The sequence below is a fragment of the Solanum verrucosum genome, unplaced genomic scaffold (assembly GCF_900185275.1).
Source record: "Solanum verrucosum unplaced genomic scaffold, falcon-dt-bn FXZP01000262.1, whole genome shotgun sequence".
NCBI lineage: Eukaryota > Viridiplantae > Streptophyta > Magnoliopsida > Solanales > Solanaceae > Solanum > Solanum verrucosum.
Genome location: NW_026020366.1, coordinates 1,792,301 through 1,855,861, shown reverse-complemented (window position 1 = coordinate 1,855,861; position 63,561 = coordinate 1,792,301). Strand labels below are relative to the sequence as shown.

General features: G+C 34.7%; 2 protein-coding genes across 2 annotated transcripts; one reads left to right on the top strand and one right to left on the bottom strand.

The window, feature by feature from the left end:
* The first annotated feature begins 11,881 nt into the window (after positions 1-11,881).
* LOC125837927 (uncharacterized) lies at positions 11,882-12,508 on the top strand. Its single transcript, XM_049517006.1, is given in 2 exon segments — positions 11,882-12,137; positions 12,139-12,508. Coding segments are annotated over 2 exon segments (555 nt in total). The 5' UTR covers positions 11,882-11,904; the 3' UTR covers positions 12,461-12,508.
* A 1,023-nt stretch (positions 12,509-13,531) lies between these two features.
* LOC125837929 (zinc finger A20 and AN1 domain-containing stress-associated protein 8-like) lies at positions 13,532-16,695 on the bottom strand. Its single transcript, XM_049517008.1, has 2 exons — positions 16,505-16,695; positions 13,532-14,393 (listed from the first exon to the last, which is right to left on the bottom strand). The coding sequence occupies exon 2, from the start codon at positions 14,379-14,381 to the stop codon at positions 13,869-13,871; it is 513 nt and encodes a 170-aa protein (XP_049372965.1). The 5' UTR covers positions 14,382-14,393; positions 16,505-16,695; the 3' UTR covers positions 13,532-13,868.
* Between the last annotated feature and the right edge of the window lie 46,866 nt (positions 16,696-63,561).

Sequence of the window (63,561 nt, the reverse complement as noted above, 5' to 3'; positions counted from 1 at the left end):
CAATAGAGAGTAATCCACAAGCTATTTCTTAGTTTGTGAGAGAACATTGTGAAAGTAATATTATTGCGAGTTATGAGAAATAAAAGAATGTTGAATAGTAATATTTTGATACTATCACGTTTTTCATCAATATTTTTGTATTACTTATACGGGTATCATATTTATCCCATTTTAATAATTGGTGTCGTTGTTCCTCTCTTTCCATTGATATTTAGTTTGAACATTATCCTGGGTGTGATTATCATTTTGTCCAACATTTACATCTTTCTCCTCATTCTCTCTTTAAATTTGTGTTTTTTCTTTAAATAATCATTTCAGATCTGTCTTCTATTTTTTAATCTCTTTTCTTCGCAATTTCAAACTATGTTCAACCATCTTCAATAACCTCATCTTCATATATATGCCGACATCAATCTGGAAAACAGAGGGGGAGGAATAGTGTGTGTAGAGAAGAAAAAAAGTGGGAAGGAGAAAGGTGAAAGTTGTTCTATAAAGAGAAAGACTAAGAGATGGATTGTTGCATTGGAATAACAGGACTGCCATTAATGGTAGAAACAAATAAGGGTCATGGTGGTTAAAGGAGGAAATATGAAAATGGTGAGAAGAAAGAGAAAGAGGTTGCTGCAAGTTTTATATATTTTTTTAAATTATTGAAAGGCTAATTGGTCTGGTGGACCCTTGTACTTGTACTCGTTTGTATTGTGAACCCTTCTACTTATCCCTTTGTCATCTGAACCCCCGAATTCATTTAAACTCAACATGTTGAACCCTTTCAACTCATCCTGACTCTCAATCGCGCTGATGTCACATTCCATGTAAGATAAATTTTGCCACATCATTTTTTAATTTTTATAATAATTTCTTTTTGGACAATTATTAAATAAAAGGTAAATTAATAAATTTTAAATTGATTATTTAAGAAAAAATTGGGACTCCACGCCTCCACTCCAGTTGCAACCGTGTAACATCCAAAATCCACCGGCGAATGTCGCCGCACCACCGCTCCTCTTGCCGGCGAGACCTGTACTTTCTCTTTCATCGTCTCCATCTCCATCGCAAACCCTCACTATTTTCTTTCCTCCTTCTCCAACCACCACAAAATCAGCAACCTTAAGCCGCCACACCACCGGTGACCCCCCTGCGAATCATAAACGACAACCTCTCCTCTCCGCTCCGTCTTTCAACAAACACCCTCGTCGCCTCCCGTTCTAGCGAAAATGTATCAGTGTTGCCTTTCTCTCTCTCACTCCACTGCAAAATCAATGGACTCCAACAAGCATTGCCATAAAATCAACCAATGCCCTCTCTCCCTCCACTGATAACAGCTTGAAACTTGACGTCAAGGAGGTCCCACTGCCAAATATCCGTTAAAGATCAAGATGATCATAGGTGTGGAGAAGAAAGAAAAAGTAGTTGGGGGCAGGGATGGGGATGACAGCGAAAAAGTGGGTGGAGTTGAGGGAAGAAGAGGGATCTTTTTAAATTTATTATTATTATTATTATTATTATTATTATTATTTTAATATTTTAAGTTTAAATATTATGTTAACTTGCCTTCAGATGCGTGTAGTCACACTCTCTCGCCAACTCAACCATCTTAATGCCACATAAGCTTGGTCAATAGTCAGAGGGATTTGATATATTGTGTTTTATTGAATTTAAGGGCTCAATTGGTAAATGATTAAGTAGAAGAGTCCATAATACAAACTCGAACAAGTATAGGGGTCCATTAGACCATTTCGCCATTATTGAAATATACTTTTTTTTGGTAATTAACTTAATAGTTTTAAAAATAATTTTTTACTCACAATATTTTTTTAGTACTTATTTTGGTATATATGTCATGTGTCTTTATTTAATTCTTTATTTTAACGCATTATCAACGAGTATGTTACACTCTCAAAAGTTTTGCTGATTGTTTAAGAAGTGTCAAAATGATAGAATAAAACCTTACTATGGCTGTCTAAAATGAGCAAATCTTAGTAGAGGTGTTTAAGTGAAAAAATTGTTACCAACTTTAGGTGGTCATCGATAGATTTCATCTTTTATATTATGAAAAGAAGGAAAAAGAAAAAAAACACAAATGAGACTACCTTATTATAAGTCCCATCAAGATAGCCACCTGTCACGGACTTAGAGTTTTTACTAAAGCTCTGTGCGGCACTTGACAACTTACTCACTATTCTTTCAAGATCTCGTAAGCTCAAGTAAGCCTTTAAGACAAGATCGCTAAGAGAATGAAAGGAAAGACTTAGAAAGATTTGGAAAGTTTAGAAGAAGACTTTGTATTAAGCTTGGAAGATTGCTTTACACTTGCTTGGTTGCTTGCTTCAAGCTTGGATGGTGCCTTGCAAATGAGGGGCACCTCTATTTATACTACCTCCTAGGGACTAAAATGTAATTAATATTTACTTTACAAGTTCCTAAACTATTTACACTTTGGTCCCTCCCTAGAATCTTCTACTAATTCTAGGAAATTCTAAAGCTTTCCAAGAAAATATCTAGTCCCTCTTCTAGAATTCTCTACACATTCTAGAGAATTCTAAGGCTTTCTTGGAAACTATCTAGGACCTTCCATTGCCTTCTAAGTTATTCTAGAAAATTCTAGGCCTTCTTGAATAATCTAAAGGGTTCTAGAGTCTTCCAAAAACCTCTCCACAACTCTAGACCCTTTCGCCCCTATTCGGACACAAAATTTCACTGTGATGTGGCGGGACGTGACACTCTCCCCCACCTATTGATGCGACGACTACGTCGCATTGCTACTACATCGTCATCCGAGCCTTGTGCGTGCGCGACCAATAGTCCATTGACTCGATTAAGGCCCTTGCGCAACACCTTCAACGTCTTCCATATCGCTTCTAGCTCGGACTTATGACCTACCTTCTTCCTAGGAGGCATATGCCTTGGCAGCATGTTCGGCATCATAACATTGTTCTCTTTTGGAGCCTCCTTCGTGCGTGGTGGTAGGGACCTTTTTGCACCATTGTCTTTCTTCGAACTTACAATGGTGGCTTTAAACATCGGCTCCTTCTTCTTAGGGCTTCTTACAAGTCGCATGGCAGTTAGACGTACTTGTCCTTCCGTCTTTGGTACGTTGACCAGGGGAACCATGCATGATCTTCCTTGCTTCATGACTAGAAGTCGTTGGAGGTAAGGATCGATCACTGCGTGGCATTGCTAGAAGAACTCCTGCCCAAGAATTATGTCAAAGAGATCTAAAGGAGCGACAATGAAGTTAGCCTTACCTTGCCACTCACCTAGCGTGATGCTTACTCCATGTGCAACTCCACACACTGGGTCGAGGGTGCATTGACCGTCCTGAGTTGGGCGTTACTTGGACTGTAACCTAGGCCCAATCTTGTCGTTGCCGTCTTGGTCATAATATTGACCTCTACACCCGTGTCGACCATAGCACGCGCGGGTCTTTCATTGATCGTGAGGTCGACATATTGCGCGCCGTATCCTCTTGGCTTCTCTGGCTGCTTAGCTATCGCCCCGCATAGTCCAACCATGCCCAATTGCGTTGTCTCTACGCCTTGTCTTTGCTCCTGTGCATCCTTCTCTTTCCGCTCGCGTAGGATGGCTCCAAGGCTCTTCAGTTCAGGGCACTTTGCATAGCCATGCGGCCCATTACATATGTAGCAACCACTTTTGTTGGCAACATCTGTCTTTCTCTCCGTGTTGCTATGACATTCAGTCTTCTTGCCATTGGACTTGTAGGTATCATGATTCTTAGGATGTGGCCGCTGCTCTTTGCCTTTGCCACGATCTCCCCCACCATGGTCATGACTACCTCTCCTCTCCTCTCCTCTGGCTCTGTCAGGCTTCTCATACCTGAAGTATGTCAAAGTTTCGACCTGCGTAATGGCTTCATCTATGGTCCTGACCTGCCGACGTTCCAACTCCGTCCTGGCCCAATTTTGCAGCCCATCCATGAAGTGGAACAACATATCATCATTCGTGAGGTTAGGAATTTGAAGCGTGAAGGTAGTGAACTCCTGCACATATGCGCATATGCTGCCAGTTTGCTTCAGCTCCCTAAACTTGCGCTTCTCCTCATAGATGACGTTGTTAGGGAAGAACGCTTTCTTGAACTCATCGCGGAATTGTTCCCACGTGTTGATGGTGCACGTCCCCTTCCCTATCTCGGCCTCCTTGAATCTCTACCATAGCATGGCCATCTCCGAAAGATACAACACAGCGGTGTTGATCTTACTCTCGTCGCTCTTCAGCCTGTTGCACTTGAAGTAATTCTCCAAATGCCTTAAGAAGTTCTCCACCTCTTGCGCATCACGGACGCCTTTGAACATAGGTGGCTTGGGAGCCTCGACCTTGGCCTCCATATCTCGATCAAGCGACGATGATCCTCCAGCTGTCATACCTTCCTTGAGTGCTTTCATTTCGGCCTTCATGGTCTCAATCGTGCTCAACGCCTCCATGAGCTGACACTACAAGGAAGTGATAGCCTCTTTCATCTCGAACTCGACCCGCTGACGTCCCTCCAACTCCTTGCGAAGGCTTGCAGTCTCCTCAAGGGTGAAGTCCTCGAGAGTCTTAAACTTTCTATCGGCCACGTTCAAACGCCGGCCTAATATCTCCACGGCCTGCCTCGCCGTTTCAACCCTTGCGATCCACTTCTCTTTGGCGGTGACGTCGATGGCCTTCTCTCCAAGTTCATCGTCACTTGCTTCGGTGGTCGAAGGTGGATGAGATGTTAGCGCCTCGCTTGGTGTGGGGTCGAGCAACATTTCCTCACAACCCTTTTGGTGCTTCTTTCCCTTGCGGTTCTTCTTTCCACCATCCGGACGGACGTTGGTGGTACTAACGACATTTACGTCTCCTTCGGTTGTCATTCCCTTAGTATCAAACCTCGCTCTGATACCACTTTGTCACGGACTTAGAGTTTTTACTAAAGCTCTGTGGGGCACTTGACAACTTACTCACTATTCTTTCAAGATCTTGTAAGCTCAAGTAAGCCTTTAAGACAAGATCGCTAAGAGAATGAAAGGAAAGACTTAGAAAGGTTTGGAAAGTTTAGAAGAAGGCTTGGTATTAAGCTTGGAAGATTGTTTTACACTTGCTTGATTGCTTGCTTCAAGCTTGAATGGTGCCTTGCAAATGAGGGGCACCTCTATTTATACTAAGGCTGGCAAACGGACCGGTACCGAAACGGAATCCAGATTTTTATCCGATTGATCCGGTTCGGTAAGAACCGATTTCGGTTCGATTCAATGGTCAATTTAATTTTTTTTTTAAATGTGAACGTTAAGAGCCGTTGGGCCCGTTTAGCTATTGGGCTGGGGCCCAAAACGGCTCCAAACAGCCCCCCCACCTCTCTCTACCCCTTAACACTATAAATATACTCATATTTTTTTCATTTAAATCACAAATTCACAAACTATTTCATTAATATCTTATAAAATCTCTTAATTTTCAATCTCTCATAAATTCATAATTATTATTTTGTGATATTGACTTGGAGTTCGAATTTCGGAGATTTATTTGAAGTAAATCGGAAGCTTCAATTGGCATCTCTCAATTTCGGCTTTGGTTATACGTCTACTTTTACATAGACGTTCGGTACATTCGTTCCAACTTTAATTTTTTATTTGTTTATTAATTAAGTTATTTTATTTTTTTGTTATATTATCTTTGCTTGTTTTTCATAATATTAATTATTTTAAACTTGAACATGAATTTTGAAAAATATAGTGGTAAAAGACCAATGTCGAAAAGAAAAAATAATAGGGGAGGAGGAAGTAGTTCTAATTCTAAAAATTTTCCACCTCCTAGATTTAGAATTAATACTAATGATTATACTCATGTTGATGAAACTTCTTTTACACGAGACTCACGACCTATTGAATTTAATTCCGGAAATGAAGTAGATCATGAAACTTTAAATAGATGTTTTACTAATTTTGAGGAAGAATTAGATGAGGAAGTAGAAATAAATGAGGAAGATGATGAGACCCCTACCCCTACTAGTTCGGCTACCGAATTACCGGAACAAGATGAAGTCCCCTCTTTACCTACTTTTTCAAAGACCGTTATACGTGTTAAAAGATCTTTAGTATGGAAATTTTTGGTACAAAATGAGGAAAAAACTATTGTTACTTGCACGAAATGTAAATTGATCATGAAACATGTCACTACGGGTACACAAGGGGGAACGGGACGACTAAGAACACATTTGAGAAAGTGTAATAAAGAATTTGTTCGCCTAGATGATATAGAAAGGGCTAATAGAAATGGAATACCTCAACCTGAAAATTCTATGGGAGCTGGAGGTTCTAATATGGTTCAAAGTGTATTAAATATGACTAACCCGGCTAGCCGAAGCACACACCGCACATATAGTAAAGAAAAAGATCGTAGAGAATTAGCTAAAATGGTTGTTGTTTGTGGTTTGCCTTTTTCATTTCCTTCACATCCTGGTTTTATTCAGTATATTCGGGAATTGTATAACTCAGATTATGAAGGTATTCCAAGAAGTACAATTAAAAGTTATCTTTTTAAATATTAAAAAGAATATTGTCATTTTCTTCGTTGTTTATTTGTTTATTATGATGGTAGATTATCTATTACTTCTGATATGGGACGTAGTCATAATGGTAATGATTATTTTACAATTATTGTCCATTGTATTGACCATGAATGGAACATGCAAAAACGAATATTAGGATATAAATATGTTGAAGAACTAAAACCGGTGCTTATATAGCAACAAAAATAGGCCTTGTTTTACAATTTTATGGAATATGTGATAAAATAATGAGTGTCACTTTAGATAATGCTTCTAATAATTTGAAAGCAATTGATTATTTAAAATGTAGACTTTGTCCAATTGATAATGATTCTTTTCATATTAAGTGTGCCGCACATGTGTATAATTTGATAGTAAAAGATGGTATTTCTCAATTTGGAATTTCTTGTGAAAAAATTAGACTTGCTTGTAATTGGATTTTTTAAGCTAAAATAAAAACTAGAATTACAGAATTTAAAATCGTTGTAAAGAATATGGACTTGAATATAGAAAAGTTCCAAAAGAAGTATGCACTAAATGGAATTCTTTATTTGAAATGCTTCAAGTTGCTTATATTTATCAAGAGCCGGTACAATTAGTTTTTAATGCTCATAATGCGGACCCGAATTTGAGAATTGGCTATGAAGATTGGGAAAATACAAAAGAACTTATTGAATTTTTAAGTGTTTTTTATAAAGCAACAAATGCTGCTTCTGGTCAATATTATCCAACTATTTCTTCTGTTTTAGTAAATATTTATGTTATTTCATCTGAATTTGCAAAATATAAAGGAAAAGATCGATTTGAAAATTCCCTTGCTTTTATGATTGAAAAATTAAAAAAATATTTTTTCTCTATTCCTCAAATCTATTTGACTGCTACTACTTTCAACCCAAATTACAAATTAAAAGGTGTTGAAAGAATGGTTGAAAAGATTTATGCAAATTTAGAAATTAAAGATGATGAAACTCCTAGTGTTGAAAATTGTAAAAGTAGCATATATATAAAAGCTAGAGAGTTATATAATACATATAAATCTATGGAAAAAAATATTCCAATAGTTGAACCTCCATCTTGTAAACCTAGAAGCGATGATACAGATGATTGGATGGATGATTATCTTGAGATTGAATCATCTACTAATAATGATTTTGATTTATATTTCAATCAGGCACGGGAAAAGATTAGGCATGAAGAAGGACAACTTCAAGCTCCAATATTAGTATGGTGGAAGAATCGTGAAAATCAATTTCCGACCCTTGCTAGGATTGTTCGAGATGTGCTAGCGATTCAAGCATCATCGGTCGCTTCGGAGCAAGCCTTTAGTGCGGCGAGATTTATGATTGGAGATCATCGATATTCATTAGCAAAGGATAGTTTGGAAATATCGGTGTTGTTTCGAGATTGGATCAATGCCGAAAGAAGAAATACCGGACTACCACAATTAAATAGCCAAATAGAAGACGAAATAGATGAAATATTTGGTGATAATAGTGATGATGGTATGGAAGCAATGGAAGAAGAACGACAAATACAAGTTTCAAAAAATGTTTCTTTTGAAATGATACAAAAGTTACGAAAAGATTTTAAAAAGAGTTTCAATTGTTAGTACAATAATTAATATTCAATACCTAGATTATGTACTCTTTGTCTCTTTCTAATATTTGTATTGTACAATTTATTTATTTGAATAAATATACGGCTATTCGCCTTGATTTTCTTTTAAAATAGTCTCTTATATTTAATCCAAGTCATTTTAGAAATTTAATTTTCAACTATTTTAATATTAGTTTAAAGTTTAAACTTTAATATAAAATTGAATTTTAAGATTTAAACTTTAAATTCAATATAAACTTTAAACTTTAAACTTTAAAGTCAATTTTAAGCTTTAAAATTTAAATTCAATATAAAGTTATAAACTTTAAAATTTAAAGTCAATTTTAAACTTTAAAGTTTAAAGTTTAAACTTAAATTCAATTGAAACTTTAAAGTAACTTTAAAGTTTAAAGTTTTAAATTGAAGTTTTTTAATAATATAATTTTATTAATTAATAATATAATATTATATAATAATTAAAGTTAATAAAAAAATAAAATAAAATTACCGGTACAAAATGATCCGGTAAGAACCGGTTCCGGTCCGGTCCAAACCGGTTCCGGACCGGACGGAACCTTTGGAAATTTCCGGTAAAACCGGTTCCGGTAAGACCCGGTTCCGGTAACGAAATCCGGTAACGAGGACCGGTTCTGGTAAAACCGGTCCTGTTGATCCGGTCCTGTCCGTTTGCCAGCCTTAATTTATACTACCTCCTAGGGACTAAAATGTAATTAATATTTACTTTACAAGTCTCTGAAGTATTTACACTTTGGTCCCTCCCTAGAATCTTCTACTAATTCTAGGAAATTCTAAAGCTTTCCAAGAAAATATCTAGTTCCTCTTCTAGAATTCTCTACACATTCTAGAGAATTCTAAGGCTTTCTTGGAAATTATCTAGGACCTTCCATTGCCTTCTAAGTTATTCTAGGCCTTCTTGAATAATCTAAAGGGTTCTAGAGTCTTCCGAAAACCTCTCCACAACTCTAGACCCTTCCGCCCCTATTCGGACACAAAATTTCATTGTGATGTGGCGGGACGTGACACACCACTCTTTAAACTAAACCGTTGATTGCATCGATTAATTATTTAACATATTTGAATCCCTTAAAATGGCACTAGGAATAAATTTATCGGATTAGTTGGGTCAAGTATACATATTGAATCGTTTAGAAGAATTGTATTGAAAAAAAAATCATTTAAAAAAGGTTAAGTTTGGGGAGGATAGAGTGTATGTTGACCTTATCTGTATCATACAAGTGAGGTAGAAAAACTATTTTCTGATAGATCATCGACTCAAGACAAAACACACTAGAAAAAAATATAATGAAACAAAACAACAAATAATATTAGAATAATACTGCAATCAAGTATATCAATAAATTCAACTACACAAAATGATATATATATATATATATATATATATATATATATCAATTAAAAAAAAACAAAAAACAACAAGAAACTGTAAGCATAACACTATGACCACTATAATTATAAAAAGGAATAACTTATCAATTTGGTTCAATATTTTATTTAATTGAATCAACTTAGATATTTTTTTAAAAAGTAATTGATTTGATTCGATTTTCAATTTGGATTTTCAGCAAACACACCGCCATTCGTCGTGGAAAGCATAACAGATATATCATTCTAACTTTTGGGAGCAAATGACATAAATGGTCCCTAAACTATCCTAGTAGGTTTAAAATAGTCTCTTAACTATACAGTTGACAGATATGGTCCTTTAACTATTCACTTTTTTGTCAAATTTGGTTTCCATCCACTTTTTATGAATACCGTCAACAAACGTCGTTCAGTACACTCTCTCTCAATTTGGAGCTGTGTTTTGTGCAGTTTGGTGCTGATTTTTTGTGGTTGGTGCTGCTGTTTGTGCAGCAGTTTGGTGACGTTTTGGGGGCTGTTTTTTTTTTTAGGTGTTCTGGTGCTGCAATTCGATCAAAGTTTGATAGCTGCTATTTTTTGTTGTAGTTTAAGTTATTTTCTGCACAACAATTGTTGAAAACAGAGCACTATAGTTCAATTTAGTTGCTGATTTTTGAATTTTTCTGCAATTTTATGCAATTTCATTGATGTAATGACCGATTATTAACATGAAAATAGAATCGTATTTTTGCTCACAATATTTTCTCAATTGTGTTCGCTACTTTGCATTTTGCTTTAACTCGCATGAAATAACGACCAACGACTTAATTGCAATAAGACAATAAAGAAAAGAATTGAGAAAAAAAGTGAGGAAATAGTGAGATAATGGATAAAAGAAATGACGGAAAAGAAAGTCAATACAGATTGACTTAACAGATTAACGGTGTTAACTAACAGTTTTTTTAAAAAGTGTATGGAAACCAAACTTGACAAAAGGGTGGATAGTTAAAGGACCATATCCGTCAACTGTATAGTTAAAGGATCATTTTAGACCTACTAGGATAGTTTAGGGACCATTTATGTCATTTGCTCTAACTTTTGGCATTGCTTTCTTTTGTTTTCCATAGAGAGAGAATTGAAGGCGGCTTTCAAACTTGTTCTTCAAGAAAATTGATCTGTTCATCTCTCATATTCATACATATAGATAATCTGTAAGCCCTTTTCTTGATTTAAATTGTCAATTTTTTTTGTTTGTATCAATTCTCTGTTTCGACGTGAAATAATTTGGTCCCAAGTTGTCTTTTTCGTAAGTTGATTTAGTACTGGATCTGCAAATTCATGAGAGACCCTTTTGAGGTTTATGTTTGATTTCTTGTTTTTTTTTGTATGAATTTGTGGTTAATCTATATTTGGGGTGTGAAGATGAAATTGGTGAAAATTTTGACTTGAATTGGTGTTTTGCTTTAGAATTTTGAAGAGCTTCTCTGTTTGAATTTCATGTATGGGTTGATTGTTACCTAAAAGTATTATTTGTTTTTAAAAAAATATATGGATGATTCTTGCAAAAATTGAATCTTGTGTTTCTATGTGTGTGTTCTATTATTCAGCTGCTGTTACAAAATTTCTGAAACTTCTTTCTGGATTCGGTTGTATGTTTCGATGTGTAATTTTGCAATTAGATTAGTCAATAGGGTACCTTCTGATGATGTGATCTTTTTATGACTTGGAGGATACCGTTTACCTTCTTATCGCCCGCATTGATCCTGATTTTGGTTTTTTGTGTTAATGATGAATGTGATGAAGCTTTTAGAAGAAGACCCTTTAGTGATTTTGGAACCATTTGAGCATTTCTAGATTCTCTGTTATTGGTGTCAACTTAAAGAATAAGATGATCTCCTATGTCAGCCAAGTGAGAGGGCAAGTTTTGTCTCTCTGAGTACTTCTCTAATACTCTAACAAGAGAGATAGATTTTATCTTCTATGTCGTACGAATGATAATGGATGATTTGGTCATTTAGAGAACTTACTCTCATGGCTGATTGTCTTGCACAAAGGTTACTAAATCCCCCACTTTTCAGGTGTGCCCTCAGCATCGAGGAACATGTGCCAGGGTGTATGTACGACTCGTTTTAGATCATGAGCTGGCCCAAAACCTATAAATTATCCCGTAATAGGTCTTTCACAATCAGATCTACCTATACCGTTACAGTACTTGATTATGATATTTTCTGGTCATCCATATTTCTGTATATAGACATGTGCTTTAGAGTGAAAATTTCTTTTAAAGCAAAGTATATTGATTAGTTTGCAGCCAACTCCATTCCACAACAAGATTTTGAAATTACTTGACTTCAGACTGCTCACTTGTTCAGGTTTCAAAGACCAAGAGATACCAGATGGTCAGAGCATATTCACAAGAGCATATTTATAGGCACCCATGGGAACGAGTTACTTCTGCATCCTGGCGCAAGTTCGCTGATCCTATGAACAAACGTGCCCTATCTCACATCCTTGAGGTTGATACATTAGATCACAAGCTTGACGCCAACTTAGGGAAGCTTTACACAACTCGTGCCATCACTATACATGCACCTGGGCCTTGGTTTGTTCGCAAAATCATTGGTCAAGATATGTCACTGTATTGAATCAACGGTTGTTGATGCACAAAATCGGTCAATGCAACTTTCTACTCGTAACATCAGTCTCCAAAATTTTATTGAGGTAGAGGAGAAAATTAGATATGATCCTCATCCTGATAATCCAAATTCATGGACAGTCTGCAAGCAGGAAACTAGTATTAAGATTAAGCCTTTATCAGCACTGGCTTCTATGGCAGAGAAAATAGAGCAGAGATGTGTAGAGAAGTTCCAATCGAACAGCGCAAAGGGTAGAGAGGTTATGGAGCGGATGTGCAAGTACCTTGAAGCTGAAGCCAGTGGCATTTCAGCGTGACGACCAAGTTCTGACTAGCTTTACAGCTCCTTTATAGCATTTCAAGTTTTGACCTCCCTTTAAAATGAGAGGCAAGTTTTTGTGCAACATTTGTTAGCCAATTAGTGAGCAAGTTCTTGTGGGAAACACAGGATGTTGAGGATAAATCCTCTTACACCTTTCTGTAAACAGCATTAGATGTTAAATTCTCAGACTCAATATGTCTGAATTTTCAATTTCAGTTTTGTAGATTTGAAATTGATTCCGGAGCAGCTAAACCTGAAATATTCTGTAACTTTATTCTCTTATCTAAAATCGGTCAAGTAAGTATCTACACACTTGCCTCCACAACTAACCTCAATCCCCAAGCTATCTCAATTCATACAGGTTCATCTCCGATCAAGATAACTTCAAAGTTTTGATGGGATTCGGTGCATGAGTGCTTGTTCAATCAACTATACGATCTGGGGAAATGACCAAAAAGATCTAAGAGACCTAATGATAACAAAAGGAAGTTCTAATAGATTCATAATCGAAACTGTATTGCTGCTCAGGGCAGATCAATTGCACAAAAACATCAACCTTACTCAGCAAAATAGTAACGAGACAGTTGGCCTTAGGCATCGGAGTCTCACCACTTACAGTTGATCCATAAACAACATTTTGAAGAAAATGGACAAGGGAACTGATGATTACTTGCCCCGACAACCTTAATTTTCAAAGATAAAGCCAGAGCCATGGAGTGAAGTACAATGAAAAGAGCTCATGGCCTCCAATGTTTTTCATCTTTCTGTACAATTATCAGTCAACTGAACTATAATTCACCAAAATCCAAGAAAGAAACAACACACGGCAACAATTGCAAGCTACACTATTCATGTTTCTCTAGTTAAGTGCCAACCGAAAAGCAACCCTAGTCAAACTCGTGTGAACTATCAAAACATGATTAGTCCAAAACACATGCCGCCACATAAACAGTAGAATACCTCAACACCATCATACGGTAAATCCAGTTGCAGAAACAGATGTTTTCAAAAAGTAAACAGCTTACCTACAAGAACAAAGGCAAGACACCTACAAAGCAAGGCGATGTAAGGATAATAAACTACATTGGAGCAAAGTGAAGCCATATAAGAGATCCATGCAGAATAATTTACAATGCCAGATTACAATTGCATGGATGTGAACCACAGAATGACACATACCAAACCTAATTAATATTAACCAAACCAGCACATACAAAGACTTGAAACTGGAGTCAACAAACAAATTCTACCTATGACAATGAACAGGAGTTCTTCAGCCTGTAGATGATTCTTAAATAGCCTTGACTCCCAGATTTAACGAGATATCATGTGAAAGGTAGCCAATCAGAGGAAGCCCTCCTTCGATGAAAAGGACACATCAACTTTGACAACAATAACTCCTTTTAGATCTTGTCAAGTTTTTCTGCCTTCACAACAGGATTGGCCTTTGCTATAGCATTGCGTGCAGCAGAGCGGTAGTCAAATTGACAGTCATGTTTATCCGAGTAGCGGTGTGATCCACAATAAAAGTTACCACAGCGGCATTTGAATCCAGTCAAACCAACCTTTTTCTTGCAAGTGCTGCATCGGCTAGGACCCTCCTTGGCCATCAATTCAGCAGCCTCACCAGAACTTGAAGATGGAGGTGATGAAAAAACCACAGATTTTGATTCTAGCAGGGCAGGTTGGACATCCACAGAGCCAACAATGACAGGCCCCTTCTGACTTGTGGACCCATTTACAAAGTTTTCAATTGACGACGCTGCAAGCTTTGCTTGTTCTTGTTTCAGAATCACGTCCTTGTAACACTTGGAGCACATATTCATGTTCGCAGCACTTCCAAAGAAACCACAATTGTTAATGCACAAAATAGGGCCTTCTGGATGGGGTTGACATCCTGTCTCATCATGCTCCATATTGTTACTTTTCTGCAAAAAATTGATTTAGAGGAAAACATTAACAACCAACTACACCTTAATCTCGATTAGTTGAGGTTGGATATATGATCCTTTGCATTAATGTGGGTTATCTGGAATGAGAGGAAAAGAAGAGCTTTTGAAGGTGTAGAGTTGAGTTTTTACTAGTGAAGGAGTAGCCTTCGTTCCCTTATTTTATGTAGGTGCACATAGAAAGTCCCATATTATATAAGACGATTGGGTGGAGTTTGTAGAGAATCAGCTGATTGTGTAGATTCTTTAGCTTTTGCCTTTTGGTATACCACTTGCATACAGTCGTTTTAGGGCCTTGTTTATGATATGAAATACGTTTACTTTATCCCAAAAAAAAAAGATCCTTCGTGTCCATTTGCTCATCCATTCATTCCAACACTAAATAATTCAAATTGACAAATTTAAGGTTTTATAAAACTAAAGTTTCTTTATCTTGCACATACACACTAACATGTATGAATTTCTACCTAAAAGAACTCCTAATAAACACCAGGTCCAACTTAAGTATAACAACAACCATAAGTCATTTAAACCAACTGGTTTGTATTGGTCTTAGAGATCCTTTGCTTCCATTGAACACTCTTCTTAGGTAACTTGTATTGATTGCGAAATATGTACATCTTTTTAGGCAACTTCTCCCAAGTGATTCTAAGTTTACCTCGACACTGTTTATCAACTTCAATCATCACATTATCACACAAAGTGGTGCATATTAAGGTCTACATATGGCATGGAAAAACCATATCGGATGACCTTATGTCACATTATCCTCTACGCGTAATATTCACACACTCTGTTGACGTGATCATCTCTAAATTTTTTTAATTATCTTTGTTGACCAAACATTTACAAACATATAGATAATGATCTCACAATTGTTCGGTAGGACTTGCTTTTCACTTCACCTTGCTATCCAAAACACTCTCAAAACACTCCTTTATTTCAGCCGTTTCATTCTATTCTATATGATACATCTACATCCATCACTAGATGACTAAACCAAGATTTGAATTGCCTGCATTTAGGCACCACCAACCCATCAATCTTCAACAATAAGTTAAACTTCCTGCACCTTCCTTTCCAGAGAAAAGAACAATTACATGAAAAAATATTCTCCAACTCTGCCACCTTCAAGAAAAACATAAATCTTCCCAAAGTCTGGTAACTACACTATGTCTGAAAAAGATAATTCAAACTAATCCTCACAAAGAACCTCTTCGTTGCACCACACAAGAACACAAGATAAAGAGAACATAGGCAGGTGCAATGGGTGCAGCCAGCAAAAGAAGAATCTTGCAAAATATCATAAAAAACAACTACCAAAGTTTTAATATCAGCAATAGTGCTTGATCAGTACAGCAAAGTTGCAAAAGTCAAAGAAACACTGGTTAGTAAACTTGAAACTGGATCAAATTCACAACTATGCTCATGCAAATCGAGCAACCTTATTCCACATATACGCAAAACATTCTTTGAACAGTCCTTCTACAAGAGTCAGGCTCATCTCACATGTTCAATTCGACAAAAATATGTTTCTGAACCCAAAAGAGAAACACTAGTAGAAAGCAGAAAACAACTTGGCTTTCCTTTCGAAGTCAACATGCCTAATTCTAACTTCCTGAAACACAACCTCAAACAATTTTCCAACCCCACAGCACATAAACGCAACCTAAACCCAAGAAATCAAAAGGGTACTCATAAAACTTCAATAGCAATTCCATCCCAGAGTACATACAAAAAATTCATTTAACTTAAAACAAACATAAAGATACCTAATGATTAGCACAAAAAAGCTCCAATTTTTTCAAACACCCTTCATGATAACTTCCTTTAATAGAATCACAAAACACAAATAATTATGAAGATAAAACTAAAAGATTTAAATCCCCAAAAAATAAGACCAGACCAGTAAAGCTGATCTCAAAACAACAAATAAATCAACCAACATCAAAATTAACATAAAAAATTACAATAATATGAGAAAATAAAACCCAACACCTGTAAACAGTTCATAGATCCATAAAAAAAAATGATTGGCTTAGAAATTATACATCAGAAAGCAGAAAAAAAAGGAGATCTTTGGAACTGACCTCTGAACAGATTAAGAGATCGTCGACAGAGAGGTTATGAGTTGCGATGAATGAAATTTGAAAAAATGTAAACTTTATTTATGTGCCGTTTTTGGATGTTCGTTTTGCCTTTTTTGGGTGAAAAGGGAAGTCTTTTTCTTGGCTTCTCTGCCAACGAACGTTCTTTACTGATTTAGTGCGTCGTGTTCGATTCCTATTTGTCTTGCTTCTTTCATTTTACTCATATTCTTTTTCTTATTTCCAATTTCCTCCCTTATTCTAGAGTATGTGTGTTGTGTGTATTTCTCATTTTTAATAAAAAATGATTTTTAAAAGAAGCATAAATAATTGTGTTATTCTTTATCTTTTTTACTTTATATACGGGAAAAAGATCAAAATTATCCTTTCAACTATTTGAAATAATTTATATATACCCTTTATTTATTTTTGGGATCAAAACTATCCTTGTCGTTTATGTTTTGGACCACTAATACCCTTAAAACGCTATATTTACCATCAAAACTGACATGACAGTCCACCAAGACAGTCCAACATGACAAAAATCATTTTTTCTCAATAATATTGTTCTTCCTTGTTCATACCTATATAAAAAAATATAGTTCTTTCATCGTTCTTGTTTGAGTTATTGTCTGCACTTTTTCAATTTCAAAGTGCACTAAAGTTCGTTTGAGATAGTAGTTGTGCATTGAATGAGTGAGTTCATTGTTTGGGTTTTGATGTCGAGGCTGAAAATTTAATTCTCAAGGTTGGAAGATGCTGAAAAACTCTTGAAGTCATTTTTTCTGTGTTGAAACTCGAAAATAGCTACTCATTTGAAAGCTTGTTGGTGATAAACTTTTAGCTTTTATTGGGTTTTTTTTAACTGTAAAAATTTGAAGAGATTTAATTGTATGTTACTGAAAATTGTTTGGATAATGCAATTGAAGCTGGAAATTGACATTTAATTGTTGATTTCTTAGTTTGAAGATTTGAGTTGAACCCCAAAAAATATAAACAAGAATATGAAAGAGTTCTTAAAAGCTTGAAAATCTAAAAATCGATTTTGTGAATCTATGACCCCAAAACCCAAACAATGAACTAGATCCTTCAACATACAAATACAACCTCAAACAAACTTCAGCACACTTCAAAATTGGAGTTCTAAAGTCCGAACAACAACTCAAACAAGAACAATGGATCGAATTATATTTCATTTTTTTCTTGTGATAGAAATGAATAAGGAAGAACAACATTATTGAGAGGAAGAGATTTTTGACATGTTAGACTGCCTAGGCAGAGGCGTATCTAGAGGGGGTGCCGTGGGTTCACGTGAACCCATGCTCCCCTCTCTAGATCATATATAGTAGTATTATATTTTTTAAAAAATATTTAAATATAGATGTGTGAACCCATGTTTAAAGTATCATATAATAATACAATGATGATTGGGTGCACTTGGCTTTTTGAGTAACACCTCTCCAAGTGGTTATCAGTTACATTTTTGACGTTTCAACTAATTTTGCTTTTGTTTTTTTCCTTTAATCTTTCAAAATTTTCAAGTGTGTTGCATTGAAAAATTCTAATTTTTTAATATAATTAAATCAAATGTGCATATTAAAATTTAAAACTAGTAGTACTATATATTTAGGACCTATAATTTTTAAAATTTTATGGTTCATATTAAGAACCTAAAAGTCAAATCGATCAAATTTATATTTAAGATACATTTTTTCGTAATTGTGCACCCATCTTGCCGAAATCCTGGATACGCCTCTGCCTAGGTGGACTGTCATGTCAGCTCCAATGACAAAGATAACGTTTCAAGGGCATTTGTGGTTCAAAACATAGACGAAAAGGGTAGTTTCGATCCCAAAAATAAATAAAGGGTATATATGAGCTATTTCAAATAGTTCGAGGGTAATTTTGATCATTTTCCGTTTTATATATAAGGGAGAGTTGAGCTCCTTGTATACTCTGGATTAGGGGTATTTTTAGGATTTTTTTGTTAGTAAGCTAATGATTTTAAGATTATATTCTTTTTTGGGAAAAGGGACTGATATGCCCCTCAACTTTGTCATTTGGAGCTGATATGCCTCTTGTTATGAAAGTAACTCATATATATCCTTACCGTTATACGAACAACTCACTTATGCCCCTACCGTTACAAAATGAGCTCACATATATGAAGTGAAAAAAATAGTTTTAAATTTATATTTTGACTTTTAATTTTCTAAAAAATTATTTAGGGGTATATATGATTCTTCTAGCAAAGTTCAAGGTATATTTTAATCTTTTTCATACATAAATTATTTTTTGACTTCTTTGATTATAATTATTTGAGTTTCTTATTCTTATTTTATTTTTTTCTTTCATCCTTAGTGTAAAGAAAAAAATTTAAAACTATTTTTTTGTGGCTATATTATAATTTAAAACTATTTTTTTAATCTATATTGTTATTTAATTTTTGTATTTGAAGAAACAAATTTGGTCATCTGTAATAAGTTTTACAAGAATATTAGTGAAACATAAATAAATTTGACCATCAAAATAATAAATCTAAATTAGTCATTGAAATAAAAAAAAGTAAAAAAAAAAATGTTTGAGGAGGATTAAATATACTCATATGGGATTATATATATATATATATATATATATATATATATATATTAAAAATAATAAAAAGTTCAACGAAAATTACTTTTTTTCATTTCTGTTAGAGGAAAAGGGTATATGTGAGTCATTTGTATATAAGTAGGGGTATATACGAGCCACTTTCATAACGAGGGGTATATCAGCTCTAAATGACAAAGTTGAGGGGTATATCAAACCCTTTTCCCTTTTTTTTAATAGTAAATTTTTTTTTTCCTTAACCAGTTATTTTAGGGGAATTGTTGGTATTTCAGATTTTTAGTGGTTGTTGCCTTCTGTACAGGAGGAATAAAATGTTAAACTGTCTCAATTAACTTATTGAATAGTGCTCAATACTGTTGCATAGTTCACATTGGTGTATGGTTACTTAATGTTTTAGTAGTTCAATCTTGATAGAAATAGTTAATTATATTGTTGTGGCTTTTTTGCTTTTACCAAAGAGTCATTTTTTGTTGCTGCTTAAATAGATAAACACAAAGTCAGATAAATTTTTGTTTGTCCCTAAAAGTTCAACATGAAAAAAGTTTGCTTCTTCCGTTATTCTTTGAAGCTATAATTGATATATATTGATATACAACGGAAAACTACTTATTATGCAATCCAAGAGATGGGTCCATAGTTGCACATCAGAAGATAAGAGATGTAAAAAAAAATAGATAATGGGTCCGCCCCTCTATCCTTGTAGACTTATATATCAGACTTTACTCTAGAGCAGAGTTCAAACTCATGACATGTGTCTAACCTACACATCACGCGCTACACTCTTACCCCTATACCAACGCCCTGGGGGCTTAGGATATAAGACATGTATGGCTATTATTATTATTGTTGTTGAAGAAATTTTGGACCAAATGTATGCAATGACAATAAAGACACAAAGAACACCTCTTTAGCTAGCTACTTCTTGGTACTTATAGCTGCACCTGCTGGTGCTCTTTCATGATCATAAATTTTTTCTAAACTTAGTGATAATAAATAGCAAAACAGGCTCTTCATCAAATATGATAGGAAGATGATAAGAGTTTTGGTGTCGCTCGATATGGTGATTACTAAACAAATTAGAGTAAAGCTACCATTTTGAAAAGTTCCATTTCATAAATTGTATGAACAAGAGGAAAAAGATGCAACTAACAAGGTCACAAAACGAAATCGAGAAAGAAATAAACACCATTATCTAAAAACATAATGTAATATATATTGGTTCTTGATTTGAAGGTACCTTCAAACTTGAATATTCATGAAAAAGATTAAAGTGCGCACATAGGTATGTGTTGCACAAACATACCGCAAGACTTGTAGTGTGGAAATTGAAGTAGATCGCTCATGTTAAAGGGTTGGAATCGGAGATGTTGAGATTAGAATTTTTGACCAAAGTAAGCTATTATAAAATCAATTTACTAAAAGGGAAAACGGCATTTTTAGTCCCTGCGTTAAGGCTATATTCTTATTTTAGTCCTTGTGTTATCTAACTTAGCACTATTAACCTTCAATTATATCAAGTGAGTGATTTTAATCCTTCAACTAACAGATCCAAAAAAGATTAATAGAGAGTTCACTACTACAAGGGGCAATTCGGGTATTTCATTTTAATTCTCTCTCTTTGAAGAACAAGCTCAAGTCTTCCATGTCTCTATCTTGAAGAACAAGCTCATCGATCTGAGCTACATTTTCTAACAAAACTAACTTAATAGGCATTAACCCTCCCTCTCTCACACCGACGAACGATAGCTCATTTGAGCTGCATTTGAACAAAACCACCTGATAGGCATGAGATTTCTCTCTTTATCCGACGAACGCGAAGTCATCTAAGCTACATTTGAACAAAATCCACCTGGATCTACTGAAATAACAACAATGTATCTGTGATTCTTGGTATGTTGTTGCGTTGATTTATTCAACTCTCGTTGTCTCTTCTTGACTTTCATAATTTTGAGCTGGGTTTTTCTATTCATAAATGGGGATTTTTTTGTTAAAGCTTGTTGTTCAATTGTACTGCTGCAACTTTTGGCCATTTTTAAGTTACTCAAACAATTCAAAGAAAGTAAATTTATCATCCCTTTTTAATCGGCTAAATGAATTGATCTCCCAATCGCTACTTTCCATGTCCAAATGGCAAGATATATGTGTAGTTTTCAAAGCTACTTTTCCGTTTTAATCGTTTGATTGGGACTTGCAGTTAAAATAGGCCTTAGAAAGTTATTATTAATGAATTTCATTCTTACATTTATGTAATTGACAACCAAGGCATTGACAGAGAGTGGATTTGAACCACTTTACAAGCAGATTTTTACAACAAATCCAAATGAGCAAGAAGACATTTGCTTGTTACCTTTCTACAATAACAAATCCAAATGAGCAAGAAGACATTTACTTGTTACCTTTCTACAATAACAAATCCAAATGAGCAAGAAGGCATTTGCTTGTTAAAAGAGCACTCACATGATGGAGTGGATTGCAACCCACTTTTAGAACGCAATTCCATTGCACATCCACACCAAATAGATCGAGACTTCTTCGTTGTGCAGAACTAGGATTGAACTAGGTTATGCAGCGAATGATTTTTTTTAAAAGTTTTCTATTTCTCAAGCAATAACTTTTAAATACCCGAATTTTCCCTTTCAGCAGTGAACTCTCTGTTAATTTTTTTTGGATCTGTTAGTTGAAGGATTAAAATTACTCACTTGATATAATTGAAGGTTAATAGTGCTAAGTTAGATAACACAAGGACGGAAATAAGAATATAGCTTTAACACATGGACTAAAGGTGCTGTTTTCCCTTACTAAAATAATACGTTTTTTTAAAATTTTACAAAACTAGTATAAACGTAGTTCACAGTAACGTTTTAGTTTATATTTTATCCAAAAAAATTGAATAACAAAAAGACAAAAATCTGATAGAGTAAACAGACATAAAACGTTATTGTCAGTAACGTTTTATAATTCGTTACTCTGAGGCACGTTTTACAACTAAAACGTGACTCACAGTAACGTTTTTCTGGAATGACTAAAGATTAAAAAACCAATCTTGTACATGCCTCATCAACTTTATTAAACTTTCCACTATGAAAATGAATATATATATTTTACACATATATTCACATATATAAATTTCTCTTTTCTTCTCTTTTCATACATAGATAATACTTTTGCAAGGAAAATAAGTTGTGAGGAGGCTTTACTACATTATCAATTAATTCCTTTGTCTCTTCTATTATGATGTAGCCATTATATTTTTTTTAATAGTTGGTTTGCTTACTTATTACATCAATTTTAATTCAATAACTTCTTTATTGATAGTCTAATATTTAATAAATGATAAGAAACCGATTGGTCTAATATTTGGAAGGGATGCTATCTTAAGGCTTGAATTAAGAAGATCTCTCATATGATTTATTTACAAATTTTGAAATTGAAATGATACAAGACAAGCTCCAATTTGTGTAAAGTCATCCTCACTTTTTTTTTCCTTTTGTATGAAAAAAGTATTGTCTATATGAAAAGAGAAAATCCTATATATTTCAAATGAAGGTATGTACAAAATATATATATATCCATTTTAATAGTAGAAATTTGAATAATGAATGAGAGATGTACAAGATTGGATTTCAATTTTCACCATTGAGAAACGTTACTGTGAGTCACGTTTTAGCTGTAAAACGTGCTTCAGAGTAACGAATTATAAAACGTTACTAACAATAATGTTTTATGTCTGTTTACTCTGTCAGATTTTTGTCTTTTTGTTATTCAATTTTTTTTGAATAAAAGATAACCTAAAACTTTACTGTGAACTACATTTATACTAGTTTTGTAAAATTTTAAAAAAACATATTATTTTGGTAAATTGATTTTTATAATAGCTTACTTTGGTAAAAAATTCTTGAGATTGGAATCATATTGTGCCGTTTTGTACAAGTAAAATATCATATAGCGTGTAATTGTAACTAAGCAGACGAAGATCCGATGATGAAATTCAAATTAGAGGTTGTCACGACATAAAAACGGACGTGATGACACTTGTCTATTCCCACCAAGACAAGTCAGCCTCAACCTAACGAGAACGAAAGAAATGCAGAACTATAAGCAAGAACAAGATAAAGTGGAAAAACTTATTCTTACTATACAATACCCTAAAACCTAGTTGTCACATGTACAAGTCACTAAATACATAAAGTGCGGAATTAAGAATAAGTACAAATCTCAGTCTTTGTTTCTCAAATAGAACAAAACTTAAAGAAAAGGAAAAGAAGGCCCGCTGGAATGACAAACATCTACCTCTCAAGTCCTTCATGAGCCTCAGAAAAAGAGAAGAAGAGCGATAACGCTATACCGGGCTTGATGCCTACACAAGTGTATAAGCAATGAGTGAGTACCTACAACACGGTACCCAACAAGCAACCTAATAAACAAGGCATCTAACTAGAAATTGAATACCCCTTACACTCCAACCGAACCTTCTCAAAGTACAACCTACACAAAAATTAGTCCAACCTATCAATTCTATAATTATAATACACGGCTCACAAGGCCCAATATCCATAGTTCAATAGTCACAATCAACAATCGAAAGAATTAACTAAGTAAATCTCAAAGTTAAGTAGTCCAGACACACGTAACAAGTACATCAATCATAAGTCACAAGTAAGTAACAAATAAGCATCAAATGCATTAAGTCATGATAATCAATCTCTTGCCGAAATCATTTCCCATCGGTACAATAACTAGTCGGAACCATTTCCCATCGGCTTTATAGCAAATCACTAGTCGGAACCATTTTCCATAGGCTTTATATCAAATCACTAACTAAAATCATTTTCCATCGGCTTTATATCAAATCACTAACTAAAATCATTTTTCATCGGCTTATATCAAATCACTTGTTAGAACCATTTCCCATCGGCTTTATAAACACTTGTCGGAAATGACCTCGGCATCACAACACTCGTTGGCAAAGACCTCGGCATCATAAATCATCTCATGTCTCATCATGGTGTTCAACAATCAATGCACACAAGCAATATCACACCACACCGAAGAGGCAACAAATTATACAATTCAAGTCCACATTCATGCTTTCAAGTCAACAAGGGTCACAACATGACAATTCACATCATCATGTTCATCACATAGCCTTTTTCATTTCAACTCCTTTTATTCATTTAGGCGTAGTAAATGGACAATTAAACCCTTCACCTCATTCTCATTACTCCCAACACACAAGTAACGAAGGAAGTATATGAATTCTACCAGAATACAAGGTTTAGGAGATCACTTGTCTTAAATCAATCAATAATCACTTCAAGAGTTGAGTCTTGCCCTTCCGAATCACTTCCAAAGCCACACAATCTTTACATAAGCAAGTATTCACAATCACTTTTCGGAAACAATAATACCCACACTTATTCTCTCTTTAAAAGAAGGTCAATCAACACAAAACTCAAATCCAAAATTACTTCAAAAGTCACACAATCTACACACAAGCAAATATTCACAATCACTTTTTGAACAATTCTTTTGAAAAGAGGGTAAATCAAAACAAAATCCATTTCCAAAATTAAGGTTTTAATCTAAAATTTAATACTAGAAAATATTACTCAAGGCTTTAGGAACTCATTGGGAAAAATTATTTCGAAAAAGGACTCACAAACAGTTCAAAATCTTCATTTTAGTCAAGAACTTGAATTCTTGGAAAACCTCATTATTCACCAATCAAAATCTCATATTTTGATGTTAAAACCCATAATCAAAGTAAAAATGAAGGTTTAGGGTTACAAAAGCTTACCCAATTGATTTAGTACAAGAAATCCTTGCAAAAATTGCCACCAAGGATTTTCCAAGCGTAAAAATTGAAAATGGGGCTTAAACCTTGAAAATGATAGGTCAAAACTGTAACACCCCACAACTAGAAATAGCTAGAATTAGAAAGAGTCATTTTTGGAAAGAATGAAAAATCTGGAAATATGACAAAATTAAGTTAAGTATGAGTTTTTGGTCAACTTCAAACGACAATAACTCCTAGCTCAGAATGATTTATGTGTTCTACAAGATATCATAGGAAATATCTTTGAATTATCTTTCCAACGCCGCCAAGTTTGCACGATTTTGAGTTTGTATGAGGGAGATATGCCCATTTGAAGTGGTGTTGTCTAGATAAGGAAAGTCAAAACCGGATTTTAGAAGGGTATTATGGTCTTTTCACCACCCAATTAATTAATTTCGTTTTTGGCAATTAAGTTGGGGTATAAAATGATTGGGTTCAGTTTACGCTATTGAAAAATAAGTTAGGGTTTTGAGAGAAGAGAAAAGAAGAGGAGAAAAGAGAAAATTGTCAAGTTCTTGAAGAATTGCTTGTGGATTTCGTCAAGGGGTGATCCCTACGAGGTATGTGAGATCACATAGCGTTGGGTTAGTTCACCCACGCACCAATCATGGTTTGGTTCAGCGTAATTATGTTCTTTAAAGAAGAGTTTATGAGTTCTTGATGAATATTGTTTAAAGTTTCGTTTGAATCTTGATTGTTGAAGTTTGGAGAAGTTCTTGAGTTAGATTCATGAAATTAGATGTTGTTTTGAGTAGATTCTTCCATATTTTGGGTATGTAGTCGAATCTAAGTGTTTGGGGAAAGACTCAATTGAGTTTAGAGTTTAGAGGGTTTAGAGTTGAAAAACGACCACGAGAATTCATCAAAAATCTGGAAAAATAGGTGTGGCGCCGCGCCACTCAGAGCGCCCCACAAAGTTCTCTGACATTTGGCCTCTGGGGAGCCGCGCTAGCCAGAGCGCCCCTAGCCAGACTCTGAAGTTTTGGGTCTGGCTCCCCGCGCCACTCAGAGCGCCAGGGACGCCAGGTCTTCTACTTTTTCCCACTTCTTTTCGTACTAATTCCCTTAAAACGTACCTATGTTTCCTAGCTGATTCCTACACTCTAAGGTACATCTAAACAACATGAAATCATCAATAACATGAGATCATGAACCTTCATTCCATAATTCAATTCAAGGAATGTTAAGAGTCAAGTCAAGATAATTTCTTACAGTTTTCCAAAAGTCTTTTCAAACGTTTTAACTTTGTTTTAAGACTTGAGTTTTGAGTTGAGTAAGAGTAAGAGTTGAAGTTCATTTCTTCAAAAACGTATGTGGGGACTATGTATTCACAAAGAGTTTAAAGTGTTTCACATTTAAATAAGAAAGGAAACTGAGATTTCCAAAGAGTCTTTGAGCTAGTTTTCAGAAAAAAGTTAATGCTTTCACAATTAAGCAAGAGAGGAAACTTTGATTTCCAAGAGTAGCCTTTGAGCTAAGTTTTGAGCAATTATCTCAAACCAAAGAAAGAAGACATGTTTTTAAACGTAAGAGCTAGTATTATATTTTGGGAGTAGTATTGAGCACCGATATGGGGGAGAGTTCAGACAACTCCCAGCCCCCATAAACCATGTAGCCACCATGGGTAGAAAAGGGTCATACTTTTTAGATGATTCCTTAGTGCTTTTTAGCATAGACTAGTGGATCCACTTATTATTCAGGTTATATGCCCTCGACAAGATATATGACAGCCCTGGCAGCGTGAGGCAAAATGATGTATCATCACAATAGCTCTTAAGTGATGGTTGTCGGTTAGAGAAACTCCCATAACAGTATTTTATATTTTTATATACATTTAGAGTTACATTGTATCTTTGCATATACACAGAGTATTATTGTATTTCCAAATACACAGAGTTTATATCCATGTTTTAAAAGTTTTTCTTTATATTGCATTTACATTATTGCTTTATATTGAAATGAGTTCAGTTCAATTGAGTTGAGTTAAGACCAAGTTTGTTCATTCAGTTCATTTTCAAGATTAGGTCTTGTGTAGATTTCTTCTCGCATACTCGTACATTCAATGTACTGATGCCATTTAGCCTGCATCTTTTAATGATGCAGATATAGGTAACCAAGATCAATATCCAGCACATCGTTGATTCTAGTTGAACTCCAGTTGTTGGTGAGCCTTCTTGCTCCCGGAGGATCCCTTTTATTGCTTTCAGTATTTAGTTCATTAGGATGTCGCGGGTCTTGTCCCGACATCCATCCTAGTTATTAGAGGCTTCTTAGATAGAAAATTAGTTAGTTCATTTGTCATTATTTTGTTATTGGCTTATGTTCAGATTTGAATTGCTACTTTGGCTAAGTTAAATGTTTATTTCTTAAACATTATGAGTTTAGTTTGAGACAGTTGAGTTATCTTGCATTTGAATTCTTCTCTTAATGCTTAAAGTCTTCCGCTGAGGAAGTAAGCCAAGCCAATGATTTTCGAGTGCCAGTCCCACCCAGAGTGTAGGCTCAGGGCATGACAAACTTGGTATTAGGACACAAAGTTCAAGAGTCCTATGAAGCCGTGTCTGTAGAGTCATAGTTATCAGTGTGAAGCGCGCCACATCTATAATTATGAGGCTGCAACACTTAAGAATGTTCTCACTTCTTTCATACTCATTTCATGCGTTAGAGTTTTATATAAAAAGTTTCTTCTAATTTGTGTTTGTGCGTGTCTTTCAGTTGATCATGCCTCCACGAAGAACTGTCAGAGGTCGTCCGGCTAGGAGAATGTTGAACCACAGGAACAAGGGGTACCTAATGCACCAGAAGTGCAATCCCAAAGAGAGGTCACCAGTGCTGAGTTCCGTGAGGCCATCCGGATGTTGAGCCAAGTTGTGAACAACCAAGCTAGGCAACATAGAGAGAATCGTTAGGAAGTGGCTGATACTTCAAGCATCCATGAGTTCTTAAGGATGAACCCACCAAGCTTCACAGGTTCAAGTGTCACTGAGGATCCAGAGAATTTTATTGAAGAACTTCAGAAGGTTTTTGAGATCATGCATGTTGCTGATACTGAGAGGGTGGAACTAGCTTCATACTAAATGAAGGGTGTCACTAGGATATGGTTCGACCATTAGAAGAAGAACCGAGTTGAGGGAGCACCACCTGCGACATGGGCTTGTTTTGAGGAGGCATTTTTGGGGCGTTTCTTCCCCCATAACTGAGAGAAGAAAAGGTACGAGAGTTCCTCACTCTTAAGCAGGATTCTTTGAGCGTTCATGAGTATAGTCTGAGGTTCACACAACTTTTCCGCTATGCTCCGGAGATGGTTCTTGACGTGAAAAGTAGGATGAGTTTGTTTGTTGCTGGGATGTCTCGCCTATCAAGTAAGGAAGGCAATGCAACTATGCTTATAGGGGATATGAACATAGCAAGGCTAATGATCCATGTGCAACAAGTTGAGGATGACAAGCTGAGGGATAGAGAAGAGTTTAAGAATAAAAAGGTTAAGACATTCAGGAATAAGTTCGGGCAGCAGAAGAGTAATGTAAACCGGTATTCCTTCCAACAGAAACAAAAGAGACCTGTTCCATCATCTGCTAATGCACCTGCACCAAAGAACAAATGTGAGTACAATAGTCAGAATTTCAAAGCAAAACCTTCATATTCTCAGGGTAGTATGGCACAAGGAGGTAGTAAGCCTCTTGCATGCGCTAAGTGTGGTAGGTACCACTTAGGGATGTGTCGCGATGGTTTCAGTGGTTGTTTCAAGTGTGGCCAGAATGGTCATTTTATGCGAGAGTGTCCAAAGAACAAGCATGGTAAAGGTAATAGGGGCAACAGAGCCCAGTCTTCTTCAGTTGCTCCACCAGACAAAGTTGTATCTAGAGGAGCTACTTCAGGGGCAGGTGGAGGAGGAAACCATCCGTATGCTATTACTAGTCGCTAAGATCAAGATGATTCGCCAGATGTTGTCACTGGTATAATCCAAGTCTTTAACTTCAATATTTATGCTTTGCTAGATCCAGGAGCGAGTTTGTCTTTTGTAACTCCATATGTTGCTATGAATTTCAATGTTCTTCCTGAGCAACTTAGTGAGCCCTTCAGTGTTTCTACACTTGTTGGTTAGTTTATTATAGCAGAGATAGTCTATAGTGATTGTATAATTTCCATCAATCACAAGAGTACCATGGCTGATTTAGTTGAGTGAGACATGGTATATTTTGATGTCATTCTAGGTATAGACTGGCTTCATGCCTGTTATGCCTCAGTAGATTATAGAAGTCGAGCAGTCAAGTTCCAGTTTCCTATGAGCCAGTTATAGAGTGGAAGAGTAGTTCAACAGTGCCTAATGGTCATTTTATTTCGTACCTTAAGGCGAGAAAGTTAGTTTCCAAGGGGTGTGTCTATCACGTAGTCTGAGTTAATGACTCTAGTGTTAAGATACCTCATATTCAATCAGTTTTAGTAGTAAAAGAGTTTCCAGAAGTCTTTCTAGATGATCTTTCCGGAGTCCCTCAAGAGAGAAATAGACTTCGATATAGACCTTCTTCTAGATACTTGTCCTATATCTATTCCTCCATATAAGATGGCACCAACAGAGTTAAAAGAGTTAAAGGAGCAGTTGAAAGATCTCCTAGCAAAAGGTTTTATTCGACCAAGTGTCTCATCTTGGGGTGTTCCGGTCTTGTTTGTGAGGAAAAATGATGGTTCCCTTTGGATGTGTATAGATTATCATCAGTTAAACAAGGTTACCATCAAGAATAAGTATCATCTTCTAAGGATTGATGATCTCTTCAATCAACTTCTGGTTCTCTAAGATAGACCTCAGATATGGCTACCATCAATTAAGAGTATGGGAATGTGATATTCCAAAGATAGCTTCCAGGACCCGTTATGGTCATTATGAGTTTTTGGTCATGTCGTTCGGTTTAACTAATGCACCTGCAGTGTTCATGGACCTTATGAATAGAGTATTCAAGCCTTATTTAGATATGTTTGTTATCATGTTTATTGATGACATTCTAATCTATTCGAGGAATGAGGAAGATCATGCTAGCCAACTCAGAATAGTTCTCCAAACTCTAAAGGATAAAGAGTTGTATGCTAAGTTCTTTAAATATGAGTTTTGGCTTGAGTCTATGGCATTCTTAGGCCACATTATTTTCGGTGATGGAATTAGAGTTGACACTCAGAAAATAGAGGCAGTTCAGAATTGGCCTAGACCCACATCTCCAACTGATATTAGGAGTTTCTTAGAGTTGGCTTGATAGGAGTTTCTTCGAGGGGTTCTCATCTAGTTCATCCCATTTGACCAAGTTGACTCAGAAAATAATAAAGTTTCAATGGTCTAAAGCCTGTGAGAAAAAAATTCAGGAATTGAAAAAGAGGTTGACTACTACCCAGTATTGACATTATCAGAAGGTATGCAAGACTTTGTTGTATACTGTGATACGTCCATAGGTGGTTTGAGTTGTGTGTTAATGCAAAATGGCAAAGTTATAGCTTATGCCTCCAAACAGTCTAAAGTTCATGAGAAGAATTATCCAACCCATGATCTAGAGTTGGTTGTCGTAGTATTTTCTTTGAAAATATGGCATCATTATATTTATGGTGTTCATGTGGATGTGTTCACTGATCACAAGAGCCTTCAGTATGTGTTTAGTCAGAAAAAGATTAATCTCAGACAGAGAAGGTAGTTAGAGTTACTCAAGGATTATGATATGAGTATCATTTATCACCCAGGTAAGGCCAATGTTGTTATTGATGCCTTGAGTAGGTTGTCTATGGGTAGTACTTCCCATGTAGAGGAAGATAAGAAAGAGTTAGCAAAAGATGTGCATAGTCTTGCACAATTAGGAGTTCGACTAATTGATTCCACAAAATGAGGAATAGTGATGATGAATAGGGCTGAATCATCATTAGTGTCAGAAGTGAAAGAAAAGCAAGACCAAGATCCCATATTGCTTGAATTGAAGGCAAATGTTCATACGAAAAACGTAATGTTTTTTGAATAAGGGGGAGATGGTGTATTGAGGTACAAGGTAGATTAGTAGATTATGTGTACCAAGGGTGGATGAACTCCAAGAGAGAATCATGGAGGAAGCTCATAGCTCCAGATATTCAATTCATCTGGGTTCCACAAAGATGTATCGTGACTTGAGAGAAGTGTGTTGGTGGAATAGTATGAAGAAAGGCATTACAGAGTTTGTTGCCAAAGTGTCCAAATTGCCAACAAGTTAAAGTAGAGCACCAAAGGCCTGGTTGTATGGCGCAAAATATAGAACTTCCGAAATGGAAGTGGGAGATAATCAATATGGATTTCATCACAGGTTGACCACGGTCTCGCAGACAACATGACTCATTTTGGGTGATTGTAGATCAAATGACTAAATTAGCCCATTTTTTGCCGGTAAAGACTACCTATACAATAGAGGACTATGCCATGTTGTATCTTCAAGAGGTAGTTATACTTTGTGGGGTGACAGTTTCGATAATTTCAGATAGAGGTACGTAATTTACTGCATAATTCTGGAAATCTTTTCAGAAAGGCTTGAGTTCAAAGGTGAACTTAAGCACTGCTTTTCATCCTCAGATATATGGGCAAGCAGAGTGCACTATTCAGACCTTAGAGGATATGTTGAGGGCCTGTGTGATTGATTTCAAAGGTAATTGGGATGATCATCTACCTCTCATTGAGTTTGCTTACAACAATAGTTACCATTCTACATCCAGATGACTCCTTATAAAGCTCTTTTTTAGAGAAGATGCAGATCTCCTACTAGATGGTTTGAAGTTGGTGAAGCTGGGTTGATTGGACCATACTTAGTTCATCAAGGTATGAAGAAAGTGAAATTTATTCAAGAGAGGTTGAAGACAACGCAGAGTCGTCAGAAATCCTATACAGATGTTAGGGGAAGGGACTTAGAGTTTGAAGTAGATGATTGGGTCTACTTGAAAGTTTCACTCATGAAGGGTGTTATGAGGTTTGGTAAGAAGGGGAAACTTAGTCCCCGGTATATTGGTCCTTACAAAATATTCAAGAGGATTGGCAATGTAGCTTATGAGTTAGAACTACCCGAAGAATTAGCAGCAGTTCATCCAGTTTTCCACATCTCCATGTTGAAAAAGTGTATGGGCGATCCTTCATTGATCATACCAACTGAAGATATTTGTATCAAGGATAGCTTATCTTATGAGGAGATTCATCTTCAGATTCTAGATCACCAAATTTGTAAGTTGAGAACAAAAGAGGAAGCATCAGTCAAAGTTCTTTGGAGGAATCAGTTTGTTGAAGAAGCTATTTGGGAAGCTAAGGAAGATATGAAAAAGAGATATCCACATCTCTTCGAATCTAGAGAAGTTCCAAATTAAGGTACTTGTAACACCTCGAAAAACTAGTAGGTGAAACTAGAGCCTTACGAGTGTGTTGTTGAGTTTGATGTGGGATTTTATGTTGTAAAATGAGTTCTCGAGCTTAGGTTGAGGGGTTTAGGGGTTAAACGTCAAGGTAAGACTCCCCAAGGGCCAACCAAAGGTCCTTGATGAGGACCCTAAAGTCTAACCCCAAGGCTGCCTCAAGAACCAAAAAGCTGTCAAAAACATAGGGCTTACGGATGGGACCTAATGGGCGTAGGTCCATCCACGCTCCGTAAGGCTTGGTCGTAGGTCAAGACCCCCAAATGAAGGATTTAAGCCACCACCCATGGACCTGTAGGACGGGGCTTGACTCCACTCACAGTTCGTGGGTCAGGTGGGCGTGAGTGGCACCTGTAGATTGCCCAATCTCAGTCAAAGGAGAGTTCAATTAGAAAATTCATTTTTTATTTGTTTTAAGTAGGGGTCATTTAATATAGTCTTTATACACATATATAAACTATTTTAAGTCATTAAACACCATATTAACTCATTATATCTCAAGACCCCAAATCAATTCCCAAAAACACTCTCCTCTTAAATAATTCTCTCTCTAGAAAACCTCCATTGAAGAACAAGAAGAAGGTCAAGTCTAGGGGTCAAGGAACAACCTCTTCTCTTCAATTTTGTGAGGAAATCTACATTAAGGTATGGTAGTTATCATCCTTGGGTAGCTATCACCCATGAAGTCTCTTCAAAACTTGATTTCAAAGCTTTCAATTTCCCCCAAAAGCTAGGGTTTCAATCTAAGTCATGTGTTCTCTTTCAAAACGTTTTCAATTATTGATTTATGGTTTATTATAATTGAATTGATGATTAATTGTTGATTTATGATGAAATCCCTCCATGAAACCATGAATCCCCCATATTTACTAAGTTGTGAATTCATGATGTGAGTTGATTGATTGAGGAAACATGTGAATAGATTATGTTTGTATTGATTGAGTTTATATGATGCCATGTGACTATAATTGATTGAGAATTAAGCATGTGGTTGGATTACCTTGAGAATTAGTTATACATGATGATCATGTGATGTATTGCTTGAGAGCTTGTTGCTTGAAGATGACTTATAGGGCTTTAAGAGTAAAAGCTAATATGAATGAGCTAAGTGTCACGGACTTAGAGTCTTACTAAAACTCCGTGCGGCACTTGACAACTTACTCACGAATCTTTCACGATCTTGTAAGCTCAAGTAAGCCCTTTAAGACTAGATCGCTAAGAGAATGCTTAAGGAAAGACTTAGAGAATTTTGAAAGAAGGCTTTTTGTATTGCTTGGAGAATGCTTACAACTTGCTTGGTTGGATGGTGCCTTGCAAATGAGGGGTACCTCCTATTTATACTAACTCCTAGGGACTAAAGTACAATTTTAAATTAATTTCTAAGTCCCTAAACTTATTTACACTTTGGTCCTAGCTCTAGAACTTTCCACACACTCTAGGACCTTCCATTGCCTTCTAAGTCATTCTAGAGAATTCTAGGGAATTCTCTAGCCTTCTTGAATAATCTAGAGGGTTCTAGAGTTTTCCGGAAACCTCTCCACAACTCTAGACCCTTCCGCCCCTATCCGGACGTCAAATTTAATTGTGATGTGGCGGGACGTGACACTCTCCCCAACCTATTAATGCGACGACCGCGTCGCATTGCCGCTACATCGTCATCCGAGCCTTGTGCGTGCGCGACCAATAGTCCATTGACTCGATTAAGGCCCTTGCGCAATGCCTTCAACATCTTCCATAGCCCTCTTAACTCGGACTTATGGCTCATCTCCTTCTTAGGATGTGCGCGCCTCGGCAGCCTCTTTGGCATCACGACATTGTTCTCTTTTGGCACCTTCTTCATGTACGGTGGCAAGGACCTTCTTGCACTATTGTCCTTCTTCGAACTTGCAATGGTGGCTCTAGACGTCGACTCCTTCTTCTTAGGGTTTTTCTCGAGCTGCATGGCCGTTAGGCGGACTTGTCCTTCCGTCTTCGACACCTTGACCATGGGCACCATACATGATCTTCCTTGCTCCATGACTAGAAGTCGTTGGAGGTAGGGGTCAATCACCGTGTGGCACTGCTGGAAGAACTCCTGCCCAAGAATTATGTCAAAGAGATCTAACGTAGCAACAGTGAAGTTGGTCTTACCTTGCCACTCGCCTAGCGTGATGCTTACTCCTTGCGCGACTCCACTCACAGAAGTCGGGGGTGCATTGACCGTCCTGAGTTGGGCGTTGCTTGAACTGTAACTCAACCCCAACCTCGTTGCTGCCTTTTTGGTCATGAGATTGACCTCTGCACCCGTGTCGACCAAGGCACAAGCGGGTTCTCTATTGATCTTAAGGTCGACATACTGCGCGCCGTATCCTCTTGGCTTCTCTGGCTGCTTCGTGATGGCTACGCATAGTCCTATCAAGCCCAACTGTGTCGTCCCTTCGCCTTGTCCTTGCTCCTGGGCGTCTTTCTCCTTCCGCTCTCGCAGGATGGCACCAAGGCTCTTCAGTTCAGGGCACCTTGCATAACCATGCGGCCCGCCACATATGTAGCAACTACCTTTGTTGGCCACCTCTGTCTTCCTCTCCGTATTGCCATGACGTCCAGACTTCTTGCCATCAGACTTGTAGGTATCATGATTCTTGGGATGTGGCCGCTGCTCCTCGCCTTTGCCACGGTCTCCCCCACCATGGTCATGACTACCTCTCATCTCCTCTCCTCTGGCTCTGTCGGGCTTCTCCTGCCTGAAGTCTGTCAAAGCTTCAGCCTGCGTGATGGCTTCATCTATAGTCCTGACTTGCGATGTTCCAACTCCGTCCTGGCCCAATTTTGCAGCCCATCCATGAAGTGGAACAACATATCATCATCCGTGAGGGTAGGAATTTGAAGCGTGAGGGTAGTGAACTCCTGCACATATGCGCGGATGCTACCCGTTTGCTTCAGCTCCCTAAACTTGCGCTTCGCCTCATAGATGACGTTGTTAGGGAAGAAGGCTTTCTTGAAATCCTCCCGAAATTGCTCCCAGGTGTTGATGGTGCACGTCCCCTTCCCTATCTCGGCCTCTTTGCGCCTCCACCATAGCATGGCCATCTCCGAAAGATACAACACAACGGTGTTGATCTTACTCTCGTCGCTCTTCAGCCCGTTGCACTTGAAGTAATTCTCCAAATGCCAAAGGAAATTCTCCACCTCTTGCGCGTCACGGACTCCTTTGAACATAGGTGGCTTGGGAGCCTCGACCCTGGCCTCCCTATCTCGGTCAAGCGACGATGATCCTCCAGCTGCCCCACCTTCCTTGAGTGCTTTCATCTCAGCCTTGATGGTCTCAATCGTGCTCAACGCCTCCATGAGCCGACACTCCAAGGAAGTGATAGCCTCCTTCATCTCAAACTCGGCCCGCTGACGTCCCTCCAACTCCTTACGGATGTTTTCGGTCTCCTCAAGGGTGAAGTCTTCAAGAGTCTTGAACTTGCCATCGGCCACATTCAAACACCGGCCTAATATCTCCACGGCCTGCCTTGCCGCTTCAACCCTTGCGACCCATTCTTCTCCAGCGGTGACGTCAATAGGCTCCTCGCCACGTTCATCGTCACTTGCTTCGGTGGTCAAAGGTGGATGAGATGTTAGCGCCTGCTTGGGGTAGGATCCAGCAGCATTTCCTCATGACTCTTTTGGTGCTTCTTTCCCTTGCGGTTCCTCTTTCCTCCATCCGGGCGGATGTTGGTGGTGCTAGCGGTATTTACGTCCCCTTCGGTTGCCATTCCCTTAGTGCAAACCTTCGCTCTGATACCACTTTGTCACGGACTTAGAGTCTTACTAAAACTCCGTGCGGCACTTGACAACTTACTCACGAATCTTTCACGATCTTGTAAGCTCAAGTAAGCCCTTTAAGACTAGATCGCTAAGAGAATGCTTAAGGAAAGACTTAGAGAATTTTGAAAGAAGGCTTTTTGTATTGCTTGGAGAATGCTTACAACTTGCTTGGTTGGATGGTGCCTTGCAAATGAGGGGCACCTCTTATTTATACTAACTCCTAGGGACTAAAGTACAATTTTAAATTACTTTCTAAGTCCCTAAACTTATTTACACTTTGGTCCTAGCTCTAGAACTTTCTACACACTCTAGGACCTTCCATTGCCTTCTAAGTCATTCTAGAGAATTCTAGGGAATTCTCTAGCCTTCTTGAATAATCTAGAGGGTTCTAGAGTTTTCCGGAAACCTCTCCACAACTCTAGACCCTTCCGCCCCTATCCGGACGTCAAATTTAATTGTGATGTGGCGGGACGTGACATAAGGGTGTTAAGGCTTTATGAAGGAAGCTATTAGCTATGTTGAGTTGTATATGGTATTATTGACAAAACACTTCACCCACATGACCTATAATATGAGTACATGAGTTTATGTATATAATGAATGATTTACTTGAGTCAAGATTATAACCATGTCTAATGTAGTGAATGTTAGATGTGTTGAATTAATATGATCTATGATTTTTGAATGCAATATATGAGGGGTATGCATGATGATGATATTCTGTGCATGTTTTATGAACACTTTGAGAGTGAAGTGTCTATGATGATAATGTTGTTGTTGTGTCACTGAAAAGACAATCACACACACACCCATGCATGAACATGACTATGATGTGACTAAGGTGTTGATTGAGTTATTGAATCATGATATTCCCATTATCTAATGTAGTAATTCTTGATGTTTGGGTTGAGTTTGATTCCTAGCCCTTGAAGGGAAAATTATGAGGGTTTGTACATATTGATGAAAATTGGGTATGATCTTATGATTCACTTAGAGAGTGAAGATCCTATGACTATTGTGTAATTGTGGTATTGTCGAAAGATATTTCTCCCCAAACCTTTACACATGACTATGCATGAAATGTCTATGACTATGAGAATGTTGTTGTGTTGATTGAAAGACTATTCTCATTAACATACTATGAACACGATGTGAAAAGTTTACTCACATATTGATGATTCTAAGGTTGAAAGGTCATTCTCACGTATTGAATCTATGAGCTATGTCATGATATCATATTGGATTGATTGTTAGTGCATTCTTCCATGAACATGAACTTAAGTAAAGACTTAACATGAACTTAATGGAAATTGTGCCTAGCACCGAGTGGATATGAATATGATATGGAAGCTTTTACGCTAGTTTGTCCGTCTTCCCAAATGAAAGCTTTTATGTCAGTTAGTCTGGCTTTCTTTTAGGGTTCCTTCTAAGTCAGTTAGTCTGGGTTCCCAAAATGATTATCTCATAAGATAGAAACCTTATACCTCAGTTAGTTCGGGTTTCTAGAAGCAATCGCCCTATCCCATAATTATGTTCCCATATAGGTCTTTAGCTATTGGATCCACATAAGCTAATAAACTCTCATTCTACCTTCGGTAAGTAGGACACCTCATTTCGGTATGGGGGCAAGACATCAAATTCCATGTAACTCCACATGGTCTATGTCGATTAAGGCTATTTCCCTACATGAACAAGAACATGAACTATGAATAAGAATATGAGTTATGTACTATGGTTCCTCAAAAGTTTCTACTTAGTATGAATGGGGGTATGTGACTTCATGCATTGCACAAGTAGGCTTCGAGAGTGGTCATGGTATGTTTCTCTTATGACATGATGATTTATGAGTTATTGCAAACTTATATGATTTATGTACATGAACATGAACTATACTTATGACTTCTTAATGAGCTTTACTTAGTGTGAGTGGGGGTATGAGACTTGACTTATATATTGCACAAGTAAACTTTGAAAGGGGTTATGGTGTGGTTTTCTTATGCTATGAAGATATATGAATTTATGTGTGTATGGTATGAAGTGTTGCTAATAGTGACTTTTCTTGTTATAAGCTATGAGCATGAATGTTTCCTTGTCTATGATTATTGACTATGGATGAGATCAAAGCATGATAAGTATGAGCATGGTGGCCTAAAAGTAATACTTAGTGTAGATGGGATTATGAGATCCTATCTATGCATTGCGCAAGTATAACCTAGGGTTACATAAGTGATGGTTCTATTATGATGAGATGATCTTGGTATTTAACTATGTGTGTGAACTGTGTCTTGTGATAATTGGGATATGCATTATGTATATGTTGGAGACTATGCTTGTGATTATGATGATATTCTTTATTCTTTGATGAATTGTACATGAGTTGTTTTATGGGGTACATTCTTCAACTATTTCAAGATGATGTTCAAAATTGGCATATAGCAGGGTTTGAACTAAAATGTCTATTTTAGCATGTTTTAAGGATTTTTATGCATGACTTCCATACTTAGTATATTTTTGTGCTAACCCATATTTCTACATTTTCTATAAATGTAGGGTTTAGTGATATCGGCTTCCACCCTCGTGGCTAGGACCATAGTAGATTAAGAAGAAAAAGATTGGTGAGTCCTCATAGTATTGGAGGGTTCGACCATTATGTCCTTTAAGTTTTTTTTACTTATGTTTTAGAGTTTTGTATGGGGTGTGTCTCTAAGATTGTATTCAAGTGTTATAGATGGTTTGATACGTAGTGTCATAGACTCCCTCTTATTATATAAAAGACTTAGATTATAAAGAAAAGTTTTAAATTTACGCACTTTTTCCTATGCTCTTATGTTATGATATGCTATGAGGCTTGTATGAGGCTTCTCGGAGTCTTATATGTCATGTCACATCTAGGGAGCAGCCTTGGGTCGTGACAAACATGGTATCAGAGCACAAGATTTTGGGATGGTTTTAGGATGTCTCAAACCACGTCTAGTAGAGTCTTGTTCATAAATGTGAAGCACACCACATTTATGAATAAGAGGTTATCGGGCGATAGGAAAACTTCACTTCTTCATTCTCTAAGTCGTGCCCTATAGTTTAGCATTATTAGGTCTTTCTTCTAAGGTGTGCCCTATGGTTTTCAAGATATGACTACTTCAAGGGCTCATGTTGATAGAAATGAAGAAGACAATGTGGAGCAAGAGATTCCCCTCCAAGCTCCTCCCCAAGCTCCAATTGTCCCTATAGGGGAGAATGTGACTAATGAGGAGGTTAGGTCGGATTTTCTAATGTTGGCTCAAGTTATGACGGCTCAAGTGAGTTAGGAGGTGGTAGTTTCGGTGAATCATATAATGGGTAGGGCTATTTTGAGGATGAGAGATTTTAGGAGGAAAAACCCTCCGGAATTTTATGATTCCAAAGAGGGAGAGGATCCTCAAGAGTTTATAGATGAGGTCTCTAAGGTGTTGGACTTGGTGGGAGTGACTCCGGTAGAGGAGGCCGAGTTGGCTTCTTGTCAACTCAAGGGGGTTGCTCAAGTTTGTTTTAGTAAGTGGAAAGAGGCTAGACCGGTAGAAAGAGGTCCCACAGAGTGGGAAGAGTTCAAGAGTGCTTTCCTATATAGGTTCTTCCCTCTGGAGATGAGGGAAGCTTTGCTGATTGAGTTCATTAACCTTAGACAAGGTGATATGAGTGTTTAGGAGTATGCTCGGGTGGTTGTTGATAGAACCCAACTTAGCCATAATGAATTTTAGGATGTGATGGAGGATTTGATGAATAATGGTGTTTAAGTTATGCCTAGAGATGTTGAGTGAGTAAACTCCTTTAAAAGATGATAGAATGTAATTCTCCATGGTTTAGAATCACCTTGTGTGATAGATGTGAAAGTTAAGTGATAACTTTCTCCGACCTTAGAAGTTGAAAGAAATGTTCTTAGATAGCAAGGTCGTTGAGTGTTCTAGATGTTCATGATTTGGATTGACTTAAAATTCTCACCTTAAGAGGTATAGTGAGTTTGAGAAGTTTATTCCCAATTTGGTAAGCTCATATGAGACCTTGAGAGGTGTTGGTAAAGTTGTTTGTGAGCTAGAGTTGCTTAATGAGAACCTCTCTAATTTAGAAGTACCGATTGGGATCTTAGAGCGGCAAGTTAAGAATTAGAAGAGTAAGGAAGTGCTTCCATGAGAATGTTGAGGAGTGGTATTTTAGTAAGGGTTTTATTTGAGGGTGCTACTTGGGAGTTACTCTTGTTAACCTTGGTAGGGTTTGGATGCATGGTTATTAGACCTCTATTGGTTTTAGAACTCAGTAAGATTATCATAAGTTTTGATGATGCTTTGGGATTGTTTGAAGGGAGTAGTATTTGAGGTCTTAGTAACGGGCTTACTCCCAAGGGGGAGATGCGGTGCTTAGATAGCAAAATTGATTGAGAGTCCCGATATCCTCGTCCCCCTATTCTATTCCTATTCAAGCTTGAGACCGAGAGTTCCTTTTTGGGCTTGTTTTATGAGTCATGTGTGATTTAGAGAATTTCCATGATCTCCTTATGTTATGCATGTTTTTGAGAAAATTCTTATTTTGTATAAAATGAGTTTTCATGATTTGCATGTTCCTCATGTTGTTGTGTATTTTAGTATGATGATGGCATATTTGACTTCATGAGATGATTTGATGAACATGCATCGTTATGTTTTTTATGAAATGGCATATTGGCTCCATAATGTTGTGTTGAGCTTGCTTTTAGTTGGGAAATGTAGTTCCTCCTATGATTATGTGATAGGTGATGTTTAGAAGAGTTGGTAGTCTTGCTCCCAAGGGGGAGATGGTGTGCCTAGCAAGCAAGGTTGTTATGTGCTTATGTATTGCCATGATTTCCTTATATAATGCATGTTCATGAAAACTTGTGTCTTGAAAGAGAATGAGTTTATGTGAATCCTTTTCCTTATGTTGTAGTGCCTTGAGTATGAGTTGTCTATTGTACTTCATGAGAAGAATATATGAGCATGCTTTAGTTTGGAGTTGAGAGCTTCCTCCTTGAATAAAATGCTTTTTTGAGAGTAAATTGCATATGAGCTCCATAAGAGTATGTTGAGAATGTTATGACTAGGAGATGGTAGTTCCTCCTTGAACATGGCTAGTTATTGAAATTCTTGCATCTTGGGTTGTTAGATAAAGTTCCTACTTTCTTATGTTGCATTGATTATGTATTGATTTGGAGTTGATATTTCCTCCTATGAGTTGTGCATTATTTTGATGTTTCATGCATGGTAGACTGCTAGTCTTGAGTCTTTGATTCCATAAGGTTTCTAAGTCGTCATTCGAGGATGAATGTTCCTAAGGGGGAGATAATGTAACACCTCGGAAAAACTAGTAGGTGAAAGTAGAGCCTTACGAGTGTGTTGTTGAGTTTGATATGGGATTTTATGATGTAAAATGAGTTTTCGAGCTTAGGTTAAAGGGTTAAAATTCAAGGTACGACTCCCCAAGGGCCAACCAAGGGTCCTTGAGGAGGACCCTAAAGTCTAACCCCATGGCTGCCCCAAGAACCAAAAAGCTGTCAAAAACTTAGGACCTACAGATGGGACCTATTGGGCGTAGGTCCATCCACACCTCGTAGGGCTTGGTCGTAGGTCAAGACCCCCAAATGAAGGGTTGCAACCACCACCCACAGACCTGCAGGATGGGGCGTGACTCCACTCACGGTCCGTGGGTCAGGTGGGCGTGAGTGGCACCTGTAGATTACCCAATCTCGGCCAAAGAAGGGTTCAATTAGGAAATTCATTTTTTATTTGTTTTAAGTAGGGGTCTTTTAATATAGTCTTTATAAACACACACACACACACACACACATATATATATCAACTATTTTAAGTCATTAAACAGCCTATTAACTCATCATATCTCAAGACCCCAAATCAATTCCCAAAAACACTCCCCTCTCAAATAATTCTCTCTAGAAAACCTCCATTGAAGAACAAGAAGAAGGTAAAGTCTAGGGGTCAAGGAGCAGCCTTTTCTCTTTAATTTCGTGAGGAAATCTACATAAGGTATGTTAATTTTCATCCTTGGGTACCTATCACCCATGGAGTCCCTTCAAAACTTGATTTCAAAGCTTCTAATTTCCCCCAAAAGCTAGGGTTTCAATCTAAGTCATGAATTCTCTTTCAAAACGTTTTCAATTATTGATTTATGGTTGATTATGGTTGATTATGGTGGATTATGGTTGAATTGATGATTAATTGTTGATTTATGATGAAATACCTCCATGAATCCATGAATCCCCTATATTTACTAAGTTGTGAGTTCATGATGTGGGTTGATTGATTAAGGAAGCATGTGAATAGATTATGTTTGTATTGATTGAGTTTATATGATGCCATGTGACTATAATTGATTGAGAATTAAGCATGTGGTTGGATTGCCTTGAGAATTAGGTATACATGATAATCATGTGAGGTATTGCTTGAGAGCTTGTAGCTTGAAGATGACTTCTAGGGCTTTAAGGGTAAAAGCTAATATGAATAAGCTAAGGGTGTTAAGGCTTTAAGAAGGAAGCTATTATGTATGTTGAGTTGAATATGGTATTATTGAAAAAAGACTTCACCCATATGACCTAAAATATGAGTACATGAGTTTATGTATATAATGAACGATTTACTTGAGTCAAGATTATATACATGTCTAATGTAGTGAATGCCAAATGTGCTGACTTAATATGATCTATGATTCTTGAATGCAAGATATAAGGGGTATGCATAATTATGATATTATGTGCATGTTTTATGAACATTTTGAGAGTGAAGTGTCTATGATGATAATGTTGTTGTTGTGTCATTGAAAAGACAATCACACACACACCCATGCATGAACATGACTATGATGTGACTAAGGTGTTGATTGAGTTATTGAATCATGATATTCCCATTATCTAATGTAGTAATTCTTGATGTTTGGGTTGAGTTTGATTCCTAGCCCTTGAAGGGAAAATTATGAGGGTTTGTACATATTGATGAAAATTGGGTATGATCTTGTGATTCACTTAGAGAGTGAAGATCCTATGACTATTGTGTAATTGTGGTATTGTCGAAAGATATTTCTCCCCAAACCTTTACACATGACTATGCATGAAATGTCTATGACTATGATAATGTTGTTGTGTTGATTGAAAGTCTATTCTCATTAACACACTATGAACATAATGTGAAAGGTTTACTCATATATTGATAATTCTAAGGTTGAAAGGTCATTCTCACCTATTGAATCTATGAGCGATGTAATGATATCATGTTGCATTGATTGTTAGTGCATTCTTCCATAAACATGAACTTAAGTAAAGACTTAACATGAACTTAATGGGAATTATGCCTAGCACCGAGTGGATATGAATATGAGATGGAAGTTTTTACGCCAGTTAGTCCGGCTTCCCAAATGAAAGATTTTACGTCAGTTAGTCCGGCTTTCCAAATAGGTTCCTTCTACGTCAGTTAGTCTGGGTTCCCAAAATGATTAACTCATGAGATGGAAACCTTATACCTCAGTTAGTCCGGATTTCTAGAAGCAATCTCCATATCCCGTAACTATGTGCCCACATAGGTCTTGAGCTATTGGATCCACATAAGCTAATAAACTCTCGTTCTACTTTCGGCAAGTAGGACACCTCTTTTCGGTGTAGGGGCAAGATACCAAATTTCATGTAGCTCAACATGGTCTATGTCGGTTAAGGTTATTTCCCTACATGACAAGAACAAGAATATGAACTATGAACAAGAACATGAGTTATGTAATATGGTTCCTGAAGAAGTTCTACTTAGTATGAATGGGGGTATGAGACTTCATTCATGCATTGCACAAGTAGGCTTTGAGAGTGGTCATGGTATGTTTCTCTTATGACAGGATGATTTATGAGTTATTGCATGCTTATATGATTTATGTACATGAACATGAACTATACTTATGACTTCTTAATGATCTTTACTTAGTGTGAATGGGGGTATGAGACTTCACTTATACATTGCACAAGTAGACTTTGAAAGGGGTTATGGTGTGGTTTCCTTATGCTATGAAGATATATGAATTTATGCATGTATGGTATGGAGTGTTGCTAATAGTGACTTTCCTTGTTATAAGCTATGAACATGAATGTTTCCTTGTCTATGGTTATTGACTATGGATGAGATCAAAGCATGATAAGTATGAGCATGGTGGCCTAAAAGTAATACTTAGTGTAGATGGGATTATGGGATCCTATCTATGCATTGTACATGTATAACCTAGGGTTACATATATGATGATTCTATTATGATGAGATGATCTTGGTATTTAGCTATGTGTGTGAACTATGTCTTGTGATGATTGGGGCATGCATTATGTATATGTTGGAGACTATGCTTGTGATTATGATGATATCCTTTATTCTTTGATGAATTGTGCATGAGTTGTTTTATGAGCTACATTCTTCAACTATTTCAAGATGATGTTCAAAATTCGCATATAGCATGGTTTCAACTAAAATGTCCCTTTTAGGATGTTTCAAGGATTTTTATGCATGGGTTCTATACTTAGTACATTTTTGTGTTAACCAATATTTCTACATTTTCTATAAGTGTAGGGTTTGGTGATATCGGCTTCCACCCTCGTGGCTAGGACCATAGTAGATCAAGAAGAAAAAGATTGGTGAGTCCTCATAGTATTCGAGGGCTCGACCATTATGTCTTTTAAGTCTTTTTTTTTTTATGTTTTAGACTTTTATAAGGGTTGTGTCCCTAAGATTGTATTCAAGTGTTATAGATGGTTTGAGACATAGTGTCATAGACTCCCTCTTATTATATACAAGACTTCGATTGTAAAGAAAAGTTTTAAATTTCCGCACTTTTTCCTATGCTCTTATGTTATGATATTCTATGAGGCTCGTATGAGTCTTATCGGAGTCTTGTATGCCGTGTCATATCTAGGGGGTAGCCTTGGGTTGTGACAGTACTAATCCTTTTCTTGGTATTTATTTATAAGTTGGAATGTTGTATTTGCATTTTTGCTTGTTGGGTGTCTAAACTGAATGTTAGATGTTACACACTTAGCCTACTAGAATTTATCTCATTAGAGGATGAATGTTTCCAAGGGGGAGATATTGTAACAACCCGCAACTAGAAAAAGCTAGAATTAGAAAGAGTCATTTTTGGAAAGAACTAAAAATCTGGAAATTTGACAAAATCAAGTTAAGTATGAGTTAGGTGTTCAACAATATACCGTAGGAAATATCTTTGAATTATCTTTCCAATGCCGTCGAGTTTGCGCGAATTCAAGTTTGTATGAGGGATAAATGCCCATTTGAAGTTGGGCTATCTAGATAAGGAAAGTCAAAACCGGATTTTAGAAGGATATTATGGTCTTTTCACCACCCAATTAATTAATTTCATTTTTGGTAATTAAGTTGGGGTCTAAACTGATTGGGTTCAGTTTATGCTATTGAAAAATACGTTAGGGTTTTGATAGAAGAGAAAATAATAGGATAAAAGAGAAGGAAAACAAGGAAAACGTCAAGTTCTTTGAAGAATTGCTTGTGTATTTCATCAAGGGGTGATCCCTACAAGGTATGTGAGATCACATAGTGTTGGGTTAGTTCACCCACACGCCAATCATGATTTGATTTAGCGTAATTATGTTCTTTAAAGAAGAGTTTATTAGTTCTTGATGAATATTGTTGAATGTTTCGTTTGAATCTTGATTGTTGAAGTTTGGAGAAGTTCTTGAGTTAGATTCATGAAATTAGATGTCATTTTGAGTAGATTCTTGCATATTTTGGGTAATGTAGTCGAATCTAAGTGTTTGGGGAAAGACCCAATTGAGTTTAGAGTTGAAAAACGACCAAGAAAATTCGTTAAAAATCTGGGAAAATGGGTGGGGCACCGCGCCACTCAGGGCGCCCCACAAAGTTCTCTAACATTTGGCCTCTGGGGCATAGCACCAGCCAGAGCGCCCCAAGCCAGACTCTGAAGTTTTGGGTTTGGCTCCCCGTGCCACTCAGAGCACCAAGGATGCCAGATCTTCTACTTTTTCCCACTTCTTTCTGTACTAGTTCCCTTGAAACGTACCTATGTTTCCTAGTTGATTCCTACACTCTAATGTACGTCTAAACACCATGAAATCATCAATAACATGAGATCACGAACCTTGAATCCATAATTCAATTTAATAAAATTTAAGAGTCAAGTCAAGAGAAGTTCATAGAGTTTTCCAAAAGTCTTTTTCAAACGTTTTAACTTTGTTTTAAGACTTTTGAATTGAGTAAAGAGTAAGAGTTGAATTCATTTATTCAAAAGAGTATATGGGGACTATGTATTCCCAAAGAGTTTAAAGTGTTTTCACATTTAAAAAAGAAAGGAAACTGAGATTTTCAAAGAGCCTTTGAGCTAGTTTTGAGAAAAAAGTTAATGATTTCACAATTAAGCAAGAGAGGAAACTCTGATTTCCAAGAGGAGCCTTTGAGCTAAGTTTTGAGAAATTATATCAAATCAAAGAAAGAAGATATGTTTTTTAAACATAAGAGCTAGTATTATACTTTGGGAGTAGTGTTGAGCACCGATATGAGGGAGAGTTCAGACAACTCCCAGCCCCCATAAACCATGTAGCCACCATGGGTAGAAAAGGGCCATACATTTTAGATGATTCCTTAGTGCTTTTTAGCATAGACTAGTGGATCTACTTAGTAGTCAGGTTCTATGCCCTCAACAAGGTATAGGACAGCCCTGGCAACGTGAGGAAAAATGTTGTATCATCACAATAGCTCTTAAGTTATGGTTGTCGGTTAGAGAAACTCCCATAGCAGTATTTTGTATTTTTATATACATTTCAGAGTTACATTGTATCTTTGCATATACACAGAGTATTATTGTATTTCTAAATACACAGAGTTGATATCCATGTTTTTAAAGCTTTTCTTTATATTGCGTTTACATTATTGCTTTATATTGAAATTAGTTCAGTTCAGTTCAATTGAGTTGAGTTAAAACCAGGTTTGTTCATTCAGTTCCTTTTCAAGCTTATGTCTTGTTTAGATTTTCCCTCGCATACTCGTACATTCAATGTACTGACCCCATTTGGCCTGCATATTTTAATGATGCAAATACAGGTAATCAGGATCAACATCCAATGCATCGTTGATTCTAGTTGAGCTCTAGAGTTGTTGGTGAGCCTCCTTGCTTCCGAAGGATCCCTTTTATTGCTTTCAGTATTTAGTTCATTAGGATGTCGTGGGTCATGTCCCGACATCCATCCCAGTTATTAGAGGCTTCATAGATAGATAGTTAGTTAGTTCATTTGTCATTATCGTGTTATTGACTTATGTTCAGATTTGAGTTGCCACTTTGGCTAAGTTAAATGTTTATTTCTAAAACATTATGAGTTTAGTTTGAGACAGTTGAGTTATGTTGCATTTGAATTCTTCTCTTAATGCTTAAAATCTCCCGCTGAGTAAGTAAGCCAGGCCAAGGGTTTGCTTGGCCAACAATGGTTCTCGAGTGCCAGTCCCGCCCAGGGTGTAGGCTCGGAGCGTGACAAAAAACCTCCTCTGATGTCACTTAAGCCACCAAAGTTCGCTTAAGAAACCCTGCAAAAATTGGGGGTCTTTCTTTTGTGAACTATGCTCCACTTAAGTGACCATCGCTAAAGCGAGCCATGGTTAAGCAAACCCTTCAAAAAAATTGGCCTTCACTTAAGCGATCACACCTTTGCTTAAGTGGAAGGCCTATGGCAAAAGCGAAGGGTACATAACTCAAGCACCAGAAAAATAGACAACACTCAAAACAACAAAATGACCTTCGAGCTACGTTCAGAACCCCATAAACACAAATCACATATGAAAACCGATTATGGTCGATGTTCTGGACTCAATGGAACCTTCAAAACATAAATCTAAGGTCTCCTTGACTCGACATTTGTGAAAACCACAAGAAACTAACTCAATGCCTAAAAAGGCTAAAACAAGCTTGAGACCTCTCAAAAATCAACCAAGACCCCACCTAGGCCTAAAATTATCCCTCAAATCCAACAGAACTCTCAAAATTTTGATCTGAGCATCCAAATCTCAAATATTGACCAAAGTCCCAAAGGCTAAAATTTCACAAGTTCAAAACTTAGTACCTCAAATCCTTAAAAAGACTCTGAATTAAAAACCAACACCTCTCATGGATCAGATTCCACATTATGGGGCTGATTGAATTGACGGAATTTCATTCCGACATTCGAAACTCCAAAAGACATTAAAAGACACTGAAAATTACTTTTAAGTAACTTAAGCCTTCAAAACTCAAAACTTACCAAATCCTAACCTTTTAACTCCAAGTTCAAAACCAACTTTTCAAACTCAATCATAAAAGATTCGGGATCAATATCGGGGGGAGCAAAATAGTAATTTTTCAAGAATTATCAAAAATGACCAACCGAGTCATTACTGAGGTAACCAATGGCTTAGATGACGACACAATATTTGATTAAACCGAAAGAGATGCCAATTCAAGTTGACGCAATTCGATACTAAACTTCCAACCTAAACCAAGTTTTCGGCGGTTAGATGGTCGGAAATGTTGTCGAGCAACGGCGACGATGGCTACAACTTCAGTATACTCAACATTTGTCAATTGGCTCAGTGTTGTCTAGGAATTTCTTAGGACAAATATATTATTTGTAAAAGATCATTAGCGTATTTTATATGTAAATTATTTTATTTTTATTTCATCTTGAATAAAAAGAAAAATAAATTCGATTTCGTTCAAAAATACTTCATCCAAACAAATAGTGACTGGGGAAGAAGATTCATAATTTTAATACAGTTCCATAAAAAAGATACTTTTGATATATTGAAAGAGAGAATAATTTGAAAAGAAAAGCTTTGGAGAATATTTAAAGTGAAAAAAAAAATTATTCAAAAAAAATATTTTATTTTCTGACGAAATTCATGTCCAAAAACACGATCATAAAAGAAAAAAAATTAAAAAATCTACTCTCATTTCTTTTTGGACCAAATCAAATAAAAAATCTTATTATTTTTTTTCTATTTCTTTCAAATCGTTTCATCTTGATAAATAGTTTCATAAAAGAAACAGAATACTGATATTAGTATATAAATTGGGACCAAATGATCAAATTTTAAAAAGTTTGTAATAATTTTTGGACTAAATTTCTTTTGTTACAGTATTTGGACCAAGAAAAATATTATAACAACTTTTAGAAAACCCTAAATTCCTTACCCCTCGTATATATAATGATGTTTTACCTCTCATTTTAACGCAGCTAAATCTATTGCGGCACGGAGATGAAGGGAGTTCACAAAAATAAAGAAGAAAATGACGATAATGATGATGAAACCCGTTTTCAACATGAATCCTATTCATCAATTCTTCAGAGTTGAATTAATGAATAGCATGTTGGTATGTTTTTCTCTTCCTTTTCTTTTTTATTTGTTTGTTTGATGACATATGAATTTATGTCTGGATACTTGAATGAAGTCTCGTTTGCAAATATTCTTATTTCCTTAAAATACTTATGCTTGAATAGAACTTTTATATTTGATTAAATAGAAGTTAAGTCTACCGGTGTTAAATCTTTAAAGTTGAGTTATCTTTTAAAATTTAAGAACTTCTTCCTACCTTGATTAAGTGGTTAATTCAACATTGAATGAAGAAATATAATTTCGTTTTTCTGATATGCAAACTGAAACAAAATCTACAACTAGTGGTTTAATTTATTTTTTTCAATTTGATTATTCACATTTGGTAAATATTTGTCTTAAATAATAGGTATCTTAAACAACAAAAGAAGTAATGTGGTTAATTCAACATTGAATGAAGAAATATAATTTCGTTTTTCTGATATGCAAACTGAAACAAAATTTACAACTAGTGGTTTAATTTATTTTTTTCAATTTGATTATTCACATTTGGTAAATATTTGTCTTAAATAATAGGTATCTTAAACAACAAAAGAAGTAATGTGTTTAAACAATGGACTGGACATATTTATTTCACCTTTTAGATCTTTATATTTGACCAAAGCTTCTCAGATTCCTCGTCTAAAATTTGTGTTGACTTGCCTTACTCACTAGTCGACTAACTTATCGTAAATCCTCTGATTAATCTTTAAATTAATATATAAAATTAGAATATTGTGATCTTTGTAGTATATGAGCTTGGATTGAACATGTGATACAATAATTAAAACATGGAGAGGTTCAATTGAAGAATTAACAAAATAAAATGCAATCATCTATCTATATATAATAGGAGAGGAAAAAATGCATACGTGTCAACACCACAAAATTTATAGATATATTAAATAAAAAACAATTTAAAAAACAAAACAGTTCAAAAATAAAACATAAATTAAAAACAGTTTTTAAAATCTGTTTACGTTAACTACACCAATTCATACAAACTAATTGTATAACTTCCTGCGTTATTCAAAAAGAAAAAAATATATACTAGGACAAAATCCAACTTTTACCACTTGGAAATTTTAAAGAGTTAAAATAAATTTAAAGTTATTTTTTAAAAAAAAGATAATACTAAAAAAAAACAAGATTTTTTAATATATATATATATATATATAATAGGAGAAGAAAAAGTGACACATGTCAACACCACATAAAATTAGATTTTAAAAATAATTTAAATTAATTATATATAATTTGTTTAAATACCAAATTAACAAAATTGTTTACAATTAATTATATAATTAAATATTCTTTATTTCAAAACTGTTTACAATGTATATAGAAAAAGGATTATTTAAAAAAGAAAATCGTTGAAAAAACTAAAACGGTTACAAACTGATATTTTTTTCCTAGGATAAAGATAAATATAAAATAAATAAATACATACATTCAAAAAGTGGCACAAATTTAAAAATAAAATTTTACAATTTTAAGAATTACATAAGTAGAATTCAACCCCTAAATTTATTGCTACAGTATCTCCGAAACGTATATAATTAGCTATTGCTTTTTGAATTTAAATTTAATAGAGTAATAATTAAATATATTTTCATTAACACACATATTAAAAATTATTTATTCTGAAATGTGTTTCTTTTAAAATTAAGGAGGTTATCTAAACGTTATATAACTCCCTATTTTCATATTTAAGAACCGTCTAGAACAGTTAAAAAAAATCTCTTCGCAAATACCATCATCTCTTTCTGTTCTCATCGTAAAGTCATTTTTTTATTTTCATACTGTCAAAATCCATAATCAATCAGCAGTGAGTACTTCTCTCAAGATACATTCTGAATTTTATCGTAGTTTTTCTTGATTTGGAAGTATACATACCTTTTTAGAACACTTTTCTTATTTTTTCTCATGGCTTAACTATTAACTTATCAACGAAATTATCAGTGCACCATTTTCACAAATGTTTGAGATCATTGATTATTGGTCCCAATACTGGCGCTATGTGATGCATAGAAGTTCTTTTGGTTCAACGATTATCCTAGAAATTAAAATTTTAAGGTAACTTTTTTTCCCAATATATTTAGTAAATCTTTTGATGAATCAGCTTGCTTTGTAATTTCTCCAAAATACAATGTATGACTCTTAATATTTGTTTACTTCTCAATTTGTCATTTTAAGACTTTAGAAATTGTGGTGAATGTTTAAATCTTAATTGATTAATTAATACTAATATAATTCTTGAAAAAAAAATTATTGATTCTTTTATATTATAAGTCTGAAATTTTCTTACCTTCCTAATACAGTTTCCTTCCTTTTAGTTTAAATATATTCAAATCTTTTTTTATGAACAATCTCTTTGCTTTTTATATTAGTAAGGTAATGGAGAGTAGAAGCCTTCAAAAAGTTGATAATTTAAATTTTTTAATTTTGCTGGATTGAAGTATTGGTAATTCAACTTTTTTTTCAAAGAAAAATGGCAGATCAGGAGGTTCTACTGATAATTTAATGCAACAAAATTTATGCTATCCACAAAGTTACTTATATATGCATCTATAGGTAGAGATTGAGTGTAGTTATAATGGTTTTTTTTGTTAGTGTTTTTTTCCACTCTTATTTTGAAGTTTATATGCAAAAAAAACTCTACAAATGCAAATAAATTGTTATTTTATTGGTAATGAAACTATCTTTTCTTAAATCATATGGCTTTTCCGGTAAAAACGATGTATCAATGAGGCCTTATTTAGGAATGAAAAAGAGGGTATTTCATGGTAACACAATCTAACTTTAATCGGATTTCAATTTTTTTTTAAAAAGAATCTATCTTCTATCTATATATAATAGGAGAATTAAAAAGTGTCACATGTCAGCACTATAAAATTTGTAGATAAATTAAATAATAAATAACAATTTAAAATAGTTTTTAAAATTTGTTTATTTTAAAAATTGTTGTATTGATCTCTCTTTTTTTTATTAGTTTAAATAAATTGAATGTGTTTGTTCTTAATAAATTGCTCTGCCTAATTTTTTTAATGAATTTTAAAAAATGTAGAAGTTAAAATTAAAATTATACATGATATATAGATAATGGTGCTCAATTTAAGGAGCACATAACAATGAAATATCTTATTTTCAATTCAAATTAAAAAATTACAACAGTAATTCTATCAAATTAATCTGTATCACATTATTTACTTATTATGTTCGTGGAACTTCTATTTTTTGAAATAACTAATTGGTAAAAATTAATAATAAAAAAGTTATTACATTTTTAATAATAATAAATTTAATGTGTTTGTTCTTAATAAATTGTTCTTCCTTTTTTTTTTAATGAATTTTAAAAAATGTAGAAGTTAAAAGTAAAATATATACCTGATATATAGATGATGGTGCTAAATTTAAGGAGCACATAATAATGAAATATCTTTTATTCAATTCAAATTAAAAATTTACTACGGTAATTCTAACAAACTAATCTGTATCACATTATTTATTTATTATATTTGTGGAACTTCTATTTTTTGAAATAACTAATTGGTAATAATTAATAATAAAAATCTATTACATTTTTAATAATAATAACAATAATAATAATAATACCTAAACCGTTAGAATTTTTTTAATTCTAAAAATAATAATAATACCTAAACCGTTATAATATTTTTAATTCTAAACTAATTATAATTTTCAAATTAAATATTAAATATTTACTAACTAAAGAGATCTATTTAATTGTTTAATTTTTTTTATAATTAAAATTACACAAATTATACAAAAACATATTTACTATTTTAAAATTATTAATAATAATTATTAATTGTGTCAAAACCACAATTTTGTTGAAAATATCAAATTTTCAAAAGTTACATATGTAATGACACGTTACAGTCTTAAACATGATAAAAAATGTTTTGTTTTTCTTTCTTTTTTTAAATAAAATTACAGTTTAAAAATATAAGTTAGAATTTAAAATTTATCAGGACAATTTAAGTGGACATGTATTGTCTGTTTCCCAATTTTTTAGGTCTTATCTTTAATATTTCCACATAATACTCAATTATTAAATCTAAAATATAAACAAAAGTTGGAACTTCTAATATAAAACACTAAAATAAATCACAAACAAAACAACATTCTTGTGTAACCATACTAAAATCAAATTATTTTCCCACTTCAACAAAGAGACAATAAGATATTTCAGTATGTAACTAAGGAGAACGATTCAACCCGCCAACGTACATTCAAGGACAATAAGAAACCATCAAAGAGAGTTTAATCATATATAAGACTTTTTTTCAATTCATTAGGTTTCAATGTATACAAAGTTCTTTTTCTATTATGCAATAATTATTTATTTCTTTTGTATTGAGTAATCAAAATAACAATATCTTAATTCCTCAGTTTTGACTTAAACGTGCATAAATCAAATATCCATCAAACACTTCGACAAATTTTATTGGTGTTACTTTTTTATCAATAAATAAATAAAAAAAAGTGTAAAATATTATTTTTTCTATAACTCTGCATAATTTTTTTTGACGAAATATATTTTTTCCTTCTTCTTTGGATCAGATTTTGTAGTTGTTGAGACAAAAATCACTATAATCAACTTCATATTTAGAATTAAAACTATCAGTGAGATTTGTGCATGCATTATATAGATATAGCAATTTTTTAAGCATTAAAATCTCTTATCAATAATTATTATAAACCGTTAGTTTTTGTTGATTTTTTTCCATTTTTATTTATAATTTTAATGATTTTAAGTTTGTTTTTGCAGGTGATTGGTGTTTAATTCGCTTGATTTGAATCTTTATTTGTATTTTTGATTTTAGTATATTATTAAAGTTATTATCTACACATATTTAATGTGTAGCATTTATTTAATGAATAATATTATTTAGTAATAAGTTAAATTTTGAAATTGTCAATAACTTAGTATTCACAATTATATTTATCAACTAATCGCGCAACGCGCGGACACGTATACTAGTAATATGTAAAAAAAAATAAAAAATGGCACCCGAACCCCTTAGGTTCATTGATAAGCCTTCGGTAACCGACCATCGCCCAAGCAAGAGCAACTCTAAGATCATGATTTGCTTGAACAAATGCAACTTTTTTCATACTTTTCCTCTCTTCTTGTTGAGTTGCTTCCATTTACTTTATAAGTGCTTCACACAAATACATTTCTCTTCTTGCTGCTCTTATTGTTAATATCACACAAGTGATATTTTAAACAATTAAAGAAACCATCAGTGGGATGATTAATATTAATCTAGATTCAATGGTCTTGTGAAACTGGCTTAGTAGAATATTTTCTACTTTGCTTGATGCATACTACGTACACCTGAAAATTAAATTACACATTGGTGCAAACAATATATATGCATCAGGTGTATGCAGTATGCGTAAGTCAATGTTGAAGATGCATGTTCTATTAAGCAATTTTCACAGATCATTAAATTTGGGTTTATGTTAATCATCTTAATGTTGGTTGCTTTGACTGTTTCAATAACCGCTTGTGTGATACTAACAATAAGAGAAAAAAAGAGAGAAGAAAATGGCACTTATAAATCAAATGGAAGGAACTCAACAAAAAGAGAGAAAAAGTTTGAACAAAAGCACTGCATTTGTTCAAGCAAATCACGATCTTAGAGTTGCTCTTTGCTTTAATCAGTGAATTAATCAAGCTCAATTGTCACATCTGGGCGGTGGCGGATTACCAGAGGATAGTTGTGTATTGACTCTCTAGGTCATTTATGTGTTTTTGCGTGCTTTTACTATTTTGCCCCTTCGTATAGCTTCTATATGATGTTGGGTTTGATATCATGCTTCCCAAGGACGTGGTTGGGTGAGTTAGGAGTTGATTTGCCCTTTTGGAGGCTCATGATATGAAAGAGTTGACTTTAGTCAATCCAGAGATCCTGATGTCAAATGAGAGCAGATTTGTATAATTTGCATGTTTGTATAATTTACGGGTATATTTGTATAATTTAATTATTTTTGTATAAACTCAAAATAAAAAATTTATATAATTACAAACATCAGAAGTGTAAACAGTTATACGAATTATATTATACAAACATGCGAATTATACAAAACTAAAAAGCTAAGTGGCGTAATTATAGCTAAAAGTAGGTCACGAATTGTAATTAAGACAAACTATAGCTATGTTAAATAATTAACTAGTATATGTTTGTTTATATGCATAATTTTCCCCAGATTCAATTCAATTCAATATCAAACAAATTCAGTCCATTCAAGCAAAACACATAATAAAACAAGCTACACAAAATATAAACGAACAAACTTAATTAAATCTAACTAATTTATATTGTTAATATATTTTTATAATTAATTAATAATTGTATTTATTATTACTTATATTTATTTCGCTAATTTATATACCTAATTAATTAGTTCATATATACTATATTTCAAGATTAAGTTCAAAGTTTTAATTAAGTTCAAGCTTAATTAAACAGTTCATATATACTATATTTCAAGATTAAGTTCAAGTTTCAATTAAGTTCAAAGTTTTAATTAAGTTCAAGCTTAATTAGTTCATATATACTATATTTCAAGATTAAGTTCAAAGTTTTAATTAAGTTCAAGTTTAATTAACTAGTTCATAAAGACTACATTTTATCAAAATTTCTAAAGTTCACAGTCTAATAATTAGTTCATAAATTCTACAAATCAAGATTTCTAAAGTTCTAAAATCCTACAATAATTCAAGATTTCTAAAGTTCACAGCCTAAAATTCTAAAATCCTACAATAATTCAAGTTCTCTAAAGTTCACAACTTAAAGTTCTAAAATCCTATAATAATTCAAGCTTTCTAAAGTTCACAACTTAAAGTTTTAAAATCTTACAATAATTCAAGATTTTTAAAGTTCACAACGTAAAGTTCTAAAAATTCTACACTAATTCAAGATTTCTAAAGTTCATAACCTAAAGTTCTAAAATCCTACAACAATTCAAGATTTCTAAAGTTCTAAAATCCTACAACAATTCAAGATTTCTAAAGTTCTAAAATCCTATAATAATTCAAGATTTCTAAAGTTCACAACCTAAAGTTCTAAAATCCTATAAAAATTCAAGTCCTCTAAAGTCACAACTTAAAGTTCTAAAATTCTACAGCAAGATTCCTAAAGTTCACAACTTAAAGTTCTAAAATCCTACAATAATTCAAGATTTCTAAAGTTCACAACCTAAAGTTCTAAAATCCTACAATAATTCAAGATTTCTAAATTGACAAACCTAAAGTTCTAAAATCCTACAATAGTTCAACATTTCTGAAGTTCACAACTTAAAGCTCTAAAATCCTACAATGATTCAAAATTTCTAAAGTTCACAACCTAAAGTTCTAAAATTCTACAATAATTCAAGATTTCTAAAGTTGACAACCTAAAGTTCTAAAATCCTACAATGGTCAAGATTCTAAAGTTCACAACTTAAAGTTCTAAAATCCTACAATAATTCAAGATTTCTAAAAGTACATAACCTAAAGTTCTAAATCCTACAATAATTCAAGATTTCTAAAGTTCTAAAATCTTACAAAAATTCAAGTTCTCTAAAGTTCACAACTTAAAGTTCTAAAATCCTACAATAATTCAAAATTTCTAAAGTTCACAACCTAAAGTTCTAAAATCCTACAATAATTCAAGATTTCTAAAATTCACAACCAAAAATTCTAAACTCCTACAATAATTCAAGTTCATATCTAATTTCTAAAATTAGTTCTATATAAATTTTGATTTCCAGAATTTCTAAGTTTAAGAATTTCTAAGTTCAAGAATTCAAGTAACCTAATTTCAACTTTCATATAATATCTAATATTTTTGTAACTTCAATGTAATCTAACTTTCATGTACAATCTAATATTTTTATAGCTTCAACTTTCAAACGTACTAAATTCAAAAATTTCTAAGTTGGAAAATTCAACTAATCTAATTTCAACTATCATATACTATCCAATATTTTTCTAATTTTAAAGTAATCTAACTTTCATATACAATTCAATATTTTTCTGACTTCAACTTTCAAACATACTAAATTAAAGAATTTCAAAGTTGGAAAATTCTACTAATCTAACTTCTAACTTCTTATTATTTGTTAGTTCTAACTTCTAATACTCAATTCACAATCATATTTAAAAATCCCCAAATTAAAAGAAAATCCTAAAATAAAAAATCCACAATTCTCTCCCTAACTAACAATAATCAAATATACAAATTAACAATTGAATAGCATGATTCAATCAACTAAAACAATATACTAGCTAACAAATCAAAAATAATTACTAGATTAAAAAAAACTAAAATTAAACCCTAACCTTTTAACAAGGAGGAGAGGTAGTGGCGGCGACGATGGGTTGGCGGCAACCAGACTAGCGGTAGTGGGTCGGGACGACAGACGACGACGTTGGGCGGTGGTGGCAGTGGCCCAATAGAGGTTTGCTCTTAGATAGAAGGGAGAGAAGAGATAAGAGATAGAAAGAGAGATGGAAAAATTGGGAAAAAACTCATTTCTGTCTCAACATAATTAAACAAAAAGCGATAGATATCGTCTCTTTGTCCGTCACTTTTGTAAATATACTTGACCAATATTATGAACAAAAAGTGACGGACTAACAGACGATGTCCATCGCTTTTTTTAAATGTTTGACAAGATATTTTGACCAAATAAGAGAAAAGGTAGAAGTACCTCCCTAGACTATGACCCAAATCTTAGAGACACACCTTAACTAAACTAAGGTCCTATCACCCCTTGAACTCATTTTTGTTTGTAATTTTGTACACCTTTTTGCCTTACGTGGCATCCAAATATATCCCATGCGCCTCAACTGCGTGGAGTCACAGGGTGTGCCACATAAGCCAAAGGTGTACAATATTATATATAAAATGAGTTGGGGAGGGGAGGGGGGGGGAGGTAATAGGACCTTAGTTTAGTTAAGGTGTGTCTCTAGGATTTCGGTCATAGTCTAGGGGGTACTTGTGCCTTCTCCCACAAAATAACAACGGACTAAGAGATGCAGTCTGTCGCTTTTAAAATAATAATTAATAAATTAAAATTCATTAAAAACGACCGAAAGCGTGGTTATTGTTTAATTTATAAATAATTCTTTTTAATAAAAAGCGACAGACGACATCTCTACATACATTAAATAAATTTAAAGTATACTTACAGGTAAGAGTCTATAAAATATGAGTTTTGTAATCTTAAAAATAAGTCATGTAATATTTTATAAAATGTAAAGGTTAAATGACAGTTTGATAGTAGTTTTTCTATGATTTGTCTACATTTTGGTTTATGAGATGTTTCTCTAGATAGTTCCGTTATAGTTTCTACATTATATCATAAGGGGTCTTATCTATTATAATTATTTTAGTTGCTTCATTTGTATTAGCATACTTATCTTATTGAATTTGCCTAGCAGAGTAGTTAATAATTTGTTAGTGCAAGGTAATAGTGTAAAACATTTAAATTCCTTAATAATTATTGTAACCTAATGAAAAACCTTGTTGTGTTGTAGGTTTACTATCATATGAAAAAAAGTTCCATATGTCGATTTGTTATGGATGTGTGTAGATATATCTTAGATGGTTACGAGAAAATGTAAGAAAAGTCGATTCAGAAACCAATATGGTAAAAGAGATTAAGGTAAGATGTTTAATTATTTGACAAATATTATTTTTTTATTGTTGTCGATTCAGAAACCAATTTCGTCCTATTAAGATTGAATCTTGATTTGATTCAAGATCACGTTATAAGAATGATTGTAACAATTAAAAAAAAAATTGTCAAATAATTAAACATCTTACCTTAATCTCTTTTACCATATTGATTTCAGAATTGACTTCTACTTCCATTTTCTCGTAACCATCTAAGATATATCTACACACATCCATAACATATCGACATATGAAACATTTTTTCATATGATAGTAAACCTACAACACAACAAGTTTTTTCATTAAGTTACAATAATTATTAAAGAATTTAAATGTTTTACACTATTTCCTTGCACTAACAAATTATTAACTACTCTCCTAGACAAATTCAAGAAGATAAGTATGCTAACACAAATAAAGCAACTAAAATAATTATAATAGATAAGATCCGTCATGATATAATGTAGAAACTATAACAGAACTATCTAGAGAAACATCTCCTAAACCAAAATGTAGACAAATCATAGAAAAACTACTATCAAACTATCATTTAACTTTTACATTTTATAAAATACTACATGTCTTATTTTTAAGATTACAAAACTCATATTTTATAGACTCTTACCTATAAGTATACTTTAAATTACATGATTTTATCTCGTTAAAGCTGGAATATTATCAAGCCATCCACCTCGTTACAGTTGGACTATTAACGAGCATCCACTTCGTTACAGTTGGAATATTATCGAGTCATCCACCTCGTTACAATTGGAATATTATCGAGTCATCTACCTCGTTACAACTGGAATATTATCAAGTCATCCACCTCATTACAGTTGGAATATTATCGAGCCATCCATCTCTTTATAGCTGGAATATTATCGAGTCATCCACCTCGTTACAGTTGGAATATTATCGAGCCATCCACCTCGTTACAGCTGCAATATTATCGAGACATCCACCTTGTTACATTTGGAATATTATCGAGTCATCCACCTTGTTACATTTGGATTATTATCGAGTCATCCACCTCGTTACAACTGAAATATTATTGAGTCATCAATCTCGTTACAATTGAAATATTATTGAGCTTCCACCTCGTTACAGTTGGACTATTATCAAGCATCCACCTCGTTGCAGTTGGATTATTGTCAAGCCATCTAGCTCGTTGCAGAGATCATCGGAGTTCGCCATGCACAAAATAAGCAATGACATCTCCAAATCCTCAGCAAATCATGATTTAATAGACATACAGTGTTCGAAAGTGGTATCCATTATCTTTTATTCTCAATACTTCTTTATTTTTTCATCTAGTTAAAAAAGATGTTTATGCTTATCCATAAAAATATATTCATTATTATATGAATGATCTTTTTTTATTTTCTTATTCAAGCCGCTAGCTAAAGTGGCGCTATGTCTACTAATTATTTACTTTGAGTGTGCATACATAAATGTCATCTTTCAAAGCCAGAGTGATTTTAAAACAGCAAGACAATGGCGTATCCACAAAAACTTGCAAGACGATAACTAAAAAGTATCGTTAGAGATGCTACCATTGTTTTCAATTAAAGTTTCTACTAATAAGTTTATTTCAGTCTTTGTCGAGAGCATCCAAGAGGATGAATTCTCAAATCAAACCACAGGTGCAGACGACATCAACAAGGATGCAACACAACGTAGAACTTTTTCTTAACAGCGAACTAGGACATAATCTGAAGAGTATCAAACTCTTAGGACGCGAGCTGAGGAGCGACTTCCAGCACAATCAAACCACACCTCTATCAGAAGGCATGTGGGTTTTTCTTTAGGTCTATTGGTTTCAGTTTCGCATCCGAAAAATTTTGGTTTCCACCGGAGGCAACTTTCCAATATAAGTGACAATGCACCAAGAGCTTTGAAAATTATGTTCATGTAAGTTCTTAATTATGGGTATGAAGTGCACCACATTCATGGCTAAGAGGCTGCAAACCTCTTTTTCATACTCGGCTTATTTCGTCACTCTTCCCAACCGAAGCTTATCTTAGCATAAAAGATTTCCTTTTCAATCGATCGAGTCGAACTACGAGCAACGTGATTCCCAAAGTTGGGGGATATGTAGGCAGGATCAGTGTTGAAAACTCGGTTGTACTCCGAAATTTTCTCTTAAATTTGATTCCCAAGCGTTCCGGTCTCTTCATAATTCGATATCGAAACGACTTTTGAATTCTTTCAAAATTGTTCGTCAAATCAAGCGTATCGAACTACAAGTGGCCTGAATTCTCATATAGCCTGAGATATGTAGGAAACCCATTTCCAGGGTTCGGCCATAATTCCTAAAATTCGTACCAAAAGTCATTTTTCTAAAGGATGAAGATGTGGTCGATCAAAATTGGATTCGTAAATTTCATTTGCCTCGAATTTCTTTCATCAATCCAAGTCAAACGAGAGACAGTTGTTGACACCCAATTTTGGACCTCCACATATAGATTAATCATCGAGCTTCTTCAATGTTAAACGATTTAAAATAATTAGTTTTATAAAATTTCAAAAAAATAGTTTGCAAGTTATTTTTAATAGTTTCATCACTTTTTTTTAATAATTTTTAAATAATATATATGTTTTAGATTATTATGTATATAATTAGTACATTTTATAAATATTCGAAAATCGTCTAAGAAAAAAAAGATTTTAATTTTGCTTAATTAGTCGGTTAATTGGTTTAGTTAGTTAATGCTTATATTTTTGAGTTATTAGTTTATAATTAAGTTAACTATTTTATTTCGTTAAGATTAAGAAGTTCATTAATTAATTTGTCTTATTTAATAACTAGCCAATTCTCTGAAATTAACTCAATATGGTTACATTCTAAACTCTCAATGGCTACGATTTCAATTCATGAGGCCATCTGTTAATTGCAAGCCTTACCAACCAATTTTTAGTCCTCTTTTAACCATATTTTGGCCCAATTTTCATTATTCCAATTCAATATTCCCAGACCCATTACAACAAGTATACACCAACAATAAATATCAAAAGAAGCCCATTAGAATACCATACAATACACACAAACAGCCCACATCGTTTCTTCTTCTTTTTCACGCGAAACCCAGAATCGCAAGCAGCAGCCCAGCAAACGCGAACCCGAGCCCATCGTTTTTCCTTCCTCTCTAAATCATCGTTTTTCCGTTGGGAATGGTACCAGAATCCGTTGGCAACTTTTGAATTTCGAATTCAGAAAATCTATCTCGATTTCCCCCCAAAAAATCAGTGTTAAAGTTGGAAAAAGTTACAATCTTATAAAGAACATCGATTTAGATATTCTAGAATCCTTTTTGGTGCGAGCTCTTTAAGCTTCAAGCCTTTTTCCGGTAAAGTTGGAGTTCTAGGGAACGTTGTTCAATATCTTCGTTCAAGCTTCTTGTGTTGAGAATCCAAGGTCGTGGAAAGCGTGAGAATCTGGTCTTTATTTCGATTCATTGCTTCCTTTGTCTTTAACTTTTACGTATTCATATAGTAGTTTAAGATTTCATCCGTTGTTTAGAAAAATGTTCATGTGCCTGCTGAATACCAATATTGCTCTCTTTTAAGTGTTCTGTGATGTTCGGAATCTGTTTGATGATTTGCTTTCCGTGGTTAATGTCTCGATTGCTCCTCATACTCGTAATTCTTTATTTGTCTGGTAAAATGTAGGTTGTTTGCTGACTGCTGCTACTTCTATCGTCTTAACTTTCATATTGTTATTACCATCAGTTTCAAATGTCATATATATTAGTCTCAGTTCGTGTGTATTTGTTATGAATCTGCCGCGCTCGACATCATGTCATTCATTCTTTGCCTTAAGTTAAATGTGCGAATCAGAATATATGATTGTTTAAGCTTATTTTTGTGTTTCCGTTACTCTTCATCTTGAATGTCTTTACTGAAACAAACTCGAACCTCTTAGAATCAAGAAATAGTTACAATTTTTAGGCTTCTTAAGCAGCTTACTGTCCATTTGTAGAAGCTTGAGTTGGCTGTCCATAATTGCTTTAGCTTAAGGCAAAATTATGTGTTTGGATTACTCAAAATAATATTCTCCATTCATAATCGTTTAAAATCTATACGTGTTTGCTTTGCTGTTAATGATGGTAATGAGTTAGTTTTGGCTTAAAATTCATGCTTGCTTTAGTGATAGTCTTTTCCATTGTTTGGTTGAAATTGTATCTCACTGGACATCAGTAATGGCCATTAGTCTTTACTGCTGGTACTTTATCAATTCATGTTAGTGAAATTAAGTGTAACTGTTAGTATTCATTGTTTCCTGTAGAATTACTAGTTGCTTATGTTACTAAGAATACATGTGTGTATCATTGTG

Excerpts from the sequence above, each read along its gene's own strand:
- LOC125837929 (XM_049517008.1), bottom strand. The coding sequence starts at position 14,381 with ATGGAGCATGATGAGACAGGATGTCAACCCCATCCAGAAGGCCCTATT.